General features: G+C 36.9%; 6 protein-coding genes across 6 annotated transcripts in view; 2 read left to right on the forward strand and 4 right to left on the reverse strand.

Moving 5' to 3' along the window:
* Positions 1-1,363, forward strand: part of LOC140891307 (uncharacterized) — a 3,219-nt gene extending 1,856 nt beyond the window's left edge. Inside the window, exon 6 of the mRNA XM_073299744.1 lies at positions 934-1,363. Coding sequence (XP_073155845.1) covers positions 934-1,025 — 92 coding nt within the window. The 3' untranslated portion in view covers positions 1,026-1,363. The remainder of the gene's footprint in view (positions 1-933) is intronic.
* A 1,096-nt stretch (positions 1,364-2,459) lies between these two features.
* LOC140893172 (uncharacterized) lies at positions 2,460-3,449 on the reverse strand. Its single transcript, XM_073302239.1, has 3 exons — positions 3,266-3,449; positions 3,075-3,133; positions 2,460-2,996 (listed from the first exon to the last, which is right to left on the reverse strand). Exons 1-3 carry the CDS (start codon positions 3,348-3,350, stop codon positions 2,835-2,837), a joined length of 306 nt encoding a protein of 101 aa, XP_073158340.1. The 5' UTR covers positions 3,351-3,449; the 3' UTR covers positions 2,460-2,834.
* Positions 3,450-4,461: 1,012 nt separating this feature from the next.
* Positions 4,462-7,584, reverse strand: LOC140892083 (asparagine--tRNA ligase, cytoplasmic 2). Its single transcript, XM_073300826.1, has 8 exons — positions 7,154-7,584; positions 6,436-6,672; positions 5,691-6,275; positions 5,381-5,566; positions 5,237-5,301; positions 5,014-5,143; positions 4,850-4,908; positions 4,462-4,773 (listed from the first exon to the last, which is right to left on the reverse strand). The coding sequence occupies exons 1-8, from the start codon at positions 7,523-7,525 to the stop codon at positions 4,590-4,592; spliced, it is 1,818 nt and encodes a 605-aa protein (XP_073156927.1). The 5' UTR covers positions 7,526-7,584; the 3' UTR covers positions 4,462-4,589.
* A 12,826-nt stretch (positions 7,585-20,410) lies between these two features.
* Positions 20,411-21,308, forward strand: LOC140893503 (cytochrome b561 and DOMON domain-containing protein At3g25290). Its single transcript, XM_073302582.1, has one exon. The coding sequence runs from the start codon at positions 20,439-20,441 to the stop codon at positions 21,177-21,179; it is 741 nt and encodes a 246-aa protein (XP_073158683.1). The 5' UTR covers positions 20,411-20,438; the 3' UTR covers positions 21,180-21,308.
* A 2,141-nt stretch (positions 21,309-23,449) lies between these two features.
* Positions 23,450-36,245, reverse strand: LOC140889883 (uncharacterized). Its single transcript, XM_073297624.1, has 5 exons — positions 36,056-36,245; positions 34,019-34,158; positions 33,559-33,651; positions 31,827-31,908; positions 23,450-23,987 (listed from the first exon to the last, which is right to left on the reverse strand). The coding sequence occupies exons 1-5, from the start codon at positions 36,243-36,245 to the stop codon at positions 23,518-23,520; spliced, it is 975 nt and encodes a 324-aa protein (XP_073153725.1). The 3' UTR covers positions 23,450-23,517.
* Positions 35,775-42,210, reverse strand: LOC140887572 (uncharacterized). Its single transcript, XM_073294898.1, has 6 exons — positions 41,795-42,210; positions 37,600-37,760; positions 37,296-37,326; positions 36,806-36,908; positions 36,402-36,536; positions 35,775-36,206 (listed from the first exon to the last, which is right to left on the reverse strand). The coding sequence occupies exons 1-5, from the start codon at positions 42,116-42,118 to the stop codon at positions 36,430-36,432; spliced, it is 726 nt and encodes a 241-aa protein (XP_073150999.1). The 5' UTR covers positions 42,119-42,210; the 3' UTR covers positions 35,775-36,206; positions 36,402-36,429.
* Between the last annotated feature and the right edge of the window lie 15,005 nt (positions 42,211-57,215).

The following is a 57,215-nucleotide window of genomic DNA, read 5'->3' on the forward strand; positions in this document are numbered from 1 at the left end:
GGAAAGGCTGAACAAATTTTTGTTGCCATGGTCCCAACTCCAAAATTACAATTGTGATGGGTCTTGTTTTATGGGGGTTTGCTATAGTGGTAGAAGATTGGAGTTTTGATGTAACGTTACTGGTGACGACTGTTCTTATTTTAAGAAAATAATCCTGTTGGCAGTTGGCCGCTATTGATGGAGTGTTGTAACTAGATTTTCATTTGGCTATAATTCAAGAGTAGCTGGTTATTTAGTAAAAAGTTGTGTAGTTTGCATAATAGCTAAGGACAACACACCTGCATTGTCCTGAGAGGGCAGGGGACCAATGATGGCTGGTCCATCTTTAGGAAGACCAAATCCAAATTTCTATAAGCAGTTCAGTCATAGTAATGGTTAGAAGGTTTCGATTTGAGTTCTAACTATTCTGGTGTGGTTTTGTTTTGATCTGATTTTGTCAAAAGTGGTGGAGATATAGCATAATGGCATATATATAATTAATAAAAATTGTTAATTGTTTTTTTAAGAAAAAAATTTAGCATTTTTCACAAATTATTGTGTTCTTTCTTTTATTCCGCCTGCTTACTTTTTGTACAAGAAATAACCTATAAGTTCTCGATTTTGGATTTAATTTTAGAATGGAAACTGACACTGAAAATATGCTCGTAATCACCATTTTGATTGGATGGTTTTAATTTTGTTTTATGGTTTCGAAGTACAACATAGTATAAGTTTTTCCTGTGACCCTGTTGAATAGCTCCCATCAAATGTTCTTGCTTTGCGTTTCTGGTCGTCTCCAAGCATGAAGAACAATAGTGGAGAATGTGGGGATGATGGTTTACTTTTGAAAAGACGATGTTATTTACTTTTCTTCTTTTCAATTGCCATAGATTGAAGACCCTTGTGGTTTTCGGACTTTTGAATTCTGATGCTTGTGGTCATTATTTCGCACAGGTGGATCTATTCCGGCACTTGTTCAACTTGCCTCTTCATCTTATCATGCAGTTGTGTCATCTTCACCATCGCCACCACGTTCCTCCTCTTAGCATTAGGAAATGACTACTTGTTAAACTGCTGAACTTCTTTGCTGTGGTTTCCCGAGGAGAATCAGTTGCGGGGAGGGGTCTGGCAATTACAAGTTGCAGCAGTCATTACACTGCTCTCACTTGATGGTAGGATCGTACATTCCTCTCATCCACTCAGTACAGCATCAACTATTAATGCATATAATCTCATCCACGCGCTGTATTTATTATTATAGTAAACATGTACTTGGTATTGTTATATTATATTACATACAAACATCTTGGAGGTTTTCTCACAAAGTTGCAATATGTCCATTTGGTCAACTTTCTAATTGCCACTAACGTCCGTGCTGATAAGAATGTGATCCATTCATCCTAGCTTAATTGCTTGCAATTTATCAATTCTTGTGTGTTTTAGATAACGAATAGGTCCAATCTATGTGAAACAAGCTGACAAATTCTTGAAGTAAGGTAGCAAGCACGTGTAAAGTTTTCCGAATATCTTTTATGAGTGGAACTTTTTTGTCAACATAATGTAAACCATTAATCAACTGTAAGTCGCTGCAATCATACATATATGATTCATGAGTAGAGTTTTGTAAGTGGAAGCTAACTTACAGTACTTTGAAGATGGGGCCTCCACGCTTACTGATATAATGTATCCAATGAACTGATTTCTGCCTTTCAGTGCAAAAAGCATGGATTCAAACAAAAAACCCACATGTGATCGCATGTAGGCGTGCACCTATTTGGGACCGCGGCCATGTGCCACTTGCGCGGGGGCTAATCTACTTGGGAAATTAGGGTTATAGTCTATGGGAGTATTTATTCCAATATTTCAGTATCATTATATCATGTAAGTTTTTCATATTTTTATAAAGGTTGATATACGTGTTGATAATTCAACGACTAACATTTAACCACATTATAGAGAAGAGAAATATCTTAGCTGTACAATAAAATAATCCGTGAATTAGGTCTACATACTCAAATGTTGCGCTCTTTGTATGAAATTTATTTAATTTCTAAGAATGTATAAAGTGCGATGACATTTGTATTTTATGTGCAACGGGTATTGGGCATTAATCTTGAGCCTACATCTTTCGTGCATTACGCCTTGGAAACCCTCCCTATTTCACCCTCAAACAGCATATTCTCTGGGTGTGAACTTAATGATATATATTATATATATATATATATACCTTTCTCTTGTTGTTTTGTGAAAGGGGTTTTGCGTTGCCCCTAGACGTACAACCAGACATGATGTGATATGTATTGCATATTTTGACCAAATGTGCAAGGTTTGAAGATGATCAGTAACGAACATATTGTCAATCAACGAGTCATGTGACTAATATTTTGTTGACAGATTATTTCATATAATGTATGATACCTAGATACCACCCTTTAACATGAAGTCCGGGAGAATCTGGAAACTATTATAGAACCTCAAATCTTATTTCATTTTCTTGAATTAATATGTGCCACCATACAAAAAATTTCAACAATATCACATCACAAAACTTGGAACAATACAATACGCATCATGAATGTTACAACTGGCAAAAGACAGCTCTTTGGAAAAAATTAACGCAACTGTTTGTTATCTAGTATAGAATAGTCGAGCCTTTATTAAGGTAGTGTTTGGGAAAGTTTTTAGGAAGCACTTCTCAGCTTTTCGTTAACAAAATTTCACAAAATTTTAAAATTTTGTTAATGAAAAGCTGAAAAATGCTTCTTAAAAGCTCTCTCAAACACTACCTAACTCTCCAGCATATCTCTACAAAATTCGAGCACTGAAATCGAATATTTGTGACACGAAATGAAACGTCATCTGTGACAAACACATTTATAGTGGTATGCGCTGTTTATCGGATCGTTACCTTCAACCGGAACCTGCTCGGCTCTGCACTTGTACTTGCATCCTCTGCATTCATTGTAGGTGCACGTTGGAGCTACGGACCCAATCAAATATCTTCTCGGATTGCCCTCCTGCATAGTATCAGCATGAGAATTGAACAGGTCTTTTTTTTAAAAATATATATATATCCACTATTTTCTTCGTCTAACCTTGAGATATAGTCCTCCTTCGTTTGCCGGTTTTGAGATAAAATAAGCTTTAACCACACCTGCATCATGTTGTGAATCTCATATCATATCGACACATCCAACCATTTTGGGTGCTTGTAAAAACTAAACATAGATTTCAAAGCAAGAAACTTAAAAAAAAAAAAAAAAAAAAAGTTGCAAAATATAATAACCATGTCGGGGTTGAAGCAATAATAATGCAGCACAAAACAAGAGGAGGAAGAGCAAGATATAGAAGTGATGTTTTGCATTTGCCATAATCTTGCCTTATTCGTACGTATAGGAATGAATATATGTTATGTTTGATGAATGGAAGTTTAAAAAGGAGACGAAGGAATGAAGATTGGAGGAACAAAGAAAAAGGGTTGTGGCTGAATATCGACCATAAGGAGATAGACTGGCTATCATATACGCACTAGTACGAAAAAAATAAAATAAAATAAAACAAAAAAACACAAAGGGGTCCCCCAACTGACAAATAATTTTGAAATTTTTTTGTCCTGCCAAAACGCTAGATTATTCCATTTTCCGTCATTTATTTTTGCCTCATGTTCAGCAATATCTTGCAGATTTATTTAATAATTTTGTCCTCGTTTGCATGAGGGAGACAGGACCGATGACACTTGATTATGAGAGAATATTATGTGAAAAATGTTCAAATTTTTTATAACTTTTTTAAAAAACCGAAAACCACCAAAAAATGCTAAATCACCCTTGGACTAAATAATTTTTGTATCACATCGACGTGATTTTTGTTAAAAGATTGAATGAGGCTGTTTTTCTTTTCCCTAAAAAGAATTTATACAAGTTTATTTGTGATCCTATTTGCGTATGGACTACTTGCCATTATACTCCAGAATCCAGACTGTTGCTTTACAGAAGTGCTGAAATTCGAGAGTGATCTTATTCTTAGGTAACGTTTGGGAGAGCTTTTAGGAAGCACTTCTCAGCTTTTCGTTAACAAAATTACACAAAATAACAAATTTTTGTTAACGGAAAAGCTGAGAATTGCTTTTAAGAAGCTCTTCCAAACACTACCTTATTCTTACACTTACCTTTATTTATTTTTTACTTGACAGATTATTTTACCCCTTTGGTTTGCATGTTTGATGGCAAGTGCTTTCCAGCTTCAGCTAGAATGTGTCCTTGTAGTACTTGCTTGGTCAACCATTTTTTTTTTTTTCCTTTTCTGTTGCTTACATGACAGTTCTACCAAACATATATATGTTCTTGGGAGAATCTTTTTTTTAATTTGATTAAATTTTTTAGCCATTTTTTCAAAGAAAAAGAAATGTAATTAAGAATGTTTCATATACACACGAATATATGTGTGATGAGTTTAATATCATAGATTTATTTATTTCACCAACTTATGTTTCCTTGAATAAAATATCTGTACAATGTTTATCATGAATGTACTTGTATGTAATCTAGCTTGTAATATCCCTTCTTATGGTCTTAACTGTTTGCTGATTTTAATGGAACATCGATCCACTTTCAATTGTTGGCTTTGCCGAAGCTTCTTGGAAAAGGGACAGCATCTCTGGCATCATTGAGTCCGGTGGCATAAAGAACAAAGGGATCAAACAAGAAGCTGAAACCCGAGCATTTTGCGATTCCATGCTTGTGAAGATCAAGGTACCATTCGTACTGATGGTTTTCCAATCCGAGTTCCTTAATCCTACAATGATTAATGATTATGATTAGCTATCATTCACGAGTAAGTAACTCCGGTATATAGCACGACATTTTCTCACCTTGTGCTCAACATGTTAAAGCGTTCTTCCTTTTGGCTTCCCCTGATCAAAGTTCCAACCTAAGTTGTGACAAAAATTGCAGATTGTATACATGCATGTTATCATAAGAAACTATAATTGAACAAGGATCGTTGATTTTAATCGAATTTATGCTTAATTTCTACCCTTGGCAAGATCATTTCAAACGATGCTACGGTTCTTCCATCATCGTTCAACCGTGTGTAGAATGGCTCAAGTTCCCTTGGTTGGTTGTATATGACAAGTGGTTTTTTGTATATTTCTTCGTTTAGATAGCTGCCACCAAGCAAATAAACGTGACAGGAGATTAGATATTTCTTTCTACTTGTACAAAGCCTTCAAGTGTAATCTGCAATCCTGTTTTTAGACCTTTTGTGTTCTTCACTAAGAGAAGCACCCCATTCAACTTTTTCTCCGAATTTCTTCTCTGTAACCTGATTTCATGATCATCAAGAAGTAGAAGATGTTATGATTTCTTGAAATGTTGGTAAAGGAGACAGAAGATCAGCTTACCTTCTTCAAAACTTCAACTGCCTCTGTGTAGGAAACCTTTTCAAATGGGCTTGTTACTATAAATTGAAGCCGATCCACGACCAATTTGTCAACACGTTTTGAGATGAACTTCAGGTCTTCCGTGCAATTCTCAAGAATCCACTTGCAAATGAACTTCAAAAAGTCACTTGCACAGTCCTTTGAATCCTGAAATAACCAAAAAAACAAAAAAGTGAACCGCCTCCTATTTTTCGTGTAGTATTTTTAGAAATTTGATTTCTCACAACTAAAATCGAAATCCCAGCTCCATCCACAGTCAAGCGGAATATACCTCTATTTGGGAGAATGCCATTTCAAGCTCGGCTATCCACATCTCAGCCAATGATTTATTGGAATAAATTTTATGTGCACGAAATCTTGGTCCAACTGAGTAAACATTTCCAAGGGCGCACGCGTAACTCTCCAAATGCAAGCGACCGGTGACAGTCAAATAAGTCTTGCTAGAAAAAAAATCATTTGAGAAATCAAATTTGTAAGTTTGAGTAAATTTTCCAATTTTTGCCTTTAGTTGTTCCTCCAATTGTGATGCTAACTCAGTTGTTTTCTTGAGGTCATGAGTCGCAACAGCCACTGCTTCCTCGTTGCTTTCGGTTCTTTGAAGTTCTTCCACTTTCTTGCTCTTTTCTTTAATGGATGCTTTAATCGATTCAAGTTTCACGCCCCAGGTGTCATCAGCATTGCTTTGATCCTCGATTCCATCGTGACCATGAAGAGTTGTAACCAGGAAATTTTCACCAAATCCCTCACAATCAGTGCTGGTGATTATGGGCACTTGCACATTGAGAAAGCCATTTTCTTGGAAGAAGTTATGTGTTGCTTGTGTAAGAGCATTTCTGATCCTCATTACAGACGCTACCTGCGAATAATGCGCGTCAATTTGCACAAAATTAAACGTACCTAAGGATAAATTTAATGGGGTAGATTTCATTTCCAGAACTGTCATAAGCTCTAAAATATTGAAGTCTTGAAACCATAAGTTAAATATAAATACTACTCAAGAAAAGAGAGGCCATTACCGTCGTTGTGCGTGGCCGAAAATGAGAAGAATCCCTTAACGATTCGAGAGGCAAACGCTTCTTGGACAAAGGATATCTATCTGGATCAACTTTCCCAATAAAAAGTATATTCTCTGCTTTAAACTCCAAGACTTGCTTCCCCTGCAGTGATGGTTTTTGCAATATGCCTTCTGCATGTATGCAAGTTCCTGTAGGCATCACATGACTCGGAGAAGCTAACGCCGAGTCCACCAGAACCTGATCCAACGCCAACACAATAATTATTCAACAAGAGAAATGGAGCTCGCTCCAACTTTGATTTAATGTGCCAAACGATGTTTGTGTCGCCGGTTTAAACACTCGATCACATACACGATCACGACTCTTGTTTGAATAATTAAAAGTCTGTCTGATAGAGATCATGCTTGTGCCAGTTTAACACAAAACAAGTTTATTACTCTGCCTAAAATTCATATTTTCTCTCTCATGCGTTCCAATTCTTGTAGATATTCTCGGAGGGTTTAAGTGGTGGAATTTCACAAGGACTTTTAGGTAGTGTTTGAGAGATCTTCTAGAAAGCACTTTTCAACTTTTCGTAAACAAAATTTTAAATTTTTGTTAAGAAAAAGCTGAGAAATGCTTTTCAAAATCTCTCTCAAACACTACCTTAGACCATTGATATTTTACAATATATGTATAACATCAAGGCATTAAAACCAAGAAATAAACTTATAGAAACCTGGAAAGAAGAAACAGAGGATCCATCACTGATTTGCAATATTGAAATCGAGGGCTGTGGCGTTTTAGGGACAACAGAATCCAACTTGTCACGAATACGAAGCTCGCCTACGCCTAAAACCTTCATGATAGACCGGAAAAATGGCAAGCGAGTTTGAAGAAGTTCAACGCAGCTCGTATCTTTGGGTCCAACCACCTCCGGAGCTGGCAAAGCCGGTTCCTTTCTGAACTCACGGGAGGACTTCACCCATCCCCCGATCACCACACGTTGTCCAATCAACCCCACGCCGCCATCGGAACGGCCTAATATGGTTTTCAAGATCACCCTTTTCGAATACTTTTGAAGGGCGGCCGGACCTTCAACAAGGGCCATTTTTAAATGAGGAATTTGGTGCCGTAAACTTTGAATGGGTACGGGAATATGGAACAGATGATCTGTTTTCTTGGGATTGTGAGGGAGAAGTAGGATTATATATAAGAAGAGAGAAATGATGCTTTGCTTTGGCTTTATTTGAAGGATTGTGGAGGAAAGAAAGCTTGGGAGGGAAGTTTGAAGGAGAAGGGAAGGGTTTGGTATTCTTCAAGAGCTGGGAATTCGCGCGAGTTTTCAAACGTAAACGTGTTGCTTAAGTACTATGCAAATCTATTCAGTAGTTATGACCACAAACAAAACATGGTCATTAGAAATTTGGTAGGATCGGAGATCACGTACCAAAATTCGTTAATTGTATCCTTCGTTTATATAGACTAGTATCGAATTGCACGCGTTGTGTGTTTATAGAATCTCTTTTTGCGTACATGTTTGGGTTCATTTATAGTCCGTTTTTTTTTATTAAATAATTTTAGAGAATAAAAAAAATATTAAATCATTGCAAAAAAAAAAATTGTAAAAAAAAAAATTAAAAACAAAGAGGTCACATCAACGTACCAGTTTGGTGTGGCCTCACACTTAATATAATAGAATATATATATATATATATATATATATAACCAAATAATTGAGATGGATGAAGAAAAGAATACAACCTAAATAAATATTACCAAAGAGTATTAATTACATTTAGGTAGTTTTTGAGAGAGCTTTTAGAAATCACTTTTCGCTTTTCCTTAACAAAATTTTTAAATTTTGTAAAATTTTGTTAAAAAAAAGTATGAAAAATGCTTCCTAAAAACTTTCTCAAACACTACCTCAGTCGAGGATCATTTGGCCTAGTTGTAAACATGTCACGGTGAAGTCTCGTGAGGTATATCGTATTTCATTTTTGTTTCCAAATAAATTTCAAATCTTAAATTTATTTACATTTTCTTATATAAAATTTATTAATTTAATTTTTATTTTTATTATTTTAATTATATCGATTTTATATGCATATTTTTTTATTTTTTTTAAAAACAATTGTAGGCATATTTTCAAAATGCTTAAAATTCTTAAAATGCATAATATAATCCGAATTAGTTAAAAAATAATGATTGACACGAAATTCCCATAAACTGATATAAACGAAACGCATTTTTTCCGAGAATTCAAGCTGTTTTATAAATTATAATTAATATAAAATACATTATTTTAAAGTTCATTAAATATTCAATCAAATTAAGTTTATAAAAACTATTTTATAAAGATTTTTCTACACATATAATTATATAATAATATAAATAAACTAATAATTTTCTGTTGAATTTTAATCATCCGTTTGGAAAATTGGATTTTTTTTAAAAAAATGCAGAAAGTATTCGAATATTTTTTTTTAATAAAGTAAAATTTGCTTCAACTTTTGAGAGTTTTGGTTATGAAAAAACAATTATTGGCTACTCTAATGATTTTTCCTTATAAAGTCGCAAAATAAAAATATGCATTGATGTACCAAAAATTGAAATAACCCAATTCGAGAAGATCCGAGTAATTTGTGGAGATCCGGATGGTCGGAATTAATACTCTGCATCACAAAACAAAATGAGTAGCACAGAGGGTTGTCCAACGAAGACGTACACTCCGACACTCAAGCCAGTATTTGGTTAATAAAGTTCTAGGGAACTAGAGCATGTGACTGTAGAGTGCTTACTTTTAAAAACGAGGTGACTTATGTTATTTATAGATATTCGGAGGGTTTTATGCGTTTGAGTCTCTTATAATTTTTTGAAATTTATAGACCTTGATACAATGTCTCAATAAAATAAATACTTAAATATGATTAAATCGAATTTAGTCATAAATAAACTTGAGCCCGAGAGATAGTCAAACTGAGTCATAATCTAAAGGTTGGAAAAATTGTTGTCGCTCAAAATAAAAAGTTACATGCATTATTTTTATATGATTTAATTTATTTACTTTTTAACAAGGGCAAATTATTTTAAACTCCCCACTACCAAACTTCTCTTTAACTTAACTCCCTACCCACCCCTTTCTTTATTTTCACTCCCTAGTGGTCCCCATATTTGAATTAAAATATAATTAAAACTAATCCTTTGTACGTGGCTTTGTTATACCTATTGAACCTGTCCCGATCATGCAAGACTATTAGTTACGCAAGGTTTCCAGCCGATATACTCCAGATTAGGGTCCAACATGCTTCCGTAAGATGAATTAAATTTAAATATTTTTTTGACCATAATGTCGTTGGGTCATACCTGCCAAGTTTTACGAAGTGCTCCTCACACTCCAACCACGCAGTCGCAACAGATGGTTTCTGCACAAGCTCCTTCAACGACACCCAGCACAGCCTTAATTCGTTTTATACCTTAAGGCGTATGGCATATAAATTTAATTATAAAATATGAACATGAAAGAACGAGAGATTTAGGAAATTTATTCAGACATAATATTATTACATAAATCAACTCCTTTGAAGAGGAGAAGACAGCTTGTTTAGCTACTCATAGTAGCCTTGTTCTTGAAATAAAAAAAAAAAAACTTAATACAAAGAGAGAGAAATATTACAACAATTTATTTGTAAGAAAACTGAAGGGAATGATCGATATCTCCAGCTTCCTCAAATGCCTGTATTTATAGCTGTAGTTCTACTCGTTTCACCAAGAAACTTCAGGGAATCTCACAGTTGTCTTGTATTTCTTTATGTCATTATTGATGGCATCTTTTACTAGTGGATGAGGAATTTTTTATGCCATTATTGATGGCATCTTTTACTAGTGGAGGAATCACATGTCTGCCACTTTCTTTTGGCTTTATTCTCCTCACATGTCTGCTTTATTGTTGTCGGGGCATCTTTTGCTTTTAAAGTAGGCCCCTGTGAAAACGCATCTTCGGTGGTCCTTGTCCACCGTTGCATGTCTCGGAAAAATTCTTTCGATCCGTTCGGGGTCTAAAGATTTTTTCAAATTCTGGCTTCTTCTGATTTGGGCATTCTGGGCAGATATTCTCTGACCATCGTCCAATATGAGCCATTTTACAGAATTTTCGGCGAGTTTCTTTACTCCCCTGCAGCTTGTTGTTCCACAAAAGATTTTTCTTCTTTTCGAAAGTTCTTCCGCAAATGCTGTAGTTTTTTCTGTCATTGTGTTTAACAGGAACGATCCATTCATAGAATTCTGATAAAATTTGAATGGAAACTTGACTTTATCCATCTCAGTAAGACAGACCCAAATACCCCATGCCCTTCTGGTTGAGATCTCATTTTCCCCAAAAGTGGACACCAAGGGTATTTCTTCAGTTTTAGGATCCTTGATAAATTTATGACTGTTTATATCAGGTCTCCTCAGCTTGATAAAATGAAAGGGTTCGTGTGATCCTTTCACTGTTGGTTCTGGAGCTGCACTGAAAAAGTATAACTGAAGCACGTCTACTCTGGCCAAATGATCATTATTTGCTCATGTTTCTTGGACTGCTTCCTGGATCCATTTTGGTAACTGTGATATCTCCGAAAAGCTTGGTGATGTTGTATAAACTGAGGCCAAAGCCCCAAATTCATACCAGAGTTTTACATCTTTAGGATTGACATTGTTTTTTAGCCAAACCCTTGGATATATTCCTGCAACATCAAACCTGCAAGTGTTCGGGTTGATTTCACTTCTTGTATCAATCTTAGATTTGCCCTTGCCAGTGTTGGGCCTAAGATGATCTCTTCCTCTTTTACCCCAGAGGCGGAGGGTTGACTTGATGAGTTATCCTCATCAATTGTTGCTTCATCCAGATCATCAAAGGCTGATGATAGATTAGCACTTGTTTCTTGAGTTTTAGATTTCTCAACATCTTGTTTTCCAACCGGTGGTTGTATTTCTTGTTCTTATAAAACCAATGGTTTTAGCATATCTTGTTTATGAGAAACCAATGGTTTCTCTATAGCCTTCATAATTGGCCCTTGAATAGCAGCCCATAGTTGTGTTTGAGCTTGCATACATCCTGTAATTCGATTAGATACTTTGATTCGATCATCTTGTTGTAACCTGCCGGCCATTTCAGCATTAATGGCTAACTGGTTGAACTCGTTTTGAAGCAACCCAAGGTGTTACCTGAGATGCCTCTCCATTTTCATGATGAAATCCACATCACGTCCTTCCATCTCTTGTTAAGAAATCTGCAAGAATATTTTCTTGAGATTTAATAATAACAATATCAAAAATATAATTTTGACACAATGCTTGCCATCTTAATAACCTAGCTTTCTCAGGTTTAGATTCAATCTTATTTTTTAGGAAAGCTTTTACCTGGGTGCTATCAACCTTCAGAGTGAATTTTTTAGCAAGTAAAAATAATGGCCATTTTTCAAAAGCCCTTTTAACTGCATAAAATTCATTCTCGTTGATATGTCATCTAATGGCCTCAGATTCTGAAAAAAGACCGCTACAGTATCTGCATGGTATTTCCCCATTTGGAGTGATCTTGGTAAGGACTGCTGCCCACCAATCGTCACTGGCATCCATAAATAATACAAGATCATCTTCATCTACGGGTATAACAATTTTTGTGAGATTTTTACATATCTCTTTTAATTGGTTTACCCCTTTAGTATGGTCATCGGTCCATATAAACCTAGCATCTTTTTTTAACAAAGGACTGAACATCTTTCTGTACATTGCTAGATTGTTAATGAACATCCTTGCAAAATTAACTACTCCAAGAAAACTCTGGAGTTGTTTTACATCTTTGAGTTTATCTGGAAAATTCTTTACATTTTTCACAATATGGGGTTGTAGAATTATTCCAGTTTCATCAATCTCAATACCGAGGAATTCAATTTTCCTCGTTGCTATGGCTGCTTTTTTTTCCAGATAAAACCAGTCCTTCTTGTTTACAAATTTTAGAGAAAATCTCTAAGTGTTTAACGTGTTCTTCTATATTTTTTGATGCTATAAGAATATTATCAATATAAACAAACATAAATTTGAAATAATCTTTAAAAAGGTTATCCATCTTTCTTTGAAATATCTGGGGTGCATTAGCTAATCTCATAGGCATAACTTCCCAAATATAGTGTCCTTGTGGAGTAGAGAAGGCTGTGAATTTCTTACTTCCTTCTTCCATTCGAATCTGGTAAAATCCAGACTTACAATCAAATTTTGAGAACACTCTAGCATTTCGTACACAGCTAATTAGGTGTTCTCTACTCGGTATGAAGTACCCATCAAACTCCAGGATTTTATTAATACTTTGGTAGTTAATAACTAGCCTGGGTTTCCCTTTTTTTATTTCACCATGATTTCTAACCAGAAAACCTGGGCTGCTATATGGTGAAACTCCTTCTTTGATTAAACCAAGGTCCAAATGTTCCTTGATAATCATTCTCATATCCCTTTGATCTGTTATGTTCATCGGGATAGGCTTATATCTGACGAATTCATATTATTTGCCTTCCTTTAGAGTAATACTGGCTTTGAGTTGATTTCTATCCCACCATGCCAAAGGATGCTCGTTGTAACTTTCTTTGAGCCTCTTTTTGACATCTTCAAGGGATACTTTATTCTCTAACTCTATATCTCTGTGATTTAGAGTTACCTTAAGAAGCTCCATATCCTCTGTTTGGAGTTCTTGTTCTGTTGTTATTTTCAACATGGTTTCTCCAAAACTTCTTGGATCTTTCATTTTTGGGTGAAAAATTTGTCTTTTATCACCACGCTGGCTGCGAAATATTATCGGCAATTGTCGATAAAAAGCAACCTTGAGTCTTTGAACGATAATTTTATGATCACAAATTGTAGTGAACATAAGTCTTCTTGACTCATTGTCTTGTGTGTACTTCTTAAACATTTGTAAGAAGTTATTTCCTAACAGGATATCAACTCCTGTATCATGAAAATAGATTGGTGGTGTTTTTACCTTGTACCAAGGTGTTTGACCTGCACCTCCCATAAGAATCTCTGCTTGTTTTATTCCTTTGCAAAGAATTAAAATTCTTCGAGAAAAATCTCGTCCAGCAATTTTTGGCAATTTCTCTTCACATTCTTCAGGGAAGACTCCTCTTTTTGCTGTACAAATTCCTGCTCCCGAGTCAATATAAGCTGCAAAATACTCAGCCTTATATTGTTCATATAACATCCCTATCGAAATGTATATGGAGAAAGGACTTGTTGTCATTTTTTAAAGGGATTACTAAATGGCCCCGCCATTTTTAACAGACTGTGTTGTAACTCAGTAATTCGATTAAGACTATTTACCTTTAGTTTCCCTAAGGCCTCAGAAGGTAGAGTATGGTTACTCCTTTCTATTTCTTCAATGTGTTCGAGTAAATCATGTTCACGACTTACTAATTTCAACTGTTGCTTCTCCTCTGTCTGTGAACAGAGTTCTCGAATCTAATTAAGGGATTGTCCCTTATCCAATTCTCTTGGTTTTCCATTTCGTAGAATTCTTATTGAATCCTCCAAGTCTTTTTTTTTTCATGAACTCTATTCCTTTTTCAAGGCGTTTCCATGGTTTATGGTACTCCAGGAATTCTAGACCAAGAATGAGTTGATCCATTTCTTTTCCTGGAATTCTCCAGATTTGAACTTCCAATTCTCCAATATTTATCACTCCTTGGTAAGTTCCTTTTTCCTGTTGTTCCAAATAGTAAATCGAGTTACAAGGGAACAAGTTTCGATGACTTGTAATTTTGAATACTATTTTCACTTCTTTCCATCCTTCTGGAGATCTAAGTTTTCCTATTATAGAAAACTTTTTTTCTTCTGGTGGAATTTCTTGAATAGGAGATTTGTCCCATCTCCTGCTTTTCATTTTGTCTCCTTGGAAAGATAACCTTCGGGGTTATATTTTAAGGTCTCTGTATAGAACCGGTCTGTCTTGAATTTGAATGTATGTTTCCTGAATTAAAGGAAACTCGATTCTTTTCGGGTATATTGCTTGAGTAACTTTCCCAAAGATCTCTGGAATTTCAATGAACTCATTTCTAATAAATAATTCAGAATGGTGAGTATTAGAAAGAGCATATGAAATTTGATACGTAATAGAATATGGCCTATTACCTTCCTTCATTAGTATTTTTTCCTTAAAGTTTTGATGCAAAGTCAAGTCTCGACTAAAATCTCTATCAGCTAAATTGTAGGCTATTCTTGGATAAATAACTCCCACAATTTTTTCTGCACATAAATTTCCCGAGATAGTTCCTAGAACCGCATCTTGTATATTCCTCATTCTTTTATCGCATACTACGATATCTATGGGTGAATCTATTCCTTCTTTAAAAGTAGCCTTGATCATAATCTGGATTGCTCCAATATGAATCCAAGACATTGTCTTTGATACTTCTGCTTTTAATTTTTGTAATTCTTCTCGAATTTCTTCAAAGGGAATTAACTGCATTTCAATTTGATTACTGGTTAATTCCATAGGGATCGCCATTTCCCTTCTGGATACCTTATAAATCAAATTATGTCTTCTTTGACTTAGCCCTAGGTTTCCTAAGACTCTTTCAACTTGTCCTGCCGAAAATCCTTGGTACTTCTGTAATGTTGGATTTTTTCTCATAATCCTTTGGACCATATTATGAGATATCGTGGTTTGACTAAAGAACCCAGCCAAACTTTCATGTGTTTCATGGCGAAACACTTCCTCTTTACTCTGATTCTGATTCTGATTTATCTTCAGAAACTTCTCGACTAAACAATATCTCTTCTTCGTATATGCTTTCATCTGAGGGGATATCCTCAAATTGATATACTTGGACTAGATCTTGAAAGAAGACTGCATCATCCATATCTGGTGTTGCTTCAAAGAGTTTAACTCTTTTTTTCTTGTTTTCTGGAAAATTTGTAGATATATGTCCTCTTGCTCCATATGTCCAGCAGTTGCAATCCTTGAAACTTTCACTTGCTCTTGTATGAGTTCTTCTGAAAGTTCTTCTTGATGGTGTTCTTTCCCTGCTTTGTGATGAGCCTGTTGCTAGGGATGTTTTTGTAGGTCCACTTCTTCTACCTGATCTATAGGATCTGGCCTTTTGTTTGGACCAAAATATTCTTGGTTTCCAGGAACTTTTCATTCTTTTATTATAGGGATTATTTCTGAATTTCTTCCTTTTAAATCCCTGTGATCTATTTCCAATGATCGTTGGAAGATCATTTTCTCTACAACACAAAGGTGTACGCTTATCTATACCCCTTATTTTCTTGTAGTTCTTCTGTAATGCTTCCATATGACACCATTCTGCTAATTTTCCTTTCAAAAAGGAGGCACGTCTTGCCAATGTATCAAGATTGTCTGGAACATATTCTTTAATCAGCATTTCTCTCCAGGAACTTGGCATTTTTGCAAAAAATAGCTGAATAGCTATATTTTTATCGACTCCTGAATTCTATCTGTATTTAATGAATAACATAATGTATTCATCAACTAAGCAGATATCATGTAACTCGAGGCTATAAAGAGCTTGAGTATATCTTCTCTTTTTCTTTGTATCTTGATTATTGAAATAGTCTACCCCTATGAATTGTACTTTAAATAGGGTGGTCATTCTTTCTCCAATGTCGCTGAGGAATTCTCCTGCTAAGATTGATTCATTAGTTTCTGGCATAGTCTCTCCTATGCGATCTTAACAGATCCCATTAGACTCATTTCTATAAGTTTAATGAATCCTTCTTTATTGAGATCTAATGTTCCTGCTGCTATTCTCATAGCTGACGTTCAATCATCTATAAGATCTTCTCTGTTTTTGAAGTCCAAAATATCAAGGTTTAACATAATCCCGTAAGGATGTATTGGATCTAAAACAGTTTTTCCGTAAGGAGATTGATGGAGTGAGATTTTACTTCTTCTCGATCTGGTTCCTGCTGAATGTGAATTTTCTCCAACCTGGAACTCACTATGTGGTTCTTCTGTTTTAACCACATATCTTGGGGGATTCCCTATGGGTTGTTTACCCTCAGAGAAATTCATTTTTAGATCTACTACTTTGAGATTCGCAAAAGAATCCGCAAGATCTTGTAGATCCTCGAGATTTAATCTTTCTAAAGTAGTCATCAGATAGTGTTTTTCTCTGATACTGCTTCTATAAGATTAATCATCATTTCATCATTAGTTAAAGATTTTTGGACCATTTTGGTTTTACCTTTCTGATATAACAAAGGTTCGGTACCAAATGAGAGTGGTAACCTTCCTCTTGTATTTCCTTTTCTAGAACCCGAAGTGTGTTCTAGATTTATAATTTTATTTTGAAGATCCTTTAGGTTTCCAAGAATTTCTTCTTGTTTCTTAAGGATTTCTTCAATTTGCCAGGGTATTTCATACAACTGATTGCTGTAATATTGTACCGTCTTTTGAATTTCTCTAAGATCTCCGGAGAGTTTAGAGGAATCTGGGGTAATCTCTAAAAATTGAGAGTTAGAAATCATTTTTTTTATCTCTTTAAAATTAAGAGCATTAATCACAACCTGTTGTAAGTAATCTATTGTGAATAGGGTAAGTTAGATCCTACCTATACAGGCACTGCCTTGAGGTAGATCTAACGGTGGACATTTATTAATAAATGTGAGATTCATTGTTTTTTTAGTGGACCCCACGTGTATTGATAAATGAGGATCATTAGATCTATCATGGGGTAATGCCTGTATAGGTAGGTTGAAATGAACCTGTGAATAGATTAACTTGTTTATAAGATTTGATATGAATAAAATCCTCTTGATTCAAACCTTCGTTTGAAGTCATCTTTTTAAAAAAAATCTTCTCCTCAACAAAGAAAGCATGAATTAACGAATAATATTATGTCTGAATAATTAACCTAAGGCTTTGATACCATTTTTACGGATAATTCTTAGTACCATGAATAAGCACAAAATCTTCAGATTTTAGCATAAAGTCTTTAGATTTTAAGCATAAAAAAGCATAAATCCAGTACAAGAATTAAACAATTAAATATTCAAGTTTTGTGATCCTAGAAAGCTATTTCAAAGAATCTTATGGGTAGGGAGCTAGGGCAAAGTCAAATTTGGGTTTGGGGATTTATCACCACTTTGCTCTTTTAACAATTTGTGCTGATAAATTTATAAATAGTAACTTTTTTCTTGAATAATGAATGCTAAATAAACTGTGAGTTGATTTGGTGTTAAATAAAATGAATCTTTTATAGTATTGATTATTTTTCTTACTATTTATTGGGTTAATATTTTGGAACAAAATTCATAAAACTTTGATAAAAGGTTAACTCATAAGGCACATGCATAATATGTATAAAATATTGAATTAAGAATGATAATTTTATAATAATATCGATAATTAATGCATGTAATCTGCCATAACTACAGCCTTCCCATCCGCCTAGAAATTAATGAGATTCTCGGATTATTTCCATTCATCAAACATTACCTAATCTAGGTTAATTTCTTTTAATGAGTAGAAAACAATTTTACCTTTAACTCAGATACAAATAATAATCTATAATTAATTTAAAAATTATTTGAACATCGTTAAATATTAATTTTAAACAAAACCAAAAAAATTAAAAAAAATAATCAAATCAAATCTAGGTCCGTTAGACTGGGGTAGTAAAAAATGTCGGGCGATTTTAATATTTTTGTGTAATCGAGGAACCTGTAGAATTTCAAGATCTGAGTCAACGTTTCTCTGGCGTGGACCTCCCGTTGCTCCGCTCCAACAAGAAGTCAGCTTCTTATATATTTAATTAATAGTATTTAATTTCAACATTATTAGTTATTACTGTACTTTTTGAAAAAATAATTAAAACACACTTTTTTTTATTAAAAAAAACACACACGGTACAAAAAAACAACACATCCACTTCAAAAATCATGATAAATTTTGAAGAGATGTTAAGGTTTATATACGGCACACATATGATATTAACAATGTGTGACACTAATCAGAACTAAATCACTATAAAAGCTATCACCTAACCACACCACTTCAATAAACATTTCAATTAAAACACTCTTAGGTCTGACATTTTTGTTTTTTCAAAAAAAGGAAACTGACAATAATTGTAATGTCCATTCATTTAATAATAATAAAATTTTGAGCCGCGTGGTTAATATAAGGGAATCCAATATATGAGAGTATAGGTAGGGATAAGAAAAAATATCGAATTTTTGGTATACGTATCGAAGAAATATTGAATTTATCAAATTTTTGGTAAACCAAAGATTTCTGTACGGTAACGTACGGTATGAAATTTAAAAATTTTGGTATATATCGGTATATCGAAATAATATAAAAATATATAATATTTATAATCAATAAATTTTTAAATTTTTAAAAATATAAGGTTTTTTTGGGTATAAAATAATATATACCGATAACGTACCGAAATTTCGGTATACCGTAAAATTTCAGTATGATCGGTATGCTATTTATATATATCGAAAATTACCGAACCGAGAGTTTCGATACGATATCGGTGATGTAGCAAAAAATTGATATTTCCCGATTGGAGAGAATCTGGATAATTGGTGGAGATCTGGATAGCCGGATTAATACTCGAACTGTTCCAAAGTCCAAACTTCGTGGGTTGTTACATGCATAACAAAGCAAAGTGAGTGGCGCCGGGGGTTGCCCGGCGAAGACACTCCGACGCTCAAGTTAGTATTTTCCCAACAAAAGTTTTAGAGAAATAGAGCATGTGACTATAGAGTGCGTACCTTAATAATGGGAGAACTTGAGCTATTTATAGATAGTCAGAGAGTTTCATGGGTTTGAGCCTCTTATGGGCTTTTAGGTATTTATGGGCCTTGATAAAATATCCAAATAAATATCGAAGTAATATGGGACCCATATTGATTGAGTCATTGGGTTTGGACCCGGGAGAAAGTCAAATTGGATAATAACCCATCAATCGGTATAATATTTTCTTATACTGTAATTTTCGGTACGGTATGCGGTATACAATTTTTGGTACGGTACGGTATGGTACGGTATACCACCCCTAAGTATAGGATCTTACAAATGTTTAACATGACGTAATAGTTGGTTGTATGATCAATAACCAAGAGTTCGATTATTTTTATTAACATTTCATCAAACGAGTTTGTTGTATAGGGATATTTGATTAGGAAAAATGTTAAACCTACTTACATTGTCTCTCATTAAATACAAAACTAACCATGATAAGAAATAAATAGCTCGTTGATCAAAAAAAAAAATTATTAATAAGAAAATATGTAAATCAAAGTGTACACAAGGTGAAGTACATCTAGCATTACTCATCTAATTAGTATGATCTGCATATCTGAGCTCGAAAGTTTAGTTAATGCAAACCGAAAAATAACAACCGTGAAATTCAATCCACATCGAAAAGTAACAAAACCATGGATTACATCGTTATAAATAGAGAATAGAAATACAAGGGAATCAAAGGGAACAAATAAATTTTATTGAAAACTTTTCGATTAATACTAAGAAGGTAATTTTGTTTTGGATGATAGTCATAGAATAGAATTACGTATTCGTCCATCCGTGTTTTTGTGTGGTTAATCTCAATCACGGTCAAACACACACAAAAGTTGAATTCTCATTTAAGACAATTAGAAAAGACAATATAAATTCATTATTAATTCTTCTGTTTGACATCAAAATCTTAAGTTTAAAAATAATGCTTCAAAATCGAAACCCAACTTTAGTAATCATCTCCTTCAACAAAAAAAAAAAAAAAGCTAATATAATAATTAAAAAGAAAAGCCAAATATAAATTTTTCAAAAAAAGTAATAAAATGGAAAGAGGATTGTGCAATAAAATAATAACCATAAAAGAATAGTGTGTGAAAGGGATGAAACAAAAAAAAAAAAAAAAAATCAAAGTGGCAATAAATACGGGGGTAGAAAATTTTGCCCACACTTATAGGAATCCTATTTATTATGACGACCTCCCTTCAAATTTTCGTCTAATCTATAAATGCCAACACCCACACACCCCCTCTTCCACAAAGCAATGGCCGTTTCTTCCATTATTCTCATCGCCGCCGTGGCTTCTCTCCTCTCACCGGCGGCCGCCCTCACCTGCACGTCGCAGACATTCCCTCACAACGTCGCTTTCGCAAACTGTACGGACCTCCCCACCCTGAAGGCCTACCTCCACTGGACCTACGACCCAGCGGCGAAGCCCAATCCCACCCTCTCCGTCGCATTCATCGCGACGCCCGCCAGTCCAGATGGATGGGTGGCTTGGGCTCTGAATCCGACGGCCCCTGCCATGATCGGATCTCAGGCTCTGGTCGCTTTCAAGCAGCCAAACGGATCCGCCGTCGTGAAAACGTACAATATATCGGCCTACGGCCCAATTTCGGAGTCGAAGATATCCTACGAGGTTCTGGAAAAGAGCACAGAGTATTCGAATGGGGTGTTCACGATATTCGCGAAGCTAGTGGTTCCGTTGGCAGAGGAGGTTAATCAGGTGTGGCAGGTGGGTGCTTCCGTGAAGGATGGGGTGCCTCAGAAGCATTCGTTTTCGGTGGATAATCTGGCCTCCAAAGGTAAATTACAATTGATCCGTCGAAGTGCGCCGGCTCCGGCGCCGGAGCCCACCAGTGCCGCCGCTCCCCAGCCTCAGAACGGGACCAGTGGCGCAGGAAGTTCAAGGGGGGTGATGTTTGGAGGAGTTTTTGGGTTGGTTGGGGCTTCCATCTTCATGCTTTAATTTTAAAATTAGAGCGGCTTCTTTGCTTTTACATTATATATTATATATATATGTTGGATTTGGAATATGACTATTGTATTATTTTTACAATGTATTATTGAATACATCTTTATGTGTTAATGTGCTGCAGTTTTCATCCTCCTTTTTTAATGGATTCAACAATCTCGGCTGATGGGACTAGGGGCGGGGAAATTTTTTTTTTTTTTTTTGGTACGGTAACAATTTGAAATTTGAAATTTTTAATATATTTTAAAATATTGAAACAATATAAAAAATTTAAAAATATATAATATTTATAAACAATAAATTTTAAAATATATAAAGTTTTTTTTTAAAACTGTATATACTCACACCATATCGAAATTTTGGTATATCGAGAGTTTCGACATGGTATCAGTATAATATTTTTTTATACCGTAATTTTCGCCACGATATTAAATTTTCAATACGATATGATACGGTGTACCACCTTTAGATGATACCCTATGGCAAGGAACATATATATACATATATATCTTTTATCTATTCTTGGTTAAATATATTTGAGGGGGTGACATATTTTTTTTGAAAAAAATAGTTGACCAAATTCATTTTCTCAATTTATCCTATTCTCGATTTCTCCTAGATTTCACATTAGTATTTTCATACTAACATAAGCTTAACAAACAATTTGATTCAACTATTGATTAATATGTTAACGCCAAAATACTTGGAAGTTCAATTTATATTTTATTCTCAATCAATGCGGTCGCTCGGAGTCTCCATCACTCCATGAGTTGGAGCTTTTTCCATTTTGAGCTTGATTTCATGTCTTTTTTTTTATTTATTTTTTTTACCGATGTAATATTGCTTTTGTGCTAAATCTTCAGTTAATGACACTATCGATCATGTGCTAATCTGATATGATGCTGGCAAGTTGTGAGTTTTTCAAAAAGTTAAAAATAAAATAAAAAAATTATTCACACGTTTGAAGAATGCCTTAAATCGGGTTAGATCTTTTCGCTCATTCAGGATCTGTAAAATGGAAAGTAGTCATGTTCAAAAAAAAAAAAAAAAAAGAAATGGAAAGTAGAAACAGACAAATGGGATGCAGACATGTTGGGTTTTACGGGCTGTCGGAGTTTTGGACTAATATTGCATGAATGCATATAATTTTTGAAAGCCATTTTTATATGAATTTTTTTTGGCGAAATAGATAGATTGTAAGTTTAATTTTAATGTCAAAATTATTTTATTGTTTTATATACCAAAACATGTATAAAAAAATATATATATAGTTCGATACAATTTTAAATATAATAATAAACTATTTTGGGAATTAATGAAAATTTTACTATATATCTATATTTATTTATTAATTAAATTTGAGGCTATATACTAACTAAATTTTAATTTATTTGGTGAGGTATTATTTAAAAATCATATTTTTATCTACATATTAATCCTAATAAAAAAATATGAAAAATCATTAATTTGAAAAAGTACATTTTGATCCATCAAAGAAACAGTGAGATCTAAGGCTATTTGAATCGGCGAAAACTTGTCTGGACTGCATTAGCCTTTTCCTTGCCTTTGTCTTTTAAGTTCAGGCAGTTTAGAGTCCATAGCAACAATATTGTGCTCCACGATTCGTATATCCCCCAGATATGTTCTAGCAGGGATGGGAGTTGGTTGGAGAGGAGCATGAATATACTTGATCAATTTTATGCTTTTTGTGGAATGGTTCAGTACCAGTTGGTTGTTGTTGGCTGTTGTGCTTGAACTATATATGGCAACTTTAGCAATAATATCAGCAATTGCGGAAGTCTTTTCTGGTGTCCTTTGCCTGGAAAATACACTAATGATGGGAACGTCCTCTGTATTATCGTCTTCATCACTCACAATTATAGTCAATTTCTTTTAGGTTGTGCTTGGATGAGGGTATTTGGGTTTGAGGAAAGATTTCAAATCAATGGATTTGAAAACCATTGATTTGAATTCTCTTTTTTTTAAATCACTTGCTTGCATGAACATGAAATTTCAAAAAGTGAATTTGAAATCCATTGATTTGAAATATCTTACTTGGCTAAAAAATTGAAAAATTTCAAATCTCATAAAATTATACTATATTATTCTTTATATATTTTCAAATTAAAACAAGTATTATTATTACAAAATAACCTGTACAATTTAAAATAATATAAATTTACATTTTAATTATTTAAATTGTATTAAATACTAAACTTACATATATAAACTTTTTTAAAAAAATATTTAATAACATGCACCAATAAAAAAATTATTATAACACATGTCTAATATCCAACTCAAAATAAAATAGAGTTAATGTATCCAACAACTAAATTCTTCTACGAGCTCGATATTCTTCATACATTTGCATAGCCAAAGTTTTTCGAAACATTGTCCATTCCCTTGTTGTTCGAACTGTCATTATTTGTTCTTCTTGATCACCCGAATCATTTTCGATCACAACCCTTTGTCCTAATTCTTGGTCCACTTCATCTAATAATGGATCTTCCGGCATCTCTTCGCGGATAAAGTTATGTATGATGCAACAAACATTGATGATCCTAATTTGTGTTTTTAGATCATAAAAGCAAGCAGTGCGCAAAATTGCCCATCTTTTTTTAAGCAAACCAAAACTCCTTTCAATTGCATTTCGCGCATAAATGTGTCGAAGATTGAACAATTCTTTATAATATCTTGGAGTGTTCCCTCTCCACTCGTTGAGATGATAACGAGTTGCTCTGAAAGGTGCAAGAAAACCAGGACCATTTGTATATCCAGCATCAACAAGATAATATTCATCTAAACACAATTTACAAAAAATATGAAATTAGAGATGCATACCTTTATTTTAAAAAAGTAAAAAATAAAAACTTATATCAACTCAAGCATTTTTAACTTATTGATATTAACTTTTAAGTCATTATTGTAGTAACCCAGATTCCATTTTAAGATATAATATGTTAAACATGATTAAGGGTTAATAATTAACTGATTCCGGAGTTTAATTTGGGCTTTTGATTTTGGGCCGGATCGGAAGCTCCGAACCCAGATCGGAAGCTCCGATCCTAGCCACTTCGGAACCTCATCGGAAGCACAGAGATCGGAAGCTCCGATCCTGGAACGGAAGTTCCGATCTCCAGCTGCCAGCAATGCTCGATGACTCAGCCGCGAGTTTTGACAAGTGTTGAACGTAGAGCAGATCGGAAGCTCCGATCGCCCGATCGGAAGTTCCGATCCCGACGTGTCACACATGCACGCAGTGAGCTGGATCGGAAGCTCCGATCCTGAAATCGAAAGTTCCGATCCTGGCCGGGAATTTTGCCTATAAATAGGGCTTCTCAGATTCATTTCTAAATACGAATTTCCGAGTTTCTTTCTTCAGTTATATAGAGTGAGATATACACTTGAGGGCCCTATCGGTTATAATAGAGGTTCTGGAATAACCAAGGTGTGGTTATAGTCATCCGGGACTAGCGACTCCAAAGGGCTAATTACGGACGAAGGTATGGTCCGGGAATCTGTTTAAGTTTTGGGGGTACTTATTAGCTTAGTTAAGGCTTATAAAATTTATGTAGTGATACGGTGAACTTTTGAATATAGGCTTGGAACCTAGGATCTTACTTTACTTGAACTAGCCTAGAGGTACGTACACATTGACTGAGATTGCCAGCGAGTATACATGTTTATATGTTGCATTTATTTGGCATTATTATATGGCATGATATATGATTTACCGTTTTCCATATTCATATGTCATGTGCATATACACGTTGAGCCTATACCTTGTTATACCTGACTATAGATTCGCTCAACTCTATACTCGATAGTCTGTCACTGAGAGTACCGCGACGGCGGGGGCATTTATGTCTGTCTACTCTGGTGTACTAGACGAGTGTGGTTGCACCCAGAGATTGATCCGTGCGGTGGCAGCACTCATGTGGCGCCGGTACTGAGCATGATTTTCGGATGACCCGTTACCAGTCATCATGTTGCATGCATCATATATTTACGTGTACTCATGTTTATGTACTGGGCGTTAGCGCTCACGTCCTAGTTGTTATCTTGGACACCCTATTCCATGGGGCGGGTCGCAGGATGGACGGAGCTAGTAGTTCAAGGCAGGACTAGGGAGCAGGAGCCTTGAGGATTTTATTATGCAGCAGGATTCGATATAACTGTATAATGTTTACTGTTAAGTTTTTGATATGGTTGTATCACTACAGATTTAAGCCTGGATTTTATTATTAAGCTGATATGTATTTTATGGTTTTATTTCCGCATGTTTTACTCTGTTAAGTTATTTTGCTGTATTAAGTTTAATGCATGTTATTAGTTGCCAGTTAGTAGGTGATACCATGCAGGGTCACTACATTTTTGGTATCAGAGCATGCTTAGATTTTGGGATTAGTACTTGGGATTTAGAATTAGTTAGAGTAATTCTTGCGCATTTGGGATTTTAATGTGCAATTTTTTTCAGGATATGGCTGACGAGAGTCATGGTAGTGTTGGCCAGGGAGGTGGTCATCATCATCGTCGCCATCATCATCAGGATGATCGACATCGTCATCATGAGGGTAGACGTCGCTATTCTATCAATAAATTCATGCAAGTAGGACTGAAACCCTTGGTGGGAGGCGAGAATCCTGAACAGGCGAGGAGTTGGATGTCTAAACTCGAGAGTACTTTTCGTGCTTTCGATTGTACTGAGAATCAGAAATTGAAAGTTCTAGAATTTGTTCTAGAGGATCGAGCACGTTTTTGGTGGGATGCCAAAGCTGCTCAGGCACGTACTGAGAAAGGACAGGTGACTTGGGGAGATTTCTGTTAGCAGTTCCAAAAATTGTATTTTCCTCCGGCTGTTCGCCAAGCACGATCTATGGAGTTGCTTACTCTGAGGCAAGGATCAATGACTATTGATCAATATCAGCAACGATTTCTTGATCTGCTATCTTTCAGTCCTCATATTAATGAGAGTGATGCATCGAAGTATGATATCTTTCTACAAGGTTTGAACCAAGATATCTACTCTCACGTTGTCGTCTGTGATGACCCGGTATCTTTTGAGACTTTGGTGAACCGTTGCAGTCTTGTGGAGACTAGCAACAGGCGAGCATAGTTGATGATGCCAGCACAGCCTAGTGGCTCTTTTGAGCCTCGAGCTCAATCTGTTGTGCAATTTGGACCTACGTCTTCTTCTACTCCTACTACTTTATCTGGATCTCGTGGTTCACGAGGTATGTTCCGTTTTGGGAAGAAGAAGAAGAAGGAGGAGTTTTGTAGTCATTGTGGAGGGAAGCATCATGCAGCTTCATGTCGGAGAGCTACTGGTGCTTGTTATATTTGCGGTCAGCAGGGACATCTGCAGAGAGATTGTCCTCAGCGCATGGGTTCTGCTAGTGGATCGGGATCACAGGTTGGATCTCATGCTTCTATTGTTCCACGTCAGCAGCTAGCACCACAGAGTTCTTTTGGTTATCGTCCCCAGACTCAAGGGCAGGTGTTTGCTCTGTCTCAGGAGCAGGCTACAGAGGGAAGCGATCGCATGTTGGCAGGTACCTTCCAGTTATGTGGTATTCCTGCACTTGTATTAATTGATACTAGAGCATCGCATTCTTTTATTTCTAGTCGCTTTGTTAAGAGACATAGATTACCTTATGTATCATTAGATATGGATTTAGTTGTATCTACTCCATTGGAGCAAGAGATAGTAACTAAGCATCTAGTGATGGGTTGCCTTCTGGAGTTTGAGGGTAATGTGTTAGCAGCTAATTTGATGATATTAGCGATGACAGATTTTGACTGTATCTTGGGAATAGATATGCTGACTTTGTATCACGCTACTGTGGATTGTTATCAGCGTCTGGTACAGTTTCATCCGGTTGAGGGTGATAGCTGGTATTTTTATGGTGAGGGTGCGCGGCCTCCGATGCCACTTGTTTTGGCTCTGAAGGCATGTCATGTCTTGGAGTCAGGTGGGGAGGGCTACCTCATCTATGCAGTTGATATGTCCATGAGTAGTACGGGTATTGATCAGTTACCGGTTGTCAGCGAGTTTCTTGATGTATTCCCAGATGAGATTCCTGGTTTTCCTCCGGTGCGAGAGGTTGAATTTGGTATTGATTTAGTACCAGGAACTACGCCTATATCCCGAGCACCTTATCGTCTGGCACCGTCAGAGATGAGGGAATTGAAACAGCAATTACAGGATTTGCTTGATAAGGGATATATTCGTCCGAGTGTTTCTCCGTGGGGAGCACCTGTTTTATTTGTCAAGAAGAAAGATGGATCGATGCGATTATGTATTGATTACAGGCAGTTGAATCGTGTCACCATCAAGAATAAGTATCCTTTGCCGCGGATTGATGATCTGTTTGATCAATTACAGGGTACTTCTGTTTACTCGAAGATAGATCTGAGATCTGGATACCATCAGATACGGGTACGAGACTCAGATATATCTACGACTGCTTTCAGAACCAGATACGGGCATTATGAATTTTTGGTGATGCCATTCGGTTTGACGAATGCACCGGCAGTCTTTATGAATCTGATGAATCAGATATTTCGAGAGTATTTGGATAGATTTGTCATCGTCTTCATTGATGATATTCTTGTCTATTCTCATGACAAGGATGAGCATGCACATCATCTAAGGATTGTTTTACAGATGTTACGAGATAAGCAGTTGTATGCGAAATTGAGCAAGTGTGAATTCTGGCTTGATCGGGTAGTGTTTCTCGGTCATGTGATTTCTAATGAAGGGATATCTGTTGATCCTAGTAAGATAGAGGCTGTGCTGAACTGGTCTCGTCCGACGACGGTTGCTGAGATTCGTAGTTTCTTGGGTCTAATTGGATATTACCGTCGGTTCATCGAGAATTTTTCACAGTTGGCCAGGCCTTTGACTCAGCTTACTCGGAAAGATGTTACCTTCATTTGGTCCTCGGATTGTGAGGAGTCATTTCACGAGCTGTGTAGACGTCTTACTACTGCACCTGTGCTAGCTCTACCTTCTGGATCAGGAGGTTATGTTGTCTATACTGATGCCTCTGGTCAGGGGTTAGGATGTGTTCTGACACAGCATGGACATGTTATTGTCTATGCTTCTCGACAGTTGAAGACACATGAGAGTAATTATCCAGTACATGATCTCGAATTAGCCGCCATTGTATTTGCACTCAAGATTTGGAGGCATTATCTTTATGGCGAGAAATTTGAGATATTTACGGATCATAAAAGTTTGAAGTATTTATTCACTCAGGCGGAGTTGAATATGCGACAGAGACGCTGGATGGATCTTCTGAAGGATTATGATTGTGAAATTAAATATCATCCAGGTTCTGTTAATCTTACTGCTGATGCCTTGAGTCGGCAGGTGAGACTTTCTGCACTTCAGACTAATGAAATATCTCATATGATTCAAGAGTGTTGTTCATTGAGTTTTACGCTCAAGCACAAGAAAGGGAGGAATGAGATTCGTTTGTATACTATTCTATCTGAGCCAGCATTGTATTCTCGGATCAGAGATGCTCAGATATCTGATGTTAAGACTCAGAATTTGGCACATCTGGCCAATGGAGTTAATACATCTGGATTCTATTTTCAAGCAGATGGTTTATTGTGCTTATCTAATCGAGTGGTTGTACCTAATGTTACGGAGCTCAGGAATGATATTCTTTCTCAAGCTCATAGGAGTCGATTATCAGTCCATCCTGAAAGCATGAAAATGTATAAGGACTTGCGAACTAGATTCTGGTGGAAAGGGATGAAGCGAAGTGTGTATCAATTTGTTTCAAGATGTTTGGTTTGTCAACAGGTCAAGGCTGAACACCGATGACCAGGTGGATTACTGCAGAATCTTGAGATTCCCGAATGGAAGTGGGAGCACGTAACTATGGATTTTGTCACCCACTTGCCTATGACGTCACGTCAGTGTGATGCTATCTGGGTCGTTGTTGACCATCTGACAAAATCAGCACATTTCATTCCTTACAACTGGGAGTATTCTTATGATCGCATGACACGCTTATATGTCCAGGAGATAGTGCGATTGCATGAAATTCCAGTGAGCATAGTCAGTGATAGAGACTCGCGATTTACCTCACGTTTTTGGGGGTAGTTTTCAGGAGGCGTTGGATACCACTCTGAGTTTGAGCACTGCATATCATCCGGAGACTGACGGGCAGTCAGAACGGACGATTCGTACGCTGGAGGATATGCTACGTTCTTCTGTCATGGATTTTGGCTTATCTTGGCAGGATCAGTTACCTTTGATCGAATTTGCCTACAATAACAGTTATCATCGTAGTATTGATATGGCACCTTTCGAGGCATTGTACGATCGACGGTGTCGTACTCCGTTATTCTGGGATGAAGTCGGGGAACGACAAGTCGAGGGTCCTGAATTGGTGCAACAGATTGTAGACAAGGTAGATTTGATCAAGCATGGGATCAAAGTTGCTCAAGATAGACAAGCCAGTTATGCTAATATTCGTCGCAGGCCACTTCAGTTTGAGCCTGGTGAATATGTGTTTCTCCGAGTATCACCTTTCAAAAAGGTGATGAGATTCGGCGTGAAAGGCAAGTTGTCTCCTCGTTTTATTGGACCTTTCCAGATACTGGAAAAGATCGGAGATGTTGCATATCGTTTGGCTTTACCGCCAAATCTTTCCAGTATACATAATATTTTTCATGTGTCGTTACTTCGACAGTATATAGCTGATGAATCTCATGTGATTCAGTCTACTGATATTCAGCTAGAGTCAGATCTGTCTTTTGTTGAACGACCAATCCGTATCCTAGACAGGAAGGAGAAAGTTCTTCGGAACAAAACTATACCACTTGTGATGGTACAGTGGCAGCGCCGAGACGTTGAAGAAGCAACTTGGAAAACTGAAAGTCGTATGCAAGCGGAATATCCTGAGTTGTTTGCTTTGTACTTTTGATTTACCCTGTAAGATGTAATTACAGTTATTGTAATAAAACATGGTTTGATGTTTCATATTGTTATCTTGATTTGTCTTTAGATGTTATTTCGCGGACGAAATATCTAAAGGTGGGGAGAATGTAGTAACCCAGATTCCATTTTAAGATAATAATATGTTAAACATGATTAAGGGTTAATAATTAACTGATTCCGGAGTTTAATTTGGGCTTTTGATTTTGGGCCGGATCGGAAGCTCCGAACCCAGATCGGAAGCTCCGATCCTAGCCACTTCGGAACCTCATCGGAAGCACAGAGATCGGAAGCTCCGATCCTGGAACGGAAGTTTCGATCTTCAGCTGCCAGCAATGCTCGATGACTCAGCCGCGAGTTTTGACAAGTGTTGAACGTAGAGCAGATCGGAAGCTCCGATCGCCCGATCGGAAGTTCCGATCCCGACGTGTCACACATGCACGCAGTGAGCTGGATCGGAAGCTCCGATCCTGAAATCGAAAGTTCCGATCCTGGCCGGGAATTTTGCCTATAAATAGGGCTTCTCAGATTCATTTCTAAATACGAATTCCCGAGTTTCTTTATTCAGTTATATAGTGTGAGATATACACTTGAGGGCCCTATCGGTTATAATAGAGGTTCTGGAATAACCAAGGTGTGGTTATAGTCATCCGGGACTAGCGACTCCAAAGGGCTAATTACGGAAGAAGGTATGGTCCGGGAATCTGTTTAAGTTTTGGGGGTACTTATTAGCTTAGTTAAGGCTTATAGAATTTATGTAGTGATACGGTGAAATTTTGAATATAGGCTTGGAACCTAGGATCCTATTTTACTTGAACTAGCCTAGAGGTACGTACACATTGACTGAGATTGCCAGCGAGTATACATGTTTATATGTTGCATTTATTTGGCATTATTATATGGCATGATATATGATTTACCGTTTTCCATATTCATATGTCATGTGCATATACACGTTGAGCCTATACCTTGTTATACCTGACTATAGAGCCGCTCAGCTCTATACTCGATAGTCTGTCACTGAGAGTACCGCGACGGCGGAAACATTTATGTCTGTCTACTCTGGTGTACTAGACGAGTGTGGTTGCACCCAAAGGTTGATCCGTGTGGTGGCAGCACTCATGTGGTGCCGGTACTGAGCATGATTTTCGGATGACCCATTACCAGTCATCATGTTGCATGCATCATATATTTACGTGTACTCATGTTTATGTACTGGGCGTTAGCACTCACGTCCTAGTTATTATCTTAGACACCCTATTCCATGGGGCAGGTCGCAGGATGGACGGAGCTAGTAGTTCAAGGCAGGACTAGGGAGCAGGAGCCTTAAGGATTTTATTATGCAGCAGGATTCGATATAGCTGTATAATGTTTACTGTTAAGTTTTCGATATGGTTGTATCACTACAGATTTAAGCCTGGATTTTATTACTAAGCTGATATGTATTTTATGGTTTTATTTCCGCATGTTTTACTCTGTTAAGTTATTTTGCTGTATTAAGTTTAATGCATGCTATTAGTTGTCAGTTAGTAGGTGATACCATGCAGGGTCACTACAATTATGTCTACTTATTGCATCACGTAGTACTCGAGCATCTGAAGCGGATCCCTCCCATCCAGGTAGCACATATAAAAATTTCAAGTTAGCATCACATGCTCCTAAGACATTAGTACACAAATCACCTTTTCTACTCCTATATCGACTCCGATCTTGAGCGGGAACTGTGAGTTTGATAAATGTTCCATCTAAAGCTCCCACTGCATTCTAGAGTTCTTAATAATCAGTTCAAAGACAGATGGAAAAATACATAAAATATTTATAATTAATTTAAAATTTACCAAGAACCATTTCTACTTGTCAAGATCTCTTTCGTGACGAATTTCACTTGATTGCTGCTTAATATAAAGCTTTCCTATTTTCAAGACCGCCCACAAAACTATATGAAATTGTCTGCTAACAGTTTCTCCAGAGCGTCCAAATACGGATTTAATAGTACTATGTTTTTTATCATGTCTTATAATATGTAAAAAAGATGCCACAATTTCTTCTAATGTTACATTTTTTGTAACATTTAAATCTCATTCACAACGCAATATATGACACAACCTATTAAATCCTCTAATGTTTATACGCAACTGGCTCATACAAGTAGGATCATGACTTAAACATTTCATCCAAATTGACCTTTGATAAGCCCTTATATGATAATCACTCGTTGACATATCTTTGATCATCTATCTTTGACGATGCCAAGTTCCAATAATTATCATAAGAACATTTACCAATAAAATAATTATATATGTCTCTTCGTCATTCTTTTCAAATTCATCTCGTGAACGTTTTCTTCCTGTCAGCACATCTTTTTCAACAATGTTCATTGATCCTAAATTTAAAATACAATATAAACGTTGATAATAAAATAAAATAGCTTTGAATCATAAACATGATACTATTAACGTATATCAATCAAGTCTCACATATCCATAAACATCAATGAATTCAAGAAAAAAAAAAAAAAGATCATGCTCAATTGGTAGAACCATGTTATATATCAATCAAGTTTCACCTCCATTAAAATTTTCTGCACTCGGTTTTCATTTAAAGTTGAAAAGTAAGTGAATCGTGCATTAAAAAAATATCAGTGATCACCAATTAAACACAAGGAATCACACACCAGCTATCTTGAATAGACAACAATATCGACAAAAAGAGCACCAATAACTACTAAAAACCAGTGTCCAAGTGAATGACAATAATAATGAGCAAGACAAGGAAAGGTCTCTGATGAAGATAAGCTGGCTAGAAGTAAGTAGGTTAGCTTGTTCTAGAGGTCAAATCAGATTACAATTATTACTATTATTTCCTGCATTTTTCTTGATGATATAGAATGTAAAAATGAAAACAACAATGCAAACATTGACCACAATCTCATGCTCTGAAGATGTCAAACCAATTCAAATCTCAACTACAGCTAAAAACTGCAACAGAATTATGCAAGATGAATAAAAAGCTAAGAAAATATTTACACATAAAACAAAGAATTTGATCCGCAATATGTTAAATATTCAATTCAATTACTTATCATAAGCTAATAATTCAAGATTCAAGCCGATTTCCAAATGTGAGAGGAAGTGGAAATCAAGAGTTCACAAATCTTGTTCAGTCTACCACATAAATCATTCGAGTTAATTTTAAAAATTTATCGATTCAAAGCAGACTAGCCACATAAAATAAAAATAATGCTCAAGGGAAGTGACGAGAATCAATTATTTTGTTAGAATTTGGAATTAAATTTTGAAGTGCTTTCGATTTCTCTTTGATCCCACTTCTCCTCCTCTGGCCATTAGTCCAATCAAATAACCATAAGGTAAAATCTTCATCATAAAATCCAAACTAACACCAAGGAAAACGAACCTTTTCTGACAAATTTTTTGCTGCTCTACTTCTCTTGGAAAAAGAAGAACGAGGTATAGCCGGATTCACTTGACCTTCAGAAGCTTCAGATCCCTACATAGCATATTGTTTTGACATAAAAAAATCAAAATTCCAAACTTAAAGTGAGTGATTACCGACAAGATTCATTAGATCCTAGAATGGAAAATGGTAGTTATCAATTGATGATATAAATGTCTAAACAAAAGATAACCCGAATGAAATCTAAATCTTGCCCCAAATTCAATCCTCCAATCACCAAAACCAGTTTCACGAAATTGGAAAGCAAGAAGATATATGCTTTTAAAATAGACTCGTACGTGAATAAAGACGAGGAAAGCCACTTGATAAATTAAAAAAAAAGCAAGAATCCACAGAGAGAGGGACAGTCCACAAAACGTTGGAAACTGGAAATATTTTAGCAAATCTAAATTCAAGTTACCTCAAAGCTGGAAACCAACTTTTTCACTCTATTAGAAGGTTTAATCTCATCAGAATCTTTTGGGAAGAAACTGCTGTAGTAAAAAAAATTGATCCTAGAGGAGGACTCCGCCACCGCGCGCAGTCGATGCCCCTCCGGAGCTTAACAAGCCACCGGCAATCGGAAGAAGAAACGAGAAAAGAGAGCAAGCGGAGCGGAGAGGAGAAGAGAAGATTTCGAATGAGCCGATATAAGGATGGATTCAAATCCCCTAATTTTTTAAGGTATAAATCGGTGGGCCAAATAAACAGATTTGAGATATCAAATTCATGGTAACAACCAAGCAGATGTGGTGGATTTGGGCTGTGAATTTGAAATCCAAATCAGCCCAAATCCTCTGTATTATCGTCGTCATCACTCACAATTAGAGTCAATTTCCTTTAGACTTCTTTATTCCCTTTGAATGTCCAGTAGGAGGTTTGGACTGTCTAGTCTGCCTTTCATCTTCTTCAAGTTTGACTTGAAGCAATTCAGTGGAATCCAGGGCGTTCCGTTTGATAAAGCCAATGATGAATGCATCATTCATGACTTTGACAGGAGTTAGCGGTTTATCCATGACAATTTCAGCTTTTAAATAGATTTAGCAGCTAGCAGATTTGAATAGCAAATCCATGTGACTAGTGCTTCCCGCGCACCATCTCAAAAAAGATATGAAAAAGAATATATGACCATTTGATTTGTATCCGGAGGCAATTAGAACCATGACCTACAGCTTCTCCAGAGTGATTTTCTCAAAGGTTCATGCTTTGGCTAACAAACTCTTAGCCACGATGTTGGCTAGCAATCAGAAATCTATTTTTAAGTCCATCTTTGGGCCCGGAGCCCTGAAGGGAGCGCCAGAGAGAGTGAATTGTTGCGCCCAAATATCCATATTTCCATCGAACACATCAGAAAGTTTGTTTGCTCCGGCGGTGGGCAGTTCGAAAGAATCTCCAAATATCACTTGAGAGATAGAGTAGTTAGAACCTGAAACAGTGTTGTAGATGCAACCATGTTGTACTGATTTTGCATCAAATTATTAGATTTGCGCCCATTTTTATAGGCCATGGATCGGCCGGTCCGAACTGCACATAATTTTCCACGCGTAAAAAGAATTTTGGCACCTCTGGAGTCCAATGAATTTGGACGGTCCGAACTGGTTCAGCCCCTTCCGAACTGTTCGGGCTCCCCTAGCTGATTTTAAACTTATTTTTCACAAAAATAACGACTTAATCTGTTTTAACATTTTAAATATGTTATGTCAATATTATAACGTAAAACGAAACTCGAGTCACTGTAGAAGATGATCTCTGCACTTGGAAGAATCTTGATCACAATCTCAATAAAAAAATCCGCGTAAGACCTTGAAATTTTCGACTCTCCCCTCACAAGCCTTAGCAGCCCCTCCTTTTTTTCTTCTGGTGTTTTACGTGAATGATTTCTTTCTTTGTTTTTTCAGACTTTAAAAGTCCTACTCAGTCGTAAAAATTAAAAATGCTGACAATTAGTTTACTCAAAAATAAGTTTTAAATAATAAATGGAGTATTAGAAGATTTTAACTTACAAATTATCGATTCCATTATTATTTTTTATTTATTTCTTTTTAAGAAAAGGCCCATCCTTTCTTAAAATTTCATCATAAAAATCATAAATAAAAGCTTTGCCATACTCGGTATCTTCCTCCAGAATTCACCTAAAAATCTTATTCTGAAAATCATCAAAATTATATTGTAAATCATTAAAACCTAACTTTAAATTTAATTCACTAAATAAATTTACGCAAACAATAAAATAATTTCGTACCGTCTAGATAGTTATTTATAATTTCCGAGTATTACACTATTGACTAACAACTGTTCCACTACAAAAGTTATAATTAATTTTGACTTAGGCGAGTTTCTCCTTGCAAAGTCTAACAAATTCCAGTATAACAAAAGACATCACGAATAGAGCACAATATTGAGACCGTCCTCACTTAGATGCGTGACTCAAGTACACCACCGAACATAAATTAGCTACATATGCACCCAGTCGCCAAATTAGCCTCTGCTTGCTTAGCCATCTGTAGAACTCCAACTTCTTGTAACCTCCATTTCTTGGCGCACCCTCTCTTAATACATCCACAAATTACTTGGAACGGGTCACCAAAACGAACTCGATGATAAGATAACTGCATTGGAGCGAGTAGCATTGGAGGTAAAAGCAACATCTATGAAATACCATGTCTCATGCCACTGGCAACCTCTACTTATTAACACATATTATGCAAATTGTGATGATTCAAAACAGCTAAACTTCATATAATGTTCAAAGCCAAATTATTTGGTTTCTGGAAATTAATCTCAGCAAATAGTAAAATGCTTACCAGACAGCATGAAATCAGATTCCTATAGTCAATCACTATCAGCATCAGAAATGTATCTGCTGATGTCAAAGGGCTTGTTCTTTGAGACCGGGTTATTCATTTCAGATACATATCCTCTATTCATTGGTGCAAAGGCTGAAAATTTAATATAATCAAGATCACAACTCAAAAATACAAACAAACAAAAAAACGAAGTGAGAACGAAAAGTATCCCTACTGTAACATTTAATCAAAAGCTCATTAAGTTCTATAAATTATCACACCATAATATCATACATTAGTAAACAGAGAATCCCCTCCTTGGGGTAAATAATCATATTCAGCTGACATGTGCTACTGAGATTATCATCTATCATATATCAGATGCTAAACTGTAACGTGTAAGAACCATAAACCAACCAAACCTTTTTCTCTCATTCTTCTCTCTCTGTCATATTCAAACTTATCACGGAGTTGGCTGACCATTTCACGTGAATCAATTCCCTTGTTCCTCACTGCAACTTGATCCTGCAGGTAAAAATCAAATTCTCATGCTATACAAGTAAAAATTTTTCAGAAACTTTTCTCTCAAATAGAGTCTCCCCATCCAATGGTGGGGAGATGAAAGGAAAATTACTCTAGGTGCGGCATACCTCAAAGTACAACCATGATTCACGACAAAGTACATAAGAACATACGTGCCAATTATCTGTGTGCGTTACAGTAACTAGATCAACCTCGTTAGAAAAGGTTTTTATAATTACAGATAAAGTATCGACAAGGTAGCAGTATGTTCGTCATTGAAAAAATAAACTTATTTGCATTTGAAAATACGGAGAAAATCTTTATTATATATAAAATCTACAACTCGCTATAACATTAAACAATAGAAAAGCAGCATGTCCAAACAATTACCGTCATTTGAAAATCTCGAGGTTGTCTTCTCCTGCAATAAGAGAGATCATCAAATGTAATGCATAATTATTTTTAGTAAGACCATATCTTTGGTTTTAGGAAGAGTAAGTTCATCTCTCTCTGAAGCAACAAGAACAACCAGAAAACACGACAAGATAAAAATCAATAAATCCCTCTTCGAGTGTAAAATTTTCAACAACCGAATTAAATCGCATTGACAAAACAATTTCTTCCTTATGACCAGTAACAAAGACTAGCACCCTGTAGAATTTTGTTTTAAGAACATAAATATATATCATCAAACCTGTTAGGATTGAAATCTTCTTCATCATCGTCATCAGAATCATATTTCGCATGATCTTGAGCAAGCTTCCTGGAGTACCCTTCATTCCAGTACAACCTTTCCCAGTTCTCTCGAAGCTCATTATATAATTCCATGTATCTTTTGCACCAAGGTTCATGCTCCTTCCAATTGGAAAAATAAGAACAATTAAACATTCAATCAAACAGATAAATAATCAAGTAATATAAAAATGTAAAGATCAAGTGATCAACATTGAATAATTAAGCAAACAGACAACCCTAAAAGGAAAATAGCAAAGAACAATGATAAAATGAGTCTTTCTAAACTGAGGCATGCCTCTTCTCATAAAAAGAGTTGAAATCATTCTGCACTCAATAAAGAAAGAACTTATGGTTTAGAGGGTGTTTGGTTGAGCTTATAAGCTCTACAAAACAACTTATAAGCCGTTTCTGGAGCTTATAAGCTGTTTGATGCTTATAAGCTCTTCCAATTTGTTTGGCAATAATTTGGTTAAACAGCTCAGTCAAAATAAGTTGTTTGAGACTTATAAGTTGTTTTTAAAAAAGTTGGAATGACTCTACTTTTTTTAAAAAATATCTTATTTTAAAATTTTACTTCACTAAAATAGCATTCTATATTTCCATAAATCCTCGACATGTCCTCCAATTATTAAATATTTTTAAAAAATGAAATTTCGAAAGATTATCATTTTTTAAAAATGAAATTTCCAAAGAATATCAATATCTTTAATTTATTAAAAATAAGTTCTTCCAAATACTTTAACAACTTATATTTAAAATAAGTCGTGAGTCGTGACAGCTCATAAACTCCTAAACCAGCTCATAAGCTCTAAGAGCTTATTAGCTGTTTTTGACCCGAAACTATTTATTATTATTTTTTATAAATAATTTAAAATGATTTGATACATTTTTATGTATTGTATGTTTAAATAAAAAAAATTATTGTATTTTGATACAATAGATTTTCATCATTTAATGTTTATTTTGTCTAATTTTGATTTAAAAATAATTTTTATTTTTTGTAGCAAGTATACTTTAAATTTGCTAAAACTAGAATTTCAAATTTAAATTATGATAAGCTTAGATTTTTTTTATTATGTATTTAAATTACATATTACTATTATTATTGTGTGACTTGAATTTTTATTTAATTATTTTGCTAAAAAAATGAAAAATCGGGTTGATTCGGGTTAGCGGGGTTAGATAGGTTCAGGTTCGGGTTAGTCATTTTCGGGTTGATTCGGGTTCGGGTTGGGGAATTTTCTGTGATATATTATGCCAACCCGACCCGTACCCAACCGATCCACCCGAATTGACATCCCTAATATTTAGTGGGTACTAAAGGTTCCGTCTGCGAATATCTTATCTGCTTTTTGTAATTATATGACATGATCCTTATATATATATATATATATATATATAATATGATCTCGTTTCTTATAAAAAAAAAAAGAATATGTTGAGATAATGGGATCAAATGATATTATTTCGATTATGATAAATTTGTTACAGAATTAGCGTCGTATAAAGATGTCAGAAATGATTCTAGTGTTTTTTTTTTGAAATAAATTCTAGTGTTATTAGTGTCTGACGGTTGAATATATTCCCATCTGAATAAAAAGGTACCGATTGTATTAAAAAAAATGAGGGGAGTCAAACTGAAAGTAAGAGTTTTAGCTTTCTAGACATTTGTATGTAAAAGTAGGTGTGAGAGCTGATAGCTGAATTTGAATTGCTTTTTGTTCCAAAAAGAAATTGAGGCAGAAACTTAGGGCACGCATGATTCGTATGAAAAAATATTAATTGGTGCTATTCACATATAACCTGTGGAATGTTGTAACAGTTTCATGCATATCCAAAATAGAATATAACCCAACCGTGCAATGCCTGATGGCCCTGATCTCACAATTGTCAGGCTTATGCAAAAGATATTACACCCCAACCATGCATAGTCTTTTGTAGAACCTTAAGAGGTTGAATATTTTTATCTGTCATAATCATAAATAATCAAATATTGGATGAAATTGGCCAAATTGTCTGTTTTTGTGATGGTGGATTTATTCCTTGATTTTGAGTCTAATGGATCAAAAGGTTTCATCCCAGTAAGTATAACCAGAGAACTAATTATATCCCAGCATCCCATAATTTGATTTAGATGGTAATTTATGCTTGAAATCGCATTGAGTTTTTTATTATTTAATAATATACTTCAATGACATTTCGATGTAGGAGCAAATTCATGCCTTTTCCCATGCTTGAATCAATAATCTTTTTATTATAAGAATAAAATGGTGTTTGACCAAACATCTCTGGTCAATCCGGGTTGACCCGAACCCGATAATTTTTAGGGTTAGCTTTCGGGTCCAACCCAATTCAACCCGAACCCAAAAACCCCCAACCCTAACCAGATATTTTTCAGGTCGATTCGTGTCAAGTTGACGGGTTGAGTTCATTTTTTACACCCCTGCTAAATATCAAAAAGATACAACACTTCAATCTCACACTAAATCTAGAATCGAGAACATAGCAAACTCTTTATGATTCTTAATCCATGTAGAGGCCCTCAGTTTGATCTTTTCCTAACACATAACTCCCGATTCCGCTTTATCTTTTTCAAGAAATTTCTTGTTCCTCTCCAGCCAAACGTACCAACAAATATAATGAATCAACACCGTCCAAAGTAGTCTCCCCCTCTTACCAAGCTTGCGCCCTAGATCACACGAAAATAAATCCTTTGTTGACCTCGGAGTTACCCACAAGAAACTCAACTCCGCCAGAGCCCTATGCCAAAGGCCATTGGTGAAAGGACAGTGAAAGAAAATGTTGTCCTGTGTCTCCACCTCCCGGTGAAAAAGCACACACCAACTTGGACTTAGAGAACAAGAGGGCCAACGCTTTTGCAATGTCTCAAAGGTTGGAAGCTTTCCTTGAACTGCAACCCACGAAAAAAGTTGAACCTTCGATAGAATAGGCATTTTCCAAATGAAACGAAACAATGGGAATGAAGGGAAATCCCTATCAATGGGAATAAAAGGAAATCCCTATCCGGGAAAGAAGACCCATAGAAAGATTTAACCGAGAAAAGACCCGAAGAATCCCCACCCACTTCCTAAAATCCGACACCCCTGCCCCCACCCACTTCCTAAAATCTGACGCCCCTGCCTCCCACAACCGATTTCTACCACCAAGTCAACCATCTCTTCTTCTTCACAATTAAAACCCATCAAGACACATCTCAACGTATCCACCTAACTATATTCAACATTTCAACTTTACAGACTAGTTCCCATATAGCCAATAAACCTCAATACCTTTGAATGCTCGCTCTTAATGCCTATAATCTTGCACTTCTTCTCTTAGGCACATGCACAGAGTTTACCATCCCAAACTTAACTTCTTTGTTTCTTTATACATAGGCAGCAAGTGTCGCTCGAGCACCACATCCTATCACAGAGAAACAAACTATTTCATCAAGCTGGTCATCGCCCATAGTGGCTTTAATCATCCATCTTAATTTGGAAAACCAAAAACTCCACAAAGTTGGTTGTTCATAAGTAGGGTTAATTTCATGAATTCGTGTAGGGACCCAGATCAACTAAAGGTTCCACAATGGGCTTTGACAATGCAAAGCTCAACGTAGCTATAATATTGTAAATCTTCCAAACCCAACAAGGCTGACCCATCTAACAGGGATGTTAATTCTATGATTCCACTTTATGGGTATTACACTTTTTTACGTGAAGAACTTGAAATACACTAGCTGTCTACCCGACAAACAAAATAGACATTTTTATCCGTTCTTTACTCATGTATAAGTTATACACCCGCCCCCGCCCAAACAAAAAACTTTATTTCACTGCAAACTGCTTTGCACATTTGGGACAATTGAACTCGGCAATTACAAAGTCAACCGAAACCTAAAATGCATGGCAACAATGACATCCACCCCTAGAAAAAAAAAAATTAATCGACGAAAATTAATCCAAATCAAATTACGCACAACTTTTCCCATCTGTAAATTAACCGTCGAATGTACAAGGCACATTTCTTCAATTCCTTTTTCATCAGTACCATAATTAATTTCACGTAGATAATCACGAAAATGTGTGACCATTCTAAGCACGAAAAAACAAGAGCCAGCATATTTAATCGACTGAATCAAAAAGATAACTAACAGATTCCTTGAGAACGAGACGCGTGCGCCTCATGAACTGCTCTCGGAGCTGCTTGCGGCGTTTGTTAGGAATATTATCCCTAGGAATAACAAACCGTTCTCTGAGAGGCACGTTTTCCCCTATTTCCTGCATCTCACCGTCTACTACCCACCATTCCGACTTTTCGTCCACCTTTTTAAAAGCAGATGAAGGAGAAAACTTGGATCGCCTCCGAGTGCGCGAAGATGGTGTGCCAGATCCCGCATCGGTTCGAGCCGAACGGAGTTGGAGAGCGAACAGGAGGCCTGCACGAGAACTTTCAACTCGCCTAGAGAGACAGAGCATTGAAAACAGCGGGCAGACGCTTGGATTGTGCGGCGGAAAGCGGTGGCGCCGCGGTGCTGTGATTGTGTGTCTGCTCGGTTCAATTTAATAGAGAAGCCTCATTTCTATTTTAATAATTAATAATTTAATTAGGTCAATCAAAGGCTTTAATTCTTTTGGTTTCAACAGATAAAAGTTAACACATGTTTTTTTTTTAAAATAAAAGAAAAAAAAGTGCTTTCACTATCTTAAATGTGTTTAGATAAATTTTAAGTGTTTTTAAAAGCATTTAATTAAATCAAAATAAATGCTTTTTAAAAAGCTAATATTTATAGCTTTTTAAATACTTTTTTTATAATTCAACTTTAAAAAAATTATTTTCAATCTATTCATTCAAACACAAAATTATTTCAGCTTTTACTTAAAAATATATTTTTAAAACCCAACTTAAAAAATCACTTATTTTTTAAAAAAACTACTGAAAGCAAACGGACTTCATTATTTGTGCAATCGGTACGAATGAGTAGACAATCTACAAACTTTTAATAAATATCTACTGACTTGGTAAACAATAAGATGGCCTATTGAAGCTCAGGAGCCAAATCGCGTAGACATTTTGTTAGACAAGGAGACAATACAATAAATTGGGGTGAGAAAAAATAAATAATTGTACGTTAGGTGGAATGGTTACATCAAAACGTAGTCAGTCCAACACGACTCAAACTGGCTAATACAATTTTCTCTTCCCGATACTAGAAATAAAACCATAGTGATATTATACTCAAAATACTCGTAAAATTATTTTCTACGATATCGTTCATAGGCTAGTCTCGATTTCTCAGTCCAGAATCAATTCCATCCGAAAACATTAAACTATCTAACAAGACATAAAAATATATTCAAAATACTTTATACTTAAAATGACTTGAACATACATAACATGATACCTTAAACTTGAAAACTTAAACGTAAACATCACGATACTTTAAACTTAAAAATCTTGAACATAATTTTCAAAACTCTATGAAAAAATGCAAAGAACTTAAACATGGACATCAACTTACTTAACTTTAAATCTTGAAAATAGACTTCATGCATTTTCTCAAAACTTTACCATTTCATTCTTAAATAAACATTTGCACTTAACATCTAATGAAAATCATGCAACTTGGACAAACATCAAATCATGAACATAACATAAAAAATTTATCATTTTGGAGTGATGAATTATGTGAAATTGTGGCAACCATCATAATGGGCACATTCATAATTCATGTTGATCAACAAGTACATGGTCTTACGCCTCATAACATGAATTATTTGGAAAGGCTCCTCCGGAGCTCAATCCGGATTCCCAGTCCCGTATTACCATCACAAAGACACATAAAACATCAAAATATTTTCATGCATCATCATATCATTCACCATGCTTCATCTTAACATCATTCATTCATTCTTCATCATCTTATCATTTCATCATAACTTTCATCATAACATTCATTCATTATGAAGCATCATCATATCATCATAACTTCCTTCATAAACTTTCATTCATGGTCATAAAAACTTACGCGATAACATCATGCATGTGATAGATGATTGAAAATCATGCTTGCATATTGAACATATGTTTCATGAATGAAACTTAGACATGTACATGTATACATAACATAATCAATTCACGTGAGTCGTTCTTGACGTAAAACTTGAAATTTTTTTCATAAAAACTCTTAAAAATACTTAAAACACTTTAAAGTATCATAAACATGAATTTATGACTTAAAAAAAAATTGGATATCTAAATTCGAAGGTATAGCGCGGGAGCGCTACCCTTTCAAAAATGCAGCATATTGCAAGCATTCAAACTATATTTTGCGTCTTGAATTTGGAAAAGTGGTAAACATAAAAGTTGTATCCTTTTGTCTTTTCGTTAAAATGCCTCTAATTTCACCCTAATTGGAGATTTCAGTAAAATTTTATGCTCATTATACCAAAATGTGTCACTGCCAAAAATACAAAATATTTGACACACTTTGGGTCGATTTTGGCCAATCATCAAAAAGGATTTTGACAAAACTCAAAACATGAAAGTTGTAGATATATGAGATAGATTTCAAATAAAATTTGTCTCATATCATTTGGAGCAGTACACTAGTCGTAATACTCAAAATCGTAATGAGTGTCGCTAATCCGAAACAATCCATCACATGCAACATTTCAAAGCTTCAACTCAAACTAACTCAACACTTCAAAATATGATATTTTCTACTACTCTTGCTATAAACTTTGAATAAAACATTCCTTAAAACTTCAAGAATACATCAAAACTTAAAAGAAACATGAATCTCTTGAATCAACTCAAGAACTCGACAAAAACGACTTACGTTTCACGATCTCGTAAAAATCAAAACTGCATGCTCTTGAAATTCTTGAAAATCATGCATACATATCTAAACATACATATTTTCATATCAAAATAATTATATCTTGAATGGTGGTTTAAAAACATTTAAAATACTTGCTTGAAAAACTTGCTACTTTCAAAAGTTTACAAAAACACATCTACATATATCTTTTTTCAAAACTCTTAAAGATCTAAACATACATCATCATATAACATCTTGATACATTTCATTTTATTGAAATACATAATAGCTTGAATGGGTTTCAAAAGCTTTAAAAATTTGCACTTGCCTTTGTTCTACGAAGAACCGAATTAACTTGGACCTAGGTAGAGATCTAGCCTTACTCAAATGAAATCGAGGCATGCTCAAAAGGCAGCCGATGGAAGATGAAATCCAGGAATTGGTTCAGCTGTTTCTAAGCTCAAAATAAAACTTTATATGGTGAGCAGACACCAAGAATCAAAGGTAAAATCTAAGAAGAAATGGAATAGAAAATCTGTGCAGAAACGTCTTACAAGAAGGCTTTGATCTAGGCCAAAATGACCATCGAAAACAGTGATTAATGATTCAAATCGAAGCTACAGACGTAAGGAATATAACCCTTCAAACGGATTGAAGTTTGGACATTGGATGAAGGAGATATGAGCCATCTACTGCAGCTGCTCGAAGGGAGGCGAGTTGGAGAGTTTGGAGATTGAGAAGTGGGAGGAAGAAGATGGAGGAATCGTTGGGTGTAGTGACCCTGCATGGAATCACCTACTAACTGGCAACCAATAGCATGCATTAAACTTAATAAAAGCAATATGCTTAACAGAGTAAAACGTGCCGAAACATAATTCATAATTTACATATCAGCTTAGTAAAACAAGTCCAGACTTAATACTATAGTGATACAACCATATCGAAAATCTTAAAATAAACTGTCTAAAACATTTATACAGCTAAAAAAATCCTGCTGTATAAACTACCCTGACAAGCTCCGGCTCCCTAGTCGTGCCTCGAGCTACCAGCTCCGTCCATCCTGCGACCTGCCCCGTGGAATAGGGTGTCCAAGATAACAACTAGGACGTGAGCGCTAACGCCCAGTACATAAACATGAGTAAACGTGTATATATAATGCATGCAACATGATGACTGCTAAGGGGTCATCTGAAAAGTCATGCTCAGTACCGGCGCCACATGAGTGCTGCCACCGCACGGATCAACCTCTGGGTGCAACCACACTCGTCCAGTACACCAGAGTAGTCAGACATACATGTCTCCGCCATCGCGGTACTCTCAGTGATAGACTATCGAGTATAGAGATGAGCGACTCTATAATCAGGTATAATAAGGTATAGGCTCAACATGTATGTGCACATGATATATGAATATAAAAAATGGTAAAACATACATCATGCCACATAATAATGCCAAATAAATGCAACATATAAACATGTATACTCGCTGGCAATCTCAGTCAATGTGTACTTACCTCTAGGTTAGTTCAAGTCTAGTAGGATCCTAGGTTCTAAGACTATATTCAAAAGTTCATTGTATCACTACACAAGTTCTATAAGCCTTAACTAAGCTAATAAGTACTCCCGAAACTTAAATAGATTCCCAGACCATACCTTCGTCCGTAGTAAGCCCTTTGGAGTCGCTAGTCCCAGATGATTATAACCACTCCTTGGTTATTTCAGAACCTTACTATAGATCAATAGGGCCCTCAGTGTATTGCTTACTATATACTGGACACTCGAAATACTTTATTTATATCTAATTTCTCGTCTGAATGGCCCTATTTATAGGCAAAATCTGGTGCATATCGGAAGCTCCGTTGTGCAAAACGGAAGCTCCGTTCTCCGCATGCACGACACTTGTCAATATCTGAAGCTTAGTCATAGGTACACATCATCGGAAGCTCCGTTCTACATCGGAAGCTCCGATCCTTCATCGGAAGTTCCGTTCTCTACCGGAAGCTCCAATCTCCTACCGGAAGTTCCGATTGCTTAAACATCCATTTAAGCCTTGAATAATTATGTAATTACTTAAATCGGGGTACGGGTTACTACATTCTCCCCACCTTTAGATATTTCGTCCGCGAAATAAAATCTAAAGAATAATTAACATAACAATATGAAACATCAAATCATGTTTATTACAACAACTGTAATTACATCATTACATGGTAATCAAAAGTACAAAGCAAACAACTCAGGATATTCTGCTTGCATACGACTCTCGATTTTCCAAGTTGCTTCTTCAACGCCTCGGCGCTGCCATTGTACCATCACAAGTGGTATAGTCTTGTTCCGAAGAACTTTCTCCTTCCTGTCTAGGATACGGAGTGGTCGTTCAACATATGACAAATATGGCTATAGCTGAACATTAGTAGGCTGGATAATATGAGATTCATCAGCTATGTCCTGTCGAAGTAACGACACATGGAAAACATCGTGTATACTGGAAATATATGGCGGTAACGCCAAACGATATGCAACATCTCCGATATTTTCCAGTATCTGAAAAGGCCCAATAAAGCGAGGTGACAACTTTTCTTTCACACCGAATCTCATCACCTTCCTGAAAGGTGATACTCGCAAAAATGCATATTCACCAGGCTAAAACTGAAGTGGCTTGGGAATAGAAATATCAACCCCAACACCACATTCATTTCTAGGCGATAATTCAATATCACGCTTGGGAATATGATTACAATTAAGCTTAGCATGATCGTACCTCTCTTTAGCCGCTGGAGATACAAATTTTCCGGCCATACCCGATGAAGAAGTGGCGGCCGATGATTGAGACGACTGACCGGAAAATCTAGCTATTTTGGGCGGCATAGTGAATTGAGATTGAAAAATTCCGGCGAAGGATGTACTGTCACAATATTCCGGCAGAGGAGATCGGCAACAAGCAAATTTTGGGTGAGATATGGCCGGTGCTTTGATGAAGAAGGGGGGGCGGAGGTGTGGAGCCAGGCGGTTGGTGATGGTGCAGCAGAGCCGGTGAGAAGAAAGCCGGGTGTGATAGTCTATGGCGGAGATGGGCGGTCGGTGAACAAGGCAGGCGAGAGCAGAGGTGAAGGCGGCCGGTGCTTCAGGAGCAGCAAGGGCGACGACAAGTTGAGTGGGCAGCAGCCGGCGGTTGTGGGCGGCGATGGGTGACCTGTGAGGGGCTGCAAAAATTGAAAATATAGGATTAAGGGTTAGATAGGAGAGAAGAAGAAAGGGTTCACGATAAAAATTAGGGAAAGAAGATTATGAGAAAGGAAAGAACCAGATCTGCGATACTATCGCAAATCTTTTCTCGCTCGAGCGCATAAAGGTGCACTTGAGCGAGGTACATTTTACAAAAAAATTTAAAACAGAGCGGGTCTCTCTCGGGTGCATGAATACGCGCTCGAGCGAGACCACTTTTCCAAAAATTGTGTTGGGACAGAGCCCATCTCGCTCGGGCGCATGAATGCGCGCTCGAACGAGACTTTAAAAGTTTTTTAAAAAAATTTCAAAATTTAATCGAAAAAGAAAGAGCAAAAATAAACTAACAAGTAAATAAATTAAGAAAAGAGCACTGGGTTGCCTCCCAGTTAGCGCTAAATTTATAGTTTATAGCCCGACTGTACTTCTCTTTCAAAGTTTTGGGTCCTGCAAATCGACAGTTGATAGTTGCATTTTTTATTGCATTTGTAATGTCATTTTGTTGTTGTTTTGCATTAGTTTACATGTTTTATTTTAGCATTTTGTTCGTATTGCATTTTTCATGTTTGCATGATGGGATTCTTGTTTTTGTGGTTAGGTCGCTTATTTTGCGGACTAAGATGGAACCTCGGAGGAATGGAATATGCTGAAGAATTCTGGAGAAGTCATGCCGATCGATCCGCAGGAGTTTGCAGATCGAGCGGGTGCTTATATTTTGAAGACAGTGGACTTGGACATTTTCTGCCGATCGATCCGCAGAAGTTTGCAGATCGAGCGACACATGTTTTATGCGAGGCAAAGAGTCTATATTTTTTACGCCGATCGATCCGCAGAATGTTGCCGATCAAGCGGGCGTCTTTTTTTTCGGAAACATTATTTTAATTTTGGTAACTTTGTTATTTTAGTTCCTAGCCTCTATTAGACTCTTAATTCCGTTTTAGAGGGATTATCATCAGACTTTTTGGAGGGATTACGGGGGAGGCTAGGTTTTGTTCTTGAAGATTACTCTCTAGTTTTCTTCTTTTCTTTAAATTTTTATGAATTTAATTATGAATCGTTGTAGCTAACTTTTTAATACTTGGTTAAGGAAGACGAAGCCCTTGATTAATTTATTCGTGAGATTTGTGTTTTACAAAGCTTGATTATTGTTGAATATCAATAATTATTCTGATTTATTTTATGATTGTATGTTTGATTATTAGTTTGATCACCTGATAATTCTTATATAAAATCTACTGCTAAATTGGAGTTTGAATCCGTAATTGTTTGAACTATCTGATTTGCGAAGCAACTACAATTAATAATCGTCCGCTTGTGAGATTAGGAATTGTAGGGATAATAATTGACTAGGCTAAATTCATCCGCTTGTGCATGGGTTGTCTAGATTTATCAGTTTCACTAGTTTGCATGCTATCGTGGGTTTAAATCTAATCGCTTGTATTAGATTAATTCATTGGTAAGGGTTATCTTAGAATGCTTGTGTCTAGTTAATTACAATTAAGGTGAAACAGAAATTTAATTTTCAATGATGAATATTCAACAGGATTAAATATTTTTAGATAATCGATGATCGAACGAATGAAATCAAGGGTGTAGTTGACCAAAACCAAGGCTTGTCTCTCATTGAATTTTTCGTTGTGATTTGATTGTGCTTGGTAATTGATAGAATTGCATTCATAATTGTTTTTAAATTTTAGTGGATAAGTTTCAAACCAAAAAAACCCTTATTATTATTTTTGTTTATTTAGAACACATTAAAATTTACCTTTTCTCGTGGAAACGATCCCTACTCACACTACTGCATTAATTGTTTATCTGATTGAGTCGGGTAACTTGGGCGTACACGATAAGCGCTACCAAATTTTGGCGCCGTTGCCGGAGAACGGTGTTAATTTTTTTTTTTGTGTTCTTTTTCTTTTTCTTTTTTTTATTTTATTTTGTTTTGATTCATCTCATTTTCGTCTCTTTTCTTTGTTTCTAGTTCTCTCTAGTTCATGCTTTCAGGTGATTTTACGGAGGAAGACTTTCTCTATGATCCGGAAATTGAAAGAAACTTGCATAGGCGAAGGAGAGAACTTCGAAGGCAACAACACGAGGCAGCTGTTCGAGCTGCTTTTCCAGAAGAAGAAGAGATGGCTGAAAATGCAAACTTGAGTCTTAGACAATTGGGCACTCCAAATTTGAATCAACAACCCTTATGCATTACTTTTCACCCCCCCCCCCCTAGAAAATAATGCTACATTCGAATTGAAATCTGGATTAATTCACTTGTTGCCTTCTTTCCATGGTCTTCCAGGTGAAGATCCTCATAAGCATTTGATGGAGTTCCATGTAGTGTGCACTAGCATGAAGCCACATGGAGTAATAGAGGAGCAGATCCAACTTCGAGCCTTTCCTTTCTCTTTGAAGAGTGCTGCTAAGGATTGGCTATACTACTTGCCCTCTGGATCGATTACAGCCTGGACTGACATGAAAAGAATTTTTCTTGAAAAATATTTCCCAGTGTCGAGAGCAGCAAACATCAGGAAAGAAATCTATGGAATCAAGCAGATGACGGGGGAATCACTTCACGAGTATTGGGAGCGGTTCAAAAAGCTATGCGCTAGTTGCCCGCAACATCAGATAAGTGAAAACCTCTTAATTCAATATTGTTATGAAGGTTTGCTATCTCATGACAGGAGTATGCTGGATGCGGCTAGTGGAGGAGTTTTTGTGGACAAAACTTCGGTGCAAGCAAGGAACTTAATAGAAAATATGGCTGCAAATTCTAAGAAATTTGGCACCAACAGAATTGATCATGCACCCAGGAGAAACAACGAGGTAAATGTCTCTTCCCTTGAGCAGCAATTAATTGAATTAATGACTTTTGTGCGTCAGATGGCTGTAGGGAATGGACAGACTGCGAAGGCATGTGGCATCTGCACTGCAATAGGACACGCCACTGATATGTGTCCTACACTTCAAGAGGACTCAGTTGAATAGGTAAACGCTAATGGCGGATTTCCTGGACCACCACAACGGAAATATGATCCGTATTCCAACACGTACAATCCTGGTTGGAAGGATCATCCCAATCTTAGATACGGGAATCAACAAGCAAATCAACCTGGACCTCAGGCTCCACCACAAAATCAAGCTTTTAGGCCACCCTTTCAACCACAACAGTAGCGCCCTCAAATTCCTGCACCAGGTGAGTTTCTTGAAAAGATAGTTAAGGATCTTGCAACTAACACTGTGGCCTTCCAACAGGACACCCGAGCAAGTATCCAAAACTTAACTACTCAAATGGGACAGCTCGCTACAGCAATCAACAAGCTGGAAGTACAAAATTCCAGTAGTATGCCATCTCAAACTGTGGTGAACCCAAGAGAGAACGCAAGTGCAATAACTCTAAGAACTGGGAAGGAATTGAAGGTGAAGGAGAAAGAGGTTGAGGTTGAGCCCAAAGAGAAGCTAGAAGAAGAAGGAGAACAAAAGGTAAGTGAAGAAAAAGCATCCAAGGATGCAGCGCCAAGAGGTAAGTTCCCTCCTTTATCTGAATATAAGCTTGTTGCCCCTTTTCCCTTAGCACTTAAGGACTCTAGGAAAGGTGAGGGAATTAAGGAGCTCTATGAAACTTTTCGTAGATGTGAGGTTAATATTCCATTGCTAGATGCTATTAAACAAGTCCCTCGATACGCAAAGTTTTTGAAGGAGTTGTGCACAGCAAAGAGGAAACATACATTGAAGGTTTGTTAGAAAGTGGAATTAGGTGAGAATGTATCTGCAATGATCCAAAGAAAATTACCCGCCAAATGCAAAGATCCAGGTATGTTCTCCATCCCATGCACTATAGGAAATATTAAACTTGAAAAAGCCATGTTAGATCTAGGAACATTAATTAATGTTATGTCATACTCTATTTATGCATCCTTGAAACTTGGCCCATTGAATAAGACTGGAATTGTCATAAAATTATCCGATAGGTCTAATGCATATCCTAGGGGAATAGTCGAAGATGTGTTAGTGCAAGTGAATGAGTTAGTTTTTCCTGCCGACTTTTATGTGCTAGACATGGAAAACGGTGATCATAATAGTCCTATTTTGTTAGGCAGGCCGTTTTTGAAAACTTTCATGACAAAAATTGATGTTCACAGTGGCACACTCATTATGGAATTTGATGGCGAGATTGTGAAATTTAATATTTATGATGCCATGAAATTTCCTGATAGCGATGATTGTGTGTTTTCTGTTGACATTGTGGATTTCTTGGCACAAGATTTTTGTGAGCATACAGGAACCGATGATCTAGAGGTGGCTATTATAGCACCCATTATGCAGACGGAAGATGGGATTCGATGCTGTCAAGAAGTGGAAGAGATTGAGAAAATTCTGAATAGTTCACCTGAGCTACCTCAGTCAGGTAATGTCTCTTACATATCCTTACCAATCTCTAATACTAGGCGTCTTCCATCTGTTTTGCAGGCGCCAATGATCGAGCTAAAGACGCTTCCAAACCACCTTAAGTATGTTTTCCTTGGAGAAGGAGAAACACTACCTGTCATTATCTCCAGCAGCTTGGAAGCCGAACAAGAAGAACAACTGGTCAAGGTTCTGAAGGAGAATAAAAATGCTATTGGGTGGACCATAGCAGATATCAAAGGAATTATCCCGTCTACATGCATGCACCGAATTCTGATGGAGGATGGGGTAAATCCCTCACGTCAACCGCAAAGGAAATTAAATCCACCAATGATGGAGGTGGTCAAAGCGGAAATTCTGAAGTTACTTGAAGTTGGGGTCATCTACCCAATTTCTGACAGTCAGTGGGTCAGTCCGGTACAAGTGGTGCCCAAGAAAACTGAAATTACAGTGGTGAAAAATAAGGACGACGAGTTGGTCCCCACCCGTATTCAAAATGGGTGGAGAGTTTGTATTGATTATAGGAAGCTGAATGCAGGAACCCGAAAGGACCACTTCCCTCTTCCCTTTATTGACCAAATGATTGAAAGGTTAGCATGTCATCCTTACTATTGTTTTCTTGATGGTTATTCTGGTTATTTTCAGATTGCGATTGCACCAGAAGATCAGGAGAAGACGACATTCACATGCCCATTTGGAACTTTTGCATACCGATGCATGCCCTTTGGTCTATGCAATGCACCGGCTACTTTCCAACGGTGTATGGTTAGTATATTTTCTGATTTTGTAGAGCACATATTAGAAGTCTTCATGGATGATTTTACTGTCTATGGTAACTCTTTCAAAGACTGTCTGTCTAATCTTGCTCTAGTTCTTAAAAGGTGTGTCAAAACCAACCTGGTTCTTAATTCTGAAAAATGTCATTTTATGGTTGGACAAGGTATAGTGTTTGGTCATGTCGTCTCATCTAAGGGGATGGAGGTAGATAAAGCTAAAATTGATATTATTCAGTCTCTACCTTACCCCGTAAGTGTGCGGGAGGTGCGCTCTTTTCTTGGCCATGCAGGTTTTTAAAGGAGATATATTCAGGATTTTGCCAAGATTGCATCCCCTATGTGCAAACTGCTACAGAAGGATGTGTCGTTTGAATTCAATGAGCCACGCAAAACTGCTTTTGATAAACTCAAGGACTCATTGACTTCAGCGCCGATCATCCAACCACCGGACTGGACCAAGCCATTTGAAATCATGTGTGACGCCAGTGATTATGCCGTAGGAGCGGTATTGGGACAAAAAGTTGGGAAGGCATCGCACGCTATCTATTACGCTTCGCGCATTCTGAACGATGCCCAACAAAACTACTCCACTACTGAAAAGGAGCTTTTAGCTGTAGTTTTTGCTTTAGAGAAATTTCGTTCATATTTACTTGGTGCTAAAGTTATTGTTTATTCTGATCATGCAGCTCTTCGTTTTCTGATGGCGAAGAAGGAGGCAAAACCAAGACTGATAAGATGGATACTACTGCTGAGCGAATTTGATGTGGAGATTAAGGACAAGAGAGGGACCGAAAATCGAGTGGCTGACCACTTGAGTCGTTTAGTTCATGTTGAAGAAGAGCTGAAGTTACAAGAAGAATTTCTTGATGAGCAGTTATTTTCAGTCAGCCCGGAACTACCATGGTACGCAAATATTGTAAATTATTTAGTTACTAATGGATTTCCTTCTGAATTCTCTAAGGCACAGAAAGATAAGGTCCGAAGTGATGCTAAATATTATGTGTGGGATGATCCATACTTGTGGAAGCACTGTGCTGATCAAGTCATACGACGATGTGTATCTGCAAGCGAGGTAATCCCAATTCTCACATTTTGTCACTCATATGCTTATGGTGGCCATTTTGGAGCAAAAAGGACAGCTAGGAAGGTATTGGACTGTGGATTTTTCTGGCCATCCATATTTCGAGATGCTTACATGTTTTGTAAGTCATGCGCTCAATGCCAAAAGATAGGTAATATATCCCAGCGTAAGGAGATGCCTCAGCAACCCATTTTAATATGTGAAATCTTTGATGTATGGGGCATCGACTTCATGGGGCCTTTTCCTAGTTCATATGGATTTATTTATATATTACTTGCTGTGGATTATGTCTCGAAATGGATGGAAGCCAAGGCCACCCGCACTGACGATTCTAAAGTGGTTGCAGAATTCATTCAGCATAATATTTTCTCTAGGTTTGGAATCCCAAGAGCCTTCATTAGTGATAGAGGAACGCACTTCTGCAACCGGACTGTGTCTAGTTTATTGAAGAAATATCATGTGATGCACAAACTCTCCACTGCGTATCACCCGCAATCGAATGGCCAAGCCGAGGTCTCAAATCGAGAAATCAAATCCATTTTGGAGAAAATAGTGAATCCTACTAGGAAAGACTGGAGTTTACGCTTGGATGATGCACTGTGGGCATACAGAACCGCGTTCAAGACACTGATTGGGATGTCCCCATATCGATTGATTTTTGGGAAACCATGTCATCTTCCTGTCGAATTGGAGCATCGAGCCTACTGGGCTATTAAATTTCAACATGCAGACGGATGAGAGTGGAGCGCATCAGAAGTTGCAGTTACAAGAACTAGAAGAGATACGCAATGATGCATATGCGAGCTCAAAGATTTACAAGGACAAGACAAAGGCCTTCCACGACAAGATGATCTCTAGAAGGGCGTTTGAAGTCGGTCAAAAAGTTTTGCTCTATCACTCACGACTTCGATTAGTCCCAGGTAAATTGCGTTCTAGATGGATTGGCCCGTTTGTTATTACTGATGTCTTTCCTCATGGTGCAGTGGAAATAAAAAGCTTGGAAACTGCGAAAACATTCAAGGTGAATGGCCAACGATTGAAGCATTATTTCGAAGGGGTCCAAGCGACTGCGGAAGAGGATGCGCATGATCTCACTCTAGATGACCCGCCAAATGTCGACTAAATCACGGCATGCAATCGAGCTATAGACTGACTGCAAATTTAGCGCTGACTGGGAGACAACCCAGTGTTTCTTTCCCTTCTGCTTTTGCTCTTTTTTATGCTTTTGCTTCACAGTTTTTCTTGTTTTTTCGTAATCCCGCTCGATCCGCAAATTCTTGCCGATCGAGCGAGAGCTCTTTTCATTCAAGTCAGTAAGTTGGCCATTTTTCCTCGCTCAATCCGCAATATATTGCAGATCGAGTGAGAGCTCTTTCCTTCGGGACAGTAGGTTTTCTATTTTCTCTCGCTCGATCGGCAACTTCTTACCAATCGAGCGGGAGCACTTTTGCTTGGGCAGTGATATTCATATTTTTGTGTCGCTCGATCCGCAACATCTTGCAGATCGAGCGACAACACTTTTCCCTTAAATAAAATGCAGACTGCCTTCTTTTTCTTTCTTTCCTTCCCCTATTTCTCTCCCTCTCGTTCTAAATCCCTAACCCCCAAATTTTTGCTTACAAATTTCGTCTCTTTTTAATTCCTTTTTGGATTTTTCAATCCACAGGGATCTCTCGGAAGCAATGCAACAACTTTTCGGACGCAATCATCATCGATCATCTTCTCCGGCCTCTCTCTCGTCGGAACTTTGCTCAGCCGCCGGTCGACGTTCTCGATTTTTCTTGTCGTGGGTTATTTTCATCGGGCTTTTATGCTCTTCGGCATCTCTCGGACGTTGTGTTTCGTTGTTGCTCTTGTACTCTTCAAAGAGTTTCCGGTTTATTCTTCGCACGAAAAGTGTTCGACAAATTGCATCTTTCCCTTTCGCTATCATCTTCCTACTATCAATGGGGCCTAAACGCGTCCGACGCCAAGGCGAATCCTCTTCTCGGGCAGCTGAACGTTCTTATGCCGAGTTCACCGGGCTTTTTGTCAATGACACCGCTCGTGATCGGTACATCGAAGCCAAGGTTATTCGTTCACCCATTCCTGAACGTGGCTTTGAGGAAGACTTGGCCTATCCAGATATCGTTCGGACGATTCATGAGCATGGTTGGGCAAAATCCTGTGCGTCACCTCCCCCCGCTGTAGTGCCGCTTGTCCGCGAATTCTATGCCAATGCAGCGGAGAGAACCGATAGCAAAGCATTTGTTCGGGGGAAGCTGATTTCCTTTTTACCCCATGAGCTGAATGCTTTATTTGAAATACCAGAGGTGGATGATTCACTCTACCAAAGCCTCCAAGCCGGCCCGGACTTGGACGAGTTACTTGAACAACTGGCATACCCCGGCGCTACATGGGTTGACCCAATTTCTATCGTTAACTTCAAGGAGCGGTTCTTACGTGTGCTTCCTGCATCGTGGTATGCTTTCGTGATTCGGCGTCTGATGCCGATATTACATTCCAGCGACGTCAGTCTAGAGCGCGCCACCATTCTTTATGCGCTTGAAGTGGATGCACCAATTAATGTGGGTCGTATTCTTCATAGTGAGATCCACAAGTCCATCCATAATATCACGGTGGGTCTCTATTTTCCCATGATTATCACCTGTCTATGCATACGTGCCGGGGTGGTTGTTCGGAATGATGAAGAGTGGTTGCAGCCTCAGCGCCCACTCGACTTCGCCTTTATCGAAGCAAAGAGGGCACATCGTGTCAAGTATTTTATGAGGGACGGTCACTTCCAACAACCGCCAGCCCCTCAAAGGCCGCCTCCACCTCATCGTCGTTCCCAAGCCGATGCCATCCGTGAACTCACCACCTTTGCTCAACATCAGGATGCATACAATACGGTGGCGGCGCATAATTCGCAAGCTCTGGATGCTATGATGCGAAATCTCACATTGCACTTTGGTCTAGATCAAAATGCTGTTCCGGCTGCTCTACCGTATCCACCGCCCTTCCCTTTCCAATATGCCTCTCCTGTCATTCCTCCGGAGGCTGAAGAGGAAGACGCCACAGACCTGTAAACCAGGGGAGTCCCGTTTTTAGTTTTTGCATTTTATTCTGTTTAGTTGTTTGGTTAAGTTTTTGTTATCATGCATTGAGGACAATGTCTAGTTTTAGTGTTGGGGGGGGGGGGGGGGGGGTTAATTAATGCATGCATTTCATTGGCATTGTTATTTTGTTGCGTTATTGCATTTAGTTCATTTTCGAGTTTTTGCATTTTGT

The sequence above is a fragment of the Henckelia pumila genome, chromosome 3 (genome assembly GCF_033568475.1).
Source record: "Henckelia pumila isolate YLH828 chromosome 3, ASM3356847v2, whole genome shotgun sequence".
NCBI classification, from domain to species: domain Eukaryota; kingdom Viridiplantae; phylum Streptophyta; class Magnoliopsida; order Lamiales; family Gesneriaceae; genus Henckelia; species Henckelia pumila.

Coding starts and splice junctions, on each gene's coding strand:
- LOC140887572 (XM_073294898.1), bottom strand. CDS start 42,118: ATGCTCTGTCTCTCTAGGCGAGTTGAAAGTTCTCGTGCAGGCCTCCTG. Junction 37,761..41,794: donor GTCTCGTTCTCAAGGAATCT/GTTAGTTATCTT, acceptor TCCAATTGGAAG/GAGCATGAACCTTGGTGCAA. Junction 36,537..36,805: donor GAGAAGAATGAGAGAAAAAG/GTTTGGTTGGTT, acceptor TTAAATTTTCAG/CCTTTGCACCAATGAATAGA.
- LOC140889883 (XM_073297624.1), bottom strand. CDS start 36,245: ATGTTGCTTTTACCTCCAATGCTACTCGCTCCAATGCAGTTATCTTAT. Junction 34,159..36,055: donor TTTGGCGACTGGGTGCATAT/GTAGCTAATTTA, acceptor TGGCTTGTTAAG/CTCCGGAGGGGCATCGACTG. Junction 33,652..34,018: donor AGTTGGTTTCCAGCTTTGAG/GTAACTTGAATT, acceptor TATGCTATGTAG/GGATCTGAAGCTTCTGAAGG.
- LOC140893503 (XM_073302582.1), top strand. CDS start 20,439: ATGCCAACACCCACACACCCCCTCTTCCACAAAGCAATGGCCGTTTCT.
- LOC140893172 (XM_073302239.1), bottom strand. CDS start 3,350: ATGGCAAATGCAAAACATCACTTCTATATCTTGCTCTTCCTCCTCTTG. Junction 3,134..3,265: donor ATTGCTTCAACCCCGACATG/GTTATTATATTT, acceptor AACATGATGCAG/GTGTGGTTAAAGCTTATTTT. Junction 2,997..3,074: donor AAGGAGGACTATATCTCAAG/GTTAGACGAAGA, acceptor GATACTATGCAG/GAGGGCAATCCGAGAAGATA.
- LOC140892083 (XM_073300826.1), bottom strand. CDS start 7,525: ATGGCCCTTGTTGAAGGTCCGGCCGCCCTTCAAAAGTATTCGAAAAGG. Junction 5,567..5,690: donor TGGCATTCTCCCAAATAGAG/GTATATTCCGCT, acceptor TGGTTATTTCAG/GATTCAAAGGACTGTGCAAG. Junction 5,144..5,236: donor CTTAGTGAAGAACACAAAAG/GTCTAAAAACAG, acceptor GCTTGGTGGCAG/CTATCTAAACGAAGAAATAT.